Source organism: Babylonia areolata, chromosome 27 (assembly GCF_041734735.1).
Source record: "Babylonia areolata isolate BAREFJ2019XMU chromosome 27, ASM4173473v1, whole genome shotgun sequence".
Lineage (NCBI taxonomy): Eukaryota > Metazoa > Mollusca > Gastropoda > Neogastropoda > Buccinidae > Babylonia > Babylonia areolata.
This window is the reverse complement of record NC_134902.1, coordinates 36,810,429-36,873,506: the sequence shown is the minus strand read 5'-3', so window position 1 is coordinate 36,873,506 and position 63,078 is coordinate 36,810,429. Positions and strand designations below refer to the sequence as shown.

The window sequence follows — 63,078 nt, the reverse complement described above, 5'->3', positions numbered from 1 at the left end:
ACTCAGCATCTTCTCTGCATCACGTGCCCCGACACTGGGGTAGGGCAGAAACAACGAACAACGGAAACATTAAGAAAAGAATTAAGTGAACTTACAGAAAAGACATGGGCGAGTTTCATCCTAGCTACTACCATTATCAGTTCTGTCAGTTTAGTTGTTTTTTGTTGTTGTTTTTTTATTACCTTTTTCATACTGGTAATTTTACTATGTTCAACATCACCCTACCCACCTCTCTCTCTCTCTCTCTCTCTCTCTCTCTCTCTAACATACTCAAACTGAACTAAATGTGAATTACGTCCTCAGTTGAACGTCTCTCTCTCTCTCTCTCTCTCTCTCTCTCTCTCTCTCTAACATACTCAAACTCAACTAAATGTGAATTACGTCCATAGTTGAACGTCTGCATCTCTCTCTCTCTCTCTCTCTCTCTCTCTCTCTCTCTCTCTCTAACATACTCAAACTGAACTAAATGTGAATTACGTCCATAGTTGAACGTCTGCATCTCTCTCTCTCTCTCTCTCTCTCTCTCTCTCTCTCTCTCTAACATAAACTGAACTGAATGTGAATTACGTCCTTAGTTGAACGTCTCTCTCTCTCTCTCTCTCTCTCTCTCTTGGGATGTTAGTAGCTTCCCTTGCATGGCAGCCAGCAAGACGCTCCGATCTCTAGCAGAATTGAAATTATTGCAGTTTTTGTGAAGATTTGACCGAACATGCCTGTTGAGGGACTCCCATCGACGTTAGAAAACATGTTGAATGCAATGCTGCGAGACATGAGGCAGTGCTCATTCAAAATCGAAGGCAGAGGCGACCAGACTGTCGTCAGTTGTCAGAATGACAAGTACCGGTCAGCCCCCTGTTGCACACACTCAAGACCACAGTGCTGCTGCTGTGTACCGCTTAAAGTGTCCGTCACAGATCAGCAGAGACAAGAGGAGAGCCGAACCATACAGACAGAACCAGGAGAAAAAGGCAAGTGGACGTGAATTGTCTCCTTCTGGTTTATTTTTGCCAGTGATGGCCCCTCCCAGTCTTTTCTATGCTTCTGACAACGCTGACACGCAGAGAGCTTTTCACGCTGACATGTCTGCATACGACAACCACCACCCATCTTGTGCATCCCTGTCATCGAGCGATACCCGGCGTGACGACCAGCAGACTGACATGGCACAAGTTCACGTGCAGTGACAGTCCTCCACTGCGATGAACGAAGCCCCGGGTACAGACATACCGTGCGGTACAGACGTGTGTGAGTTGAAAGACATTGGCACGAACATCACTGACCCAGAGGTTTACAGTGCCCAACATGACAGCGAACTTTCTGAACAGGAGCATGTATCGCCAGATGTCTGCCGACAGGAAATATCTTATCTTGAAGAGTCGGCCAAGAAAATGGACAATTTACTAAATACGTTCAAGGACACAAATACAAACGTTAATAGTGTTAGAAATGGAAATCGCGATCTGGATACAACATGATTAATTTTCCTGTGTGATTCTTTTTCACTTGTAGACCCGTTTGAAATCAAACATTGTGATTAGATGGACTGTGTGTGACATCATTACAATCAGTCGCATGACATGGATTCCATGACATGATTGTTTACAGTGCATCAGTTTTAAATTTCTTTACATTCCTGATTTGTACAACCCCTTCCCCACCAGGTCCCGATGTGAATGAGCAAAAATGGGTCTCAGTGACCACAATAAATCATTCGTTCGTTCTGTGTTGGGATGCTCAAACTCAGTGAATTAACTAAGACGTGAATTACTGCCGTCCTTAGCTCATCGTCTGAATCTCTCTCTCTCTCTCTCTCTGTCTGTCTCTCTCTCTCTAGTTGCCGTATTGTTAAGAATGGGCAATCATGTTTGGGCGCCTGGAATAATCTGTTCATTTATTCCTTGCTGTTATCACAGAGTGGTTTTCTTCTTCTTCTTCTTCTTCTGCGTTCGTGGGCTGCAACTCCCACGTTCACTCGTATGTACACGAGTGGGCCTTTACGTGTATGACCGTTTTTACCCCGCCATGTAGGCAGCCATACTCCGTTTTCGGGGGTGTGCATGCTGGGTATGTTCTTGTTTCCATAACCCACCGAACGCTGACATGGATTACAGGATCTTTAATGTGCGTATTTGATCTTCTGCTTGCATATACACACGAAGGGGGTTCAGGCACTAGCAGGTCTGCACATATGTTGACCTTGGAGATAGTAAAAATCTCCACCCTTTACCCACCAGGCGCCGTCACCGTGATTCGAACCCGGGACCCTCAGATTGACAGTCCAACGCTTTAACCACTCGGCTATTGCGCCCGTCACAGAGTGGTTTGAATGTGACATTTGTGAGCGATGCTCCCCTTGCTTTTCTCACATGCTTGGCTGAATGAAGAAGTGAAACGTCAACTTTTCTTCCTCCCTCCCTTCTCGCCGTGTGTGTGTGTGTGTGTGCGCGCGCGCGCGCGCGTGCGTATTAGTGTGTGTGTGTGTGTGTGTGTGTGTGTGTGTGTGATGAGGAGAAAAGAAACCAAAAACAACGTATTCTAAATTTTCAGTTTATGTTATTTCAGCATTTTATTTCTTGATGATGGATCTCTGACAAGCCATTTCATGACAACAGAATATATCTACCTACACTAATTTGTTTTCCTCCATGGCCATTATTCTGTTTAATGTATTTGTCCTCAGTTGTTTGACATCGGTTTGACGCCGGTAGCCTGTTTTGTTGATACCTTTTTTTCTTATCATTTTTCTTCTTGTTGTTTTGTCATCATTGACAAAATGAGCACAACAGGTATCATTCAAACCACTTCTGATGGTCATGTCAGGTTTCTCGGATCCGATGACCATTCAGAAGAAGGTCCTTGGCCACAAGCCCTCCGGTCGCTGTGCAGGCTGATTCTTGATCGACGACACACCCTGGAACACAGAGGGCAAGGAAATCCGTGTTGTGGGCAGGAGGTCTCTGAGCAGCACAGCCGATGCTTTCCTCCAGTCAGCAGCTAATGTTCTGCAGGTGCTTGGACGTATGCAAAGGGGAGTGTTTGGACGTATGCAGTGTGTGACTCCAAGCAGCCACCATGCCATAATCCACGTTGTTGCCAATTGGAACCTGCTGGAGTCCAGTGAGAGGTCCGTCGCCGTTCATTCTCTGTGTGTACACGTTCTTTCATTTCATCACGTCGCTGCTGCCACCTGGCGCGGAGAACGTTTTGAGCGAGGCGGCGTCAGTGCTGAGCCCACCAGTGCGGGGGAATGCACTGATCTAAAAAAAGGGGGAATGGTACAAACCTCTCGCTTCTCTCCGAGGGCTGAGAGCCCAGCGGCGCGTGCGCCCACGCTCATGTTACCTGTTGCCTATAAAAGGAATATAGGAACAGGGCTGCACGTGCCGAAACCCCTCTTTCCGCTGCGTGCGCGTGCAGGGGACCGGTCCATTCAACAAACGGTACGGGTAGGTTGGGTAGTGTTTGTTTGCATGTTGTGGAGCTTTTTCTGTAAGATTTGATGTAAAAGTTAGATAGAAATTTATTTTGAGGAGCAGAAATGACTAAAGAAGATAAAAGAAAATTCCAAGATGGAACAAGGGAAAAGTTTAAGCGAAAACTGCTGCGTGTGGATGTACCCCATGTTCCATTGTGGGAGGGCCCCTCAGCTGACGAGGAGGCAGAGGGTGAGTGTGTGGGGCACAGCTCTAAACAACCAGCAGCTGCCAGGACCTCCTCCAACACATTCCTGTCCTGCATCGGCAGCCATCTTGTTTCGACTGAAAGGTAGGTGGGTCGGTCGTCACTTGCTCGCTCTCTCGTCCTTCCAAGCTGACCTGCTTCTCAACTCCGTGCTTCCCTTCACCAGGTAATAGGGCATCCGTCTGTTGTGTTTCTTCAGCGTTCACTGACTTTGTGCCGTGTGGTCTCTACCTACCAGTGAGTCACTGTTTTGTGTCTTAAAACCTTGCACCCTTTTTTTTTTTTAGTTTCTTAACGTGTGTTGCCGAAGCGAGATTTTGTTTTAATCTTGTTTTAACAAACTTTACCAAAACTTCGGAACTATGAAATATTATCATCGGTAGATTTGTGGGTGGAAGTGGGAGGGGATGGCGGGGGCGAGGGGGGTACTGTATGCTAGTTGCTGCTTTCTTGTGCAGCTCTGAATCAGTAGCCGTCAGTGACATCGGGTGGTCAGTAAAGTTTGTTCAATAAACTGAAAATACGAAGGGGAAAAAATACCTACGTAGGCTAACTGTCAATAATGACTATGAACAAACTGGACAGGTATCGCTTCTGTGCCGGTGAAGAGTTGCGGTTTCCAAGTTTTTACTATCTTTTTTTCTGTGTGGCCGCGATTGGTTTTGCGAATCCGTCTGAAAGCTTTGAAAAACTGAATTTTCATGTTCATCATACGAATGTAACCACTTATTTATTCAATAATGACAGGTTCTTTGCCGGTTCCGATAAACAATCATGTTGTAGGGTGAAACCACCACCATTCATTTCTGGGTTAACGCTTTTTCTTCTTCCTTTTTGTCAGTTTTTTTTTTTTTTTTTTTTTAAGCGACTCTGAGACTGTTGATCGAAACATCCGTCAGTAGCCTAAAAGCTTACTTTCCAAAAGAGAGGAGTCAATCGATATATACAAATAAAAAAAATTCAACCCAGCCCTCTGTTGAAAATAACAAGGTCAGGTTGACATTTGGGCTTTCGTCAAATCGGCTGCGTCCGTTCCACAATGAAGTTGGTGAAAAAACTTTAGTACTCAGTATTGTGTTAGTAGGGACGTCCAAATCGAAAGTTGTTAACAAGCCACCGGCATGCACACACCCACAGAAAGGGGCGTGTCGCGATCGAGGTGTGCACGCGCTCATGCAGTGTACTGATACACGGAGCAGAGGTGAAGAGGAGGTTACGCAGGAGACTGAAAAGGTCACAGGGTCTGGTGAACATGTCTTGTCAGTCTGGTTTCATCCAACACAGTCCAGAATGTTCTGGTTGCCTGTTTAGCTTCGCGAGTCAGTGTTGGTCGGTCTGTCTGTCTGTCTGCCTGTCTGTCTCTCCATCTCTGTGGAATGTACAACAAGATATAGACTAGATGTGTCCGAATTTTATCGTGGAAGTTTTGGTTCATTGTGCAATGCGTTGGAGGTAGTTAGCCTGACGCGTGTTTTCTGCTTGTGTTGTCGATGTTTTATTTCGGATGGAAACGGTGAAACTTTCAACCCATTTTAGATGTGAGACAGCTTTTTATGTTAATTTATCGACACCTGCCGTGTCTGTCTGTCGCTCTGTCTGTTAATCTGTCGCCCTGTCTCTCTGTCCGTCTCTCCTTCTCTCTCACACACACGCATATGGTCTCATACACACACATGCACGCACGCACGCACACACACACACACACACTATACATATATCTATATATATATAGATAATGTACATTTTATTTTTATTTTTATTTACGCAGACAACGTGGGAGGGGGAGGGACGAGACATAACGAGGGAGAAATCAGTCAACTAATATAATGTTTTATAAAAGAAACTAACAAACAACAACGGCAACAACAACAAATATATTACGTGTAGATCAGAAAGGAGCCGAAATTGAAATGCAGAACACTTACTATTTCTTTTCTTTTTTTTTTTTATGGTATTTTAATGTATTATCATCGGCTTTGTTGGAGCACAGGAAGAACACGTTTTATTTTGGGGGAAGGGGAGGGGGGTTGGGGAATCAGCTATTTCCGTCCGTGTTAAGGAGGAACACGGGAGCGGGTGAGTGATGGAGAGGTGAGGGGGGGGGAGTGTGGGTGGTGGGGAGGCATGGAGGGTTGTATCAGCAGAGAGAGCTTTCTTGTATACTGGCAGGAACACTGGGAACTTATCTTCACAGCTAGCGGTGATATGAGTCAGCTCGCGGCCGAGAAAAACGGGGTGGGAGGGATATTGTGTGTGTCCGTGTGTCTATGAGCGAGCGCGCGCGCGCGTGTGTGTGTGTATGTGTGTGTGCATGCGAGTACACGTGTGTGTGTGTGTGTGTGTGTGGAGGGGAAAAGGAGTCGGTGGTGGAGGGTAGAACTGCAGACACACTGCATCAGTATTGACAATTGTTGCAAAGTGAAGAAGGGGATTGTAGGGGGGGGGGGGGGGGGGGGAGATGAGAGGGGAGAGGGTGGGGCGGAGAGGTCAGAGAACTGGATGCAGGGAGGAGGAGACAGTGGGTGAGGGGCTCAGCAGACACACCTGGTTCCTCAGGTAATAGCTAAGTGTTGCACTGGTAGGCCGAGTGGAAAGGGAAAGGCGAACTTACGGAAGGGGATCAGGAAGGGGGTGGTGCGGGATGGAGAAAGAGGGGGTCGGGTGATAATGAGGAGGTCGGTGGGGGTAGGGGGGTTGCGGAGTCTGTCTCCGGCTTGGCCGTAAATTCTTACGATGTACACCTGAGCATAGTTTGTTCATGTAGCTTGAGGGGGAAAGAAAGAGGGGGGGCGGGGGGGGGGGGGGGGGGGGGAGAGAAAGAAAGAAAAAGAAAAAAAGGTGTGGGACTCTACAGTTACGTAGTTACTATCACCTGGTCATGTAGGCCCTATATATTATAGTGTTTATGTTATCACTCCATGCTGGGGGTTAACGTTCTTGCTCTCTCGTCCATGAAAGTCTTCATAAAAGAAAGTGGTGATGAATGCGCTGTTCAAGAGCATGATCTTCACTGCAGCATTACAAAGAGCTGTGTGTGCGTGTGTGTGTTTAGGGGAATTTGAGAGAGAGAGGCGAGGGGGAAGGAGGGGGGGGGGGGGGGGCTTTAGAGGAGAGAGAGGGGGATATGGACGGAAGATCGAGGTTAATGAGCGTGCACGCGTGTGTTCTGTGTTTGTGCGTGCGTTTACTTGTGAATGAATTGAAGGATCTGGAGAGAGGGTGTGCGGTGCGGGGGGGGGGGGGGGGGGGGGGGGGGGGGGGATGTATTCGACTGTTCATGCCACTGATGCAGCAACCTCATCAGCCATTTCTGGAATTCGTTGAGGGGTAATTTCTGTTTGTTTTAGTATCATTATGTCTGGGACCTGTTTGAACGAAACTGCTCGTGCGTTTCACAGTGCAGACATTGCGAAATTACGTGTAACGCCGGTGTAAGTCATCCTTCTAATGACTTGAACTTTGAAGACGTAGGGATAAAAATAACCAGTGTTTTAGATGGGAACCACGACGGTAGCATTTTGTCTCTGTGGCCGTGTCGTTTGTTCAGTGTGGTATGGACAAGCAGACTCCTATACACATCTTCACTTCTGCTGGATTCTCTGGGGTGTGTTTCCAAACTGCTTGGGGGGAAGGGGGGCGGATAGTAATATTGTACTTACTCCTTTTCAGGTTTCTTGAGTTTGGGCACGTGTTCAATGACGTATTAGTGACATTAGAATCGGCAGACGACGTAAACCTACATGTACTACGAAGATTGAAATACAAGTGGGTGAACTTTGACATAAATGTACAAATAACTATACTATGTACTTCGGAACAGTGGAGATAACTGATCAACTTGCACAGTTTGTTGAACGCGCGACGTGTATTTATTGGATTTTGATGTTGTCTGTGTATTGCATACCGCTTTGGTAGCATGCTGTTCAACAATAGCTCCCCTCACGTGTATCCCCCGTCAGTCGCGACCCGAAAATATACGTTGTTATGTCTCGTCTCAAGGCCTGACAAAGCGCGTTGGGTTACGCTGCTGGTCAGGTATCTGCTTGGCAGATGTGGTGTAGCGTATATGGATTTGTACGAACGCAGTGACGCCTCCTTGAGCTACTGAAACTGAAACTATGTCTCGTCATTTGAATCCTCGTGAGTTGTAACCAAGTCACAATCCTATTAATTTTTTTTTAATGATAGGGGACCATATGTATATACTCACTTACATGCTAACCCCCCCCCCCTCCACCTCCCCCTTTACCTGCTACCCCCCCCCCCCCCTCCACCTCCCCCTTTACCTGCTACCCCCACCCTTTTTTATTTATTTATTTTTTAATGATTTGAAAGTTACTTTTGTAATGTTATGTCTTTTTGTTTTGTGTGTTTGTTACATATTCCTTTCTGTATGGGCAGGGTCAAAACAAGCCTGATGTGCCTGTTCCTTTTTCCCTCAATAAAAAAAAAAAAAAAGTTCGTCCCCCATCCGTATACCACCCGAACCTTTTCCTTTTTTGATTTGCTTGATGACTATTGTCCACGTATTTCCTTGCTATCCCACCCAACCCTACCCCGACCCTCTTCGAACCTCAAGGTTTTGATTTGCGTGGACTTGACTTACTTGCTTACCTATCCCAACCCGACCTACAATACCTCACACACACACACACGCGCGCGCGCGCGCGCGCACGCACACGCACACACGCACATCTCTCCATGCCCCACCCCTACCCTCACCCCGGCCCTTTCCATGTTACACTCCGGTGTCAGAGGCGGTCATGACGAGTTTACTGCAGTCGGACCCGGTGTGCGGAGAGGTCGGGGGAAGGGGGGGGGGGGTCTGTGGATGGAATGAGGGGAGGGGTAGGGGCCCGGCACGCCAGCACGTTCATCATCTAATCTCTGCTAGTGCGTCAGCAAATCGCATTGTTACTGTTACAACACCTGCCGTTTAGTTGTGGCAACGGACTGTTGTGCCGCGACGTTCGTAGCCGACCGTTACTATCGGGTGTAGGGGGGAAAGAGGATGGGGGGGGGAGGGGGGGGGTGTACGTGACGGCTCGGTGAAGAAAGAAAGGAAAAACAAAAACAAAACAAACAACAAAAATACACTCTGGAACGGACTAGCACCCAGACCGTCGCACATTCAAGGCCTGTTTGTGGTGGTCGATATGAAATAAAATGACGGCCTCTCAGTCTCAAGTTTCGAACCCACAAACTCGAACGTCCTCAGCATTATTATGCTCTGCGAACATTAAGGTCACGTACATTATTCGGCCATGAATTAAACTGTATCTGTATACAAACACACACACGGACACATCACACACGCAAACACACACACACACACACACACACACACACACACACACACACCAGGCATTTGGAAGGGGCCGGGGCATGCCACAGACACACTTGCAGACGTATGTAGGTACCCCGCTTCTCCACGCCAACAGATCGGCTGGTTGTTGCTTTGGCAACGAGCCCTGGTCTGGAATAATGCGCTGCACTAGAACCACAGGGAAATGAAATCTGTAAGGCATCTGTGTGTGTGTTCGGTAGGGGGGAGTGGTGAGGGGGTGGGGTGGGGAGGTGGATTTAGGGGGCTTGGGGGGGGGGGGGGAAGCCGCACAGGTTATGGGAGTGTCAAGACCCCACTCCCACCCCCTCCCCCAATCCCCGTCTCTCACCTTCAGCCGTCCGCCCCCTTTTCCCTTCTACCTGGTAGCCTTACGTTACTTGGATAGATAGGTGTGTGTTGCATGCACAAGTAAAGGTCGGCCCACGAGTCAAGCCAAGCTGTGAGAGGAGAGGTGAATGAGCTTGATGGTGTGTGTGTGTGTGTGTGTTTGTGTAGCGTGTGGTGTGTGTATGCCGGTGTGTGTGTGTGTGTGTGTGTGTGTGTGTGACAAATCAAAATGTCGGCACAACTTCCGCTTCGATTCAAACAATAACCATCTAGATATTATTTTGGGGGCGGATGGGGATTTCTAGCCATCAAAAGATGAAGTATTTTGGGTAATAAGATCTTGGTTTGTTTATTTCTTTGTTGTTGGTTCGCTCGAAATCCAAAAGTGTACTGCTGTTGTTTTCGGTCTTTGTGTCACTGGTCATGCTTAGTGAATTGGAAGACTGTCAGGCATATATTTCGCGTCCAGCCACTTTCGTACATCATTAATCACATAGCTTAAAGGAAAGAACAGTACAGAAATCTTTCATTGTGTAACGTGATTTCTTTCAAAAGTGTGTATTTGTTTTCATCATTTTAAGATGATGTATACAACTTATAGTCTATATTCTAGCAGTTTTTTTTCTTTTAAATTGATGTCTTTTTTCTCTTTTTTAAATGACCTATTCTAAGATACGTGTGGTGTCGTTTGCAGCTTTAGCCGTTTGCTCAGGGTGACAAGCTAATCCCTCCAAGATGGCGGACGAAGAAGTGTAAGTATTGATTCTGCTCCCTGGACTGTGTTCTGAGTTCACTGGTTACATGAAAATTTGTTTTTTTCCATCTTGATTTCCATCTTTCTTTCTTTTCTGATTTTTTATCTACATTTCTTTCTTGGTGTTTATCTTTTATCCATTTATTTCTCTCTCTTTTTCTGTCTCTCCTTTTTCTCTTTTCATTCGTTTACACCTTTCTTTTCTTTCTTTCTTTCTATCGATTGTATTTTTATTCTGTCTTTCATTATTTCTCTGTTCATCCGATTATTTTCCCACTTGTTTCTTTGAAGGTTCGTCAAGTGACTGAGTTGTTTGTTTAGTTTTCACAGCAATGTGGAAAATGACACCTACATTCACACACACACACACACACACACACACACACACACACACACACACACACACACACACGCATACAAACACACACACACGCATACAAACACACACACACACACACACACACACACACACAGAGGAAGACACATGTACCAGTCGCTGAATCTGCCTTTTTTCTTTTTTTTTCAGAGATGTCCCTGCGGAAGAGTGAGTATATTATCACGATCATTCGTATCTATTCCAGAGTGACATACGCACGCAAGCACGCACGCACACACGCACGCTCACACACACACACACGTACGCACACACATAATAAGTAATCACATACACACGCGAATTAACACATAGTACGCGCAGACACACACACGAACCCACACATATGCACAGACACACACACTCACACAGACACGCGAACACATACGCGCGTGCACGCGCGCGCACTTACACACACACTCACACACGCACGCACACACACACACACACAGAGCTAACCAATCGATATTCCCGACACTTGCACAAAGCAATCTTTTATGCTCCAGTGATCACACTTTACAACGTTAAGGTTTGCTTTGAGATATACTACTAAAAAAATAAGATGCTTTTCAGGTCGTTTTGTGGCTGTCGTTTTTTCAATTGTTGCTATTTTGCCTTGTTTTTCTTTTCTGTTGGTGTTGACATGTGTCGACCATGTTTGATTTTGTGGGGGCAGGAAATTGTGATTGTCTTGTATTTCAGTTGTTACGTACATTATTTTGAAACGGAGTGAGTGCAGTTATTTTTGTTATTGTTGCCATGTTCTCATTGTTTGTATGTTTCTTTCTTTCTTTGTTTTATTGGACACTAGAGAGGGAAATGATGGAACATTAATTGTGAATTTTAAAAACGTCTTATCAGCGCCCATATTTTAACCAACAACAACAAAAATCTTGTTTGCGTTTGATGCTATGCTTTACTGGGCACCATTGAAACCATCACAGGGAGCAGCAGCCAGAACAGGATTCAGGCGCCGCCGAGTGAGTTGGTTGACGGGTGATGCATGCTGCCCTATAGTTCTAGTCAAGAGTTTTCTTTAGTCATTAGTTCCAGAGCATACAGGACATACTGGGTATTTTTCATATTTTCACCCACTAAAGACACGTTTTTTGGGGGTTTTTTTTTGTTGGTTTTTTTTTTGCTACCTTCCCACCTTAGGTCAGTTGTTTTGATGACTTTAAAGATCTAGTTCAGTTTGTGGTGTTGTTTTTTCTCCACCAAACTAAGCTAGGTCTATTGATTGTAGATTTATAGTTTTAGCAGTGTAAAAATAATGCGGATTTACCTTTACCTCATTGCTGTTTGTAGATCATAGTACCTTATGTGATAAAATACTGGTTCTAATTTTTCCGTTTTCCTTCAGTTAAAAAGAACCCCCAACTAAATCAGGTTTCATGGAACTCAGCATCATTCTGTGTGTAGTTAATGAGAATGTAGTAAGTTGAACCACACTCTTCTGGAAGATTTTGTGTGTGTTTTGTTGTTGTTGCACTTCTAGTTATTGTATGTGAATAGATGTACCACAATACATATTAGCCTGCTGCAGTGTATTTATCACGGTTTGAGCAGAAGCGAAAATTGTAAGTAATAAAGTAACACGAGCATAGATAATCGTCATTGAAATTGATTAGTCAAGAAGAAGAATACATACAGATAATGATGGTAATGTAAATTGTGTGGCCAGTGGTGGTGATGTAGCCCATTATGAATGGAAGTATGATTCTGCGTGTGTGCATCCGCGCGTGTGTGTGTGTGTGTGCGTGTGTGTGTGTGTGTGTGTGCCCCACCCCACTCCTGTTTCTGATACTCTTCTTCTCTCTCTCCGTCTCTTTCTCCCACTTTCTCTCTCTCGCTCGCTCGCTCTCGCTCATGCATTCACCATTAGTCTTGCAATTTTCTCTCACTGGCATCGACGTTCACTCCTCTAGATCAGAAGGAAATTCTCAACGTGCGACAGTTTCATAGTTGTTACATAATTTATAACGGCCACCATCACTGACCCTCGCAGGGCCCCTCCGCCGCGAGAGCCGGAACCCAGCGTCCCAGAGTGAGTGGACTGTCTAAAGACAGAAAGTCGCATGTGCACATGGTGTTGGTTTGCACTGATTCGACAATGTCCAGTGGTTTTGTAGGCCATAGTTTTGCTGCACAGTGTGTTTTGGGTGTGCAATGAATACTCCAGAGGCTCATCTAGGCCATAGTTACAGCTCAGTGTGTTTTGGGTGTGCATTGAATCGACAACTTGTTGGTTAGAGTTTACAGCTCAGTGTGTTTAGGATGTGCGATGGACATTCGACACTGCCCAGAGATTCCAGGCTGTAAGTGTAACTGGACCTGCAGCACAGTGATTTTTATTTGATTTTGATTTTGATTTTTTTCCTTTTTTTGTGTGTGAGTGTGTGCAGTGAATGGTGAATCGACACCTTGAATGTCTAGACATTCTAAACATAAGAGCGCGTCACGCCGTCAGGTTGTTTTTTTTGTTTGTGTGTGTGTGTGTGTGTGTGTGTGCGCGCGCGCGCAATGAAATCAAGGTTTGTTATGAGGGAGGTAGGCCTACACCCGGTTTGCATTGCTTTGACCAGTGAATCGATCAACATGCAGTGTCCAGAGAGTTGCAATTCAGTTTGACACGTACGTAGGTCTACAGAATGTTCGATCTGCTATTTTTTTTGTCTTTTTATTTATGGATGTGCAGTTGTGGTGGTGGTGATGCCGGCATATGAACATGTTTGTGCGTGTTTGATGTTTGATCGAAGCATGACATTGAATCGGCTCTTGGTTTTGCCATTTTTTGTGTGTAAGGAGAGGTGTGAGGGGATGGTAGTTTAAAGAGAAGGGCTGGCAATCTCGTCCTTATTTCTGAGATCTATTTGAAGGAAATTTTTCGTGCGTTTTGCAATGTAGGCATATAGAAAAGACACCAGTGTGAACCCAATGGACCCCGCTGATCAAGAACTGATTTCGGCTCAAGAGACGCGAAATGACTTTCAAGACATAATGAACACGAACTAACTCAGTCAGATTGTTTCGGGCCATGTTTTTGGTTTTCCTTTGCATTGTTTACGGGACCAAAAATGGAAAGAGCGACTCTGGTTGACACAAACTGAACGAACGATTCATGATCAAGTTGCAGACGATTTTTCGAACCTGGAAAGATGGCTGCACGCCAGTTTAGCGACTGAATCTTTATCAATAACACTTGATAACCCTCAAAATACAAAATTCATTCCCAAACCACTGAAAACGGGTTACAAAATCAACTGTTGGTAATGTTGTACGTGTCATATATGCACGAAAATGGCCGTAAAAATAGGTCCCCGAATAAGCTTATAGGAATTTGAAAAGGACTTTGATTTCCTGAGAGGCTGGCGTCGAGTAGTTCATATTCAGTCAAGACCCCGGTCACGCAAGGGAAAGAAAAACCCCAACCGAACAAACTTGACCTTAAGGGTGTAGGCGCCAACAGGTCGTTAAAACTCCAACAACGCAAGGGATGTTCAAATTTATGTTCTGACTCGGAAGCTACTCCATTGGTGTTTACATAAACACATGAACTGATGCGTTTGCGTGATCTTTGCAAGGAAGACCCGCAATACACTTGATGCAAAATGAGCGCAGTTCAGTAAAACGTCCGTCGTCTGCTATAGATCTAAGCTGAACTACGAAGGGCAGGAATGAGGAAAGAGGGCACATCTTCTGCGTAACAACAGCATCATTGGGGTGGCTTCTGAAGTCGGCTGGCTTTCAAGCATTACTTTTTACGTGGTACAGAAAATACGTTTATAGCCTTCATGGTGTGTTCACTTCCAAGTCTTTCCTAAAAGTCTTGTGAAGAAAGAAGAAAAAAGATGGCAGCCAGAGCTCATGGTTGCTTGCGAAAACATTAGACCCCACAGCAAAACTAGCTAGTAACGAGAAGCGGGGTAGGGAGAGGTGAAATTTTCATGCACTACATGAGAGTAAATTCTACGCTCTTACTGTATGAATGATATTTTATATGAGCAATGAAATCTAAGATGATCCACCCGTGCTTGTGGGCAATTGAGTTGATCTGAAGAGTTTCCTATTATAACTGACAAATTTGGAAACAGTGGGCGTAGCTGATTTTGACAAGACTCTCTCTCTCTCGCTCACACACACACACACACACGCCAGGCTGTGTTGCATTCTTCTATAGGAACGAAAATCAGTCTCCCACGTGTCAGGCCAGATGCAAAAATGTTGTTTTCTGAATCTGTGTTTGAATGGTTTTGTATCCCCTCCTCTGATGCGTTTGAATATTTGTACTTGTGTCCCCCATACCCCCATCCCCACCCCCACGTGTTTACCCCCACAACATGTTCCCAACACTTCCCTGGGTTTACGGTTGTTTTGCCCCATTGTCAGTTTGCCCCAAACCAGTTTGCCCTCGAGCTGGCCAGTTCACCCCCTTACGGCAGCTTGTTTTGCTCCCTTTGCAAGCGGTCGTTTCACCCCTAACTAGTTCATGAAATAGAAACGTTTGATTGTGTGTTGTTTTCTTTGAATTCGCAGAAGGCTAGTGGTAGTAATAATTATTTATAGCCAAAACAGGGGATGGCTAAGAACATAGAAAACAGAAACAGGCGATGAAGTACAAATACTAATATTGTTTGGCCAATATTCATATAATGCAACAAAATTCTAGAATCAAGATCGAGGCATGGAGAAATGGATCAGATGATCAATACTTGACACTGACACTAAAGTAATTATTTGTGAAGTTGCAAAAGAGGGTTTATGAGATCATATTGGTAAGGACTGATCAAACTTGAAAGGTGGTAAGAGGCTTGTAAAAGTTGTATCCACAGTTTTGGGAAAGATAAATAAAAAGCCATAAAATTAGTAAGAACTATAATAGCAGAAAACCATAACTCTGTGTATATGTCTGTGAATAAATACATATAAAGCACATTCTGTTTGTCTTTATTGGGAGAACGGAGCACTGTAACAGTCACTGAAATAAACCAGACAGCTATAGGGGCGAAAAGGGGGCGAACTGGCAAAGGGGGCGAACTAGTTGGGGGCGAACAGACAATGGGGCATACGATCAGATACTCTTCATTGCATTGAAGAATGTTTGGAACAACCTGTTCTTGAGATTAGAAAACAAGTTTTGAGCTCTGTGTGATTTGAGTGTGTGTTCTGTGTTGAGGCTTCATGACCTGTGCAATGTTGGATTTGGTTGGAGTGTTTCAGTCCCACTCAAGCACAGTTCTGTGTTTGTGTGTGTGTGTGTGTGTGTGTTTGCCCTGTTGAGGCCCGTATGGTGTGTGCCTTGCTCAGTTTAGAGTGTGTGGTGCCTCATTTGGGTTTGGGTGGACTTGTTGTGTTAGCCGTTGTGGTGTTTGTTTTTGTTTTGTGTGTGTGTGTTGTTGTTGTGTTCCACAGTCAGGAATGGGTGTTCTTTATTGAGGGTTGTTAATGTTCTGTGGGATCTGAGTAGTCTGCATGGCTACTTTCGGGTTTGGGGTTTGATTATATGTTTGCTTATTGAGGTTTGCGTACATGTTCCAAGTTAATGACATGTGAGTGTTTCCTTTTGTGGTATGTTGAGTGTGTGTGTCTCGTGTGTGTGTGTGTGTGTGTACAGATATATACACAGCTATATACAGATATGTTTAATAGTTATATTATTATTTCTTGAACAACATTATAGAGGAGGAAAAGAAATGCAGGTAACAAACCAGAAAAAAAGTTTCATCATAACAAAATGATTTTACAAAGATGTATAGAGAGGAATAAAGTGAATAGATAAAAAATTAATTGAATAATGAAGGTAGGGTTGGGAAAGAGGGGGGAAGAAAGTTTAAGGAAGATACAAACCCTTGAAAGACAACCGGCGATCATTTGAATTCTCTCTGAGGGAGAAAGCCAGTTGTACATATTATAACCTGGAGAGCACCACTGAAGAACACTGCTTGGGTGATTTAAAAAAAAAAAAAAAGGCAGTGCAGGGTTGTCTCTGGTGTCTGGCCTCTTGGCAATCAACCGACCAAGCACTGATGGGACTCCTGTGGCTAGCTGGGACTTCACTAAGAACAACCTGAGATGTAACTGTGGAATGGGGGTGTGCTGGGATGGGGGATTTTGGAGAAGTGGCAGCAGGGTGGTGACAGGCTGCCGCTGGCGACGGAAGATGTCTCCCAACTCTCTTCCATACCCCTTCCACAACCACCCCCACCAAAAAAAAAAAAAAAAAAAAGGATGTGATTTTCACATTTAGATTTGACTGTTTCCTATTTTGTGTGTGTTTGAGTACAATGTAAGAAAGCCAGATCTTCAGCCATCATGACTGAGGTTTGTTAAAGTAGTTCAGGCATTCCCATTTAAAGTTGTGTGTTTTACAGGAGGGTCATGTTTTTTTATTTATTTATGCTTTTGTTTTAATAGCTTTGCGTTGGTGGCTTGGGTGTACATATTGATTCCATGATAAATTTTGAGTTTGATAGCTGTTTTTCATATGTACACATATGCAAGCATACCTCAGTTGTTGTTGTTTTTTTTAATAATTTCTTTATCCAGTTGTATGTGCATGTGTGAATGTGCACATGCTTGTGTCTGTGAGAGAGAGAGTGTGTGTGTGAGTGTGTGTGTGTTCGCTATGATGGAGTATATCTGTGATGTTGGCAGGACTTCTTTAGGGGTATGTGCACATGCTTGTGTGTGTGTGTGTGCTTGTGTGCTTTCATGAAGTATACTTGTGATGTTGGCAGGACTCCAGTTGATGCCGATGAAGCCAAGCGCGCCATGGAAGTAGGTTTCCTGTCTGTTGGTCTGTCTGTGTTTCTGTGTGTGTGTGTGTGTGTGTGTGTGTTTACTCCAGTGTGAATGTGTTTGTGTGTGTTTATATGATTGTGCGTCTTGGATGTGTACATGTGTTCCTGTAAGTGTATGTAGAAGTAAGCACACGTCTTTTACTCAGTGGTGGTTTGTGATGGTACCCATGATGATGATTGCAATGATTTCTCTTTTCACCCATTCATTGTATTATATTACTGTCTGTAATATCAGGTTTCTCTGTGTGAAAAAATGGGGCTGCTCTCCCCAGGTAGAGCGCTTTACTATTGTGCAGTACCACTTAGTTTTTCTTCCTTCTTTTTTCTGCCTGAGTGGATTTGTTTTCCTGTCAGATTGATTTTTTGTGGGGTTTTTTTAACAGAAATTTGCCAGGGATAACCTCCTTGTTGCTGTGGCTTTTACGTGCGTTGCATACTACACACAGGAGCATGGTTTATCGTCTCATCCGAATGTCTAGCATCCAGACCACCACTCAAGTTCTAGTGAAGTGGGTAGAAAATACTGCCAAATGTGGGATTGAATCCCATGGACTCTCGATTCTCTAGCTTCCCAGGTGGACGTGTGACCACTTGGCCATCACTACACAATGCTGCACGACAAGAAAGAGGTAGAAAAGACAGCAGCAGTGTGACGTGTCATGTGGCTCATCGCTCTGGTGACTAACTAATGGACCCCAGGATGAAAATGATTGAAGAGAAGAGAAGAGACAATGCCCCCCCCTCTTCCCCCATCCCTAGAGAGACTGAGAGTGGTAGCAGTGATAGGTAGATGTTAATGAACATTGCCATCACATGACAAGATGGAAATGGCACAGAGGTCTTGATGTAATGATGGAAGTGATGCTGATAATGATGATAAAGATGGCAAGAATGAAGGTAACCATGATGACAGTGATGATGACAACAATGAAGATAAAATTTCCTGTAATGTTCATGACAATGATACCTGTGATGACAATGATGATAACTTTGATGACAGCAATGATGACCATGATGACGATTACAGCAATGAGATTATCAGGATGATGATGATCATGATGATGACAGGAGCGCCAAAGACAGAAGGCGGAAAAGCAGAAAGAGGAGATGGCCGAATATGAGGAATCACGCAGAGAGGAACGTGAAAAAGAAGCCTCTGAAATCGCTGCTCTGAGAGAAAAGAGGGTGTGTGCTCCTCCCTGTCTCCTCCCCTCTGTCTGTCTGTCAGTCTGTCTGTCAGTTTGCGTGTCTGCTGTTTATCAAGCAGACTATGATTGAATGAATGGTCAGACACTGGATGGGTGAGAGGGGGGTGGAGAGTTGGGTGGGTGGGTGGAGAAATGGATAGAGAGATTGATGGAGAGGTGGGTGGATGGAGAGACAAATGGATGGAGAGTTGGGTGGATGGGTGGAGAAATGGATAGAGAGATTGATGGAGAGGTGGGTGGATGGAGAGACAAATGGATTGAGAGTTGGGGGGATGGGTGGAGAAATGGATAGAGAGATTGATGGAGAGGTGGGTGGATGGAGAGACAAATGGATGGAGAGTTGGGGGGATGGGTGGAGAAATGGATAGAGAGATTGATGGAGAGGTGGGTGGATGGATGGAGAGATGGGTAGAGAGATTGATGGAGAGGTGGGTGGATGGAGAGACAAATGGATGGAGAGTTGGGTGGATGGAGAGTTGGGTGGATGGGTGGAGAAATGGGTAGAGAGATTGATGGAGAGGTGGGTGGATGGATGGAGAGATGGGTGGGTGGATGGATGGAAAGATGAGAGATGGATTGACGGAGAGACGGATGGATGGAAAAGGTGTAACGATGGATAAGGGTGGCTTGGCTTGGTTGACCGATTGACTGGCTGACACACTGACGGCACGTGCCCACAGATCCAGCGAGCCAAGGAACGGGAGGAGGAGGACAGGAAAATGGCGGAGCTGAGAGCTCAGGAGGAGGCGCGCAGAAAGGCGGAGGAAGTGAGTGTGTGTCCGTTAGCCTGTCTGTTCGTTTGTTTGTTCGTCTGTCTGTCTGTCTGTCTGGGTCCCTGCCTCCATCCTCATTTCGTTGTCACACTGTGCAGTTCAGTGCAATGCAGTGTCATGCCACATCACGTCTCGCCATGTCTTGTTGTGCCATACCATGCCATATCACGCTGTACCATACCATACCATGCCACATTACAGCATCCATGCCACACCATAGCATTCTATACCACACCCTTCCACATGGTAGCACTCTATGCCACACCATAGCATTCTATACCATGCCATACCATAGCATTCTATACCACACCCTGCCATATGGTAGCACTCTATGCCACACCATAGCACTCTATACCATGCCATACCACAGCATTCTATACCATACCCTGCCACATAACATTCTATGCCACACCATAGCACTCTATGTCACACCATAGCATTCTGTACCATGCCATACCATAGCATTCTATACCATACCCTGCCACACCATAGCACTCTGTGCCGCACCATAGCACTATATGCCACACCATAGCATTCTATACCATGCCATACCACAGCATACTATACAATACCCTGCCACATTATAGCATTTTATGCCACACCATAGCACTCTATGCCACACCATAGCATTCTATACCATGCCATACCACAGCATTCTATACCACACCCTACCACACCATAGCATTCTATGCCACACCATAGCATTCTATACCATGCCATAGCACTATATGCCACATCATAGCATTCTATACCATGCCATACCACAGCATTCTATACCATACCTTGCAACATGATAGCATTCTATGCCACACCACATCATTCTATACCATGCCACACCACATCATTCTATACCATGCCACACCATAGCATTCTATACCATGCCACACCATAGCATTCCACAACACAACACAATACAATACAGTACTGTATGGCCCCCACAGGAAGAGAGGCGCCGCAAGAAGGCGGAGGAAGAGCAGAAGAAGAAGGAGGATCGTGAGCGCAAGAAGAGAGAGGCAGAGGAGCGTCTCTCCAAGAAGGGCCCTAACTTTGTCATCACCAAGCGTGCTGATGGAGAGAAAGGCGTAAGTAGTCTCCCTTCTCTCTCTTTTTTTTTTCTTCTTTTTTATTTTTCCTTTATATGAAACCTATCGTAGATATTTTAGCCTGGGTATGAGGTGAAGCATGATTTTTTTTCGCGTGAAGGAAGGTAGTACAGGGAAAAACCTAGTGTGTTTGTGCAGAAAAATAGACTAGTCAGTTGAAACTGAAGTGAATTATACCTGATGCCTTGAATGAAACGTACACCGTGGGTGTTTTCATAGATTAGAAACACATAGAAATTCTAGTACCAGTAGAAGTTGCAGCTGCAGCAGAAAGGACCCATTTTAACAAGACTCTGGACTGTTGTGCTTTTGTGTGTTCTACTGTTTGTGATGATCAGGATTCGCAGGGAAGGAGAGAGGGATAAATGTTTACGTGTTTGTCATAAAGTGTTTCTTCATGTGCCTATGTGTATGCATGCATGTACATGTACACACATACATGTGTATATGTTTCTCTGTGTGTGTGTGTGTGTGTATGTTTGTGTCTGCAACTGTATACTTCCAGTAGCTCATCTGCGCATTTGTATCTGTGCTTTTACGTTGTCATTGAATGTGGGTGCATGTCTTCGCCAGATGAATGTGTGTTTATGTATCGGAATAGTTGGTTAGGATTTTGCTCACTGCGTTCATGCATTTGCGCATTCTTGTTTGACATTGAGTCGTTCAGCTGTAGAAGGTGTATCCTGCTTCTGGTCTGTCCTTACTGGTATTAACCCTTTGTACCCTATCGGTGCAGCTGCACTGCAGTTTCTGTGGACCAACCCAACAACAGCTAAGTGCACTGTCAGAACCATAATTCATACACAAAATGCACATGTCATCAAAAACAGGCTCACGCCTGGTGAACAATGCAGAGGCTAAAGCCAACAAGCGAAAAGCACCTAGTGAAAATGTAACTGATTGAGAAAGTGAAAGTGAACATGCCCAGTACGGTACAGAAATAATCCGTACTTGTTCCAAAGAAAGCAACAGGGTTTAACGGATAAACCAGTACTTTTGGGGTACAAAGTGTTAAAGTGCAGCGTCCGTCCCATTGTCTTGTGCTTGCCTGCGTTCATGCTTGTGGTGTTGTCAGGCAGCACTGTTGTCTTCATGTCAGTTGTGGCTTTGGATGGTTCGTTTTGTTTTGTCGATGTTGTCTCCACACGTTTGGTAACATTGTAACATTGTACTGAAACATTTGCTGGCTTTTGCTGTCTTGTTACCACATGTATGATGACTCCGTTTGATTCGTAGTTTCTCTGTGTTGGTGTCAACGAATCAGATCTGCGTAACGGTTCCTTTGAAAACCTGATGGTAGCATTTTCTTTCTGTTTGAGTGTTCTCAAAACAGTAGCTGGAGTCTTTTATATTTTTACAGTTGAAATAACATTATTCTATTTGTGAATGTGTTGTTTCTTTGGGGGTTTTTTTCTTTAAGATTTGACATCTGACTTTATTGACAGCTAAATCCTGTTTACTTTTTTTTCTTTTTTTTTTTTTTTTTTTTAATACAGAATTTGTTGTAACTCCAGTGAAAATGTTAAAATCATGTAACATTTAAAAAAAAAAAAAAAAAAAAAAGACAAACAGCACTTTGATATCATAGAAATTTTTTTTGGTATCAACTTGTTGAAGCAGCGTTTTGTGATTATGACGAACCTTTTCTTGTCCTCTTCAAATAAACAACAATGTTTGGCTGCTTTCTAGATACAACAATAAAAGTTTTGGTAGCTGAATCTATACTTCTTCGTCTGCATTTGTCTGCAGCAACTCCTGCGTTCACTTGCATCTGTCACTGGCATTGTACGTGTATGACTTCTTCTTCTGCGTTTGTGGGCTGCAACTCCCATGTTCACTCGTATGCACACGAGTGGGCTTTTACGTGTATGATCGTTTTTACCCTGCCATGTAGGCAGCCATACTCCGTTTTTGGGGGTGTGCATGCTGGGTATGTTGTTGTTTCCATAACCCACCGAACGCTGACATGGATTACGGGATCTTAAACGTGCGTATTTGATCTTCTGCTTGCATATACACACGAAGTGGGTTCAGGCACTAGCAGGTCTGCACATATGTTGACCTGGGAGATCGTAAAAATCTCCACCCTTCACCCACCAGGCGCCGTCACCGTGATTCGAACCCGGGACCCTCAGATTGACAGTCCAACACTTTAACCACTTGGCTGTTGGGCCCGTCTACGTGTATGACTCTTTCTACCCCACATTGTAGGCAGCCACACTCTGTTTAAGGGGGTGTGCATGCTGGGTATATATTCATGTTTCCATAACCCATGTTTCCATGCCAACATGGATTACGTGATCTTTAACATGTATCTGAGCATCTGCATGAATGTATTTACAAATGTGGAATTAAAGCACCAGCACTAGGAGAATGGAAATCATGACCGTCATCCTTTCCCGCCTAAGCGCCGCATTTGGGATTAAAACTGAAACTTCAGTGCTCTAAGCGCTCAGCTATTGCTCATGTTTCCAAGCAGATCTGATCAACTATGTTTCAAGTCATTGCTTTTATTTCGGATATCAGTTAACAAGTGAGATGGTCAGACAGTGTACTAGTTGGTAATTGTGTATTTTCCAACAATTTAAGTTTATAGCTGACCTCACTTATCAAGTCAGACTGCGGTAGTATTTTGTATCTGTAGTCACCACATACCTTTTTTTTCCCCCCCAGCCTATATCAAGTTTTTGCATTAAGTACTGTTCTTGTGTTGGTTCGTTGCTTTGACAGCTGATAAGTATGTTATGTTACATTCAGTGTGTTGGCTTTGAATTTGTCTTTACTTTTCCTTTATTCATTCATTCATCTGTTTATTTGTTCATGTATTTGTTCATTCATTCATTCATTTTCCTCCATTATTTACCTATTGATTCATTTACCTGTGCACTGATTCATACCCAGGTGAAGGATCCCAGGGTAATGATGAATTCAGTGTGCAGTTTGGTTCTTTGGGTTCCGTTCGGATCAAACTTTTCTTTTTCTTTCAGTGATTTGTTGATTTTAACAAAAATGTTCTTTTCTTTATGATTTGATTGGAACTTTACTCAAGCCCCTTTCAGTTGGTTTATTTTTTTCCTAATCATTTTTTTTTTTTAAAGTGCATGAAGTTTATTTTCCATGAATGGCTACAAATCATCTTGTTTGTGCACCAAACCCAGTTGTCTAACTTTTGTCCATTGTTTATTTTGTTTTTTGTGGGTTGTTTTTTGGGGTGTTTTTTTTCTTGCCCTCTGTATTTTGAATTCCACATTGTGGACTGAAGTAAGGGGTTAGGTGTTACCAAAGATTCATCACATCATTTTCTCCCTTGTTTAGCCCTGTAAAGTGTGTGTTTACATGTTTGACTATTTTTACTCCACCACGTAGGCAGCCATACTTTGTTTTCTCGGGTCAGGTTAATGTTTCCATGAAGCACCACCACGTTGGCATAGATTGTAGGACCTTCAGCGTGCGTACGTGGTCTTCTCATGTGTACGTACATGAAGGGGAATAAGGTGCTGTCAGGTTTGCATGTTTCTTGAGCTGGGTGATTAGAAAAACCTGCACCCATCGCTCACCAGGTGCTGATACTTTCATTTTTCTTGTCTTCGCCCCCAGCATGCCGGAAAAATAGCGAGAGGGTAAAGTACCCAGTGTGTGTTCGGGGAAAACAAAATTTAACTGAACAGAAACTTTGAATTTGACATCACATATCAATATATAAATATAAGAAAGTCAACACTAACAAAAAAAAAAAGAAGTAATAGTAGCATCAACACTATGAAAAAAAATTATTTGAAAAAATAGTGGTTGTAGTTAAAATATTAATTGAAAGAAAGGTAAAATGTTGAGAAAAAAAGAGGGATGGTTTGAAGTTGTACAGTTCTGTTTTGTATGTAACAGAAATGTTTGATGCATTTTGATCCTTCGCCTGTCTGAATTTTGCTTTTGCAGTGATCACGTTCAGCATTGCCATGGGTTCTGTGATTAAATATAACTTTGTCATTTCAACGCTTTTTTTTCTTTCTTTCTTTTCACCCTTCGTTTTCCCAACAGTTAACATCCTCTGCCATAGTATGCCGTACTAAAATCATGGTCAATGTTGTCCCTTCTCCACTTTTTATTTATCTAAAAAAAAATAATTTTTTTTTAAATTAACAGAATTTCTGTCTTATTTGTCTTCTGCAGAATGATCTGATTTGATCTTGCACACTAGGATTTACGCTGTCGTGGTATGATTCATTGAATTTCATTGCATATTCTACGGTCATCCTGAAGACATGGCCGTTTTTTGTTGTTGTTGTTGGTTTTTATCCTTATTTTATTTCAGTCAGTCATTAATTGTGCCTTTTATATATCTTTCATTTGATCATATTTTGATATTTATAAGTGTAGGATGGAGTGATCTCCCTTTACAATCTTCGGTCGTGAGACTCGTTGTCAAGACAGCAGTGAAGCATGACGACGCATTGGAACTGCTGTCTCTGTCTCAGCTAGACAACTAGGACTATCAGAACATACGACATGGTGGCAGCGGTGGGATCCGAACCCACGCCTCCGAAGAGACTGGTGTTCTTGCTCTGGAGAAACTATCAGAACATACGACAATAAGTTTGTTTTATTTGATTAGTTCATTCTTTGGTTTTTTCTTTTATACAAACCAAGTGTAGGCTCTCAAGGCCTGACCATGACATTGGGTTAATGCACTGGTCAGGCATCAGTTTATGAATCTTTTGTCTTTTAAAACAGATGTAGTGTAGCACATATGGATCAGTGTGCACATTTTGACAGCTGACAATGAAACAGCATGTTCTGTCCTCATTTGGCTTGATCTGCATTCTGTGTTATGCATTTTGCGGATGTGACATTGCCTTTCATTGCAATCGCTGTTCTAATTTGGTTTTGATTCATGTTCTTTGCTTGCATTTTGCGGTCTTGTGAATGGAATGAGTACCAGTGGTGTCACTTCAAAGGAGTGTCAGTTCCAAAGAAACCAACTTGAATTTAAAAGTCCAAGTGGTGTGTGTGTGTGGTATCAGTGTTTGATATGGTCGTTTGTTTTTTTCTTGGTGAGTATTACTTTGGTTTGAAACCAGGATATTTTAAGCAATGTATTGAATTACTTCATGACTGGGTTGCAGAAGCACAGTCAAGACATTCATGAGAAGGAAATGTCTGGAGTGCACAAGTAAAGAACTTAATGAAAAAACAAGAGCATTTAAAAGAAGGCAGTTTAAAAAGAAAAAGATGATCTGCCATAAATATTTTAAACATAGGTATGTAAAACCGAATCTGTACAGAAATTGGGGAAAAATTCTTGATACGAATATTTCATAGTGTGTGTGTGTGTTTGTGTGTGTGTAATACAAAAGACAATTTCTGAAATCAAAATGAAATGGTTTCAGATCTGAATTACCAGTAACAACAGAAATTTTATTCACAAATACTATACTGAAGAATACTGGAGCAGTCGGAGACACTATTCTTTAACTTCTGCAGCAGAGGAAAAGAAGACACAGTACTTCAGTACCTGTGGCTGTGCGAGCATGTCCAGTCTTTCTGGAAAGATTTTGAACATTGTATGGACTGAGAGAGACTGGCACTGAAAGTCATGATAAATCCAAGATGTTGCAGACAAACGTGTTTTCACACAAATGTTGAGTGCTGGATATGTTCTTCTTTTCATTACCCACCAAACACTGACTTGGAAGATGGGGATCTTTAACAAACATATATGATCTTCAGAATGTGTATATCAATGAGAAGGGGTTCAGGCACAGGCAGATGTGCACATCTGTTGACCTGGGAGGTAAACAAATCTCCACTCTTGACCCGTCAGGTGCCACAACTGGGATTTGAACCTGGGACCCTCAGATTGAAAGCCTTACGCTGTATCAGTCACTTGGCTTTTGTATCTGTCAGAACTGCTTCTGAGCAAGGGAAAAATCACCTCTTCCCCCCCCCACACCCCCTCCCCACCTTCTCTCTCTGTCTGTCCACCATCCATACTGGTAATTTGATAAAAGATTATTCTCAATTAAATGCTTATTCAGCCTGTCTCTGATAATACCTTCACAAGTTTTACATAGCACAGATGTAAGACTAACTAGTTTGTGGTCACTTGGTTCATTCTTATTACCTGCTTTGGAAAATAGGGTTGACCTCTGCTGTTCCTGAAGTCTCTCTCTCTGTCTGTCTGTCTCTCTCTCTCTCTCTCTCTCTTTCTCTCTCTCTGTCTCTGTCCACCCATGTATGTATAACACTTTTGCTATGGTTGTGATATGCTTGTATGTCCATGCACACCCCTTCTTGAGAGGCTATGGCCTAATGATGAATAAATGATTCTTGTTTGCATCTTCTCTCAGTCTCTGTCTGTGTCTGTCTCAGCCTCTCTTGTCTGTCTCTGGCAGTCTGTGCCCACCCATGTATGGAAAACAGTTTTGTCATGGCTGTGATGTGAACTTTTACCTAATAATGAGTAAATGATTCATGTTCACATCCTCTCTCTCTCTCTGTCTCTCTCTCTCTGTGCCCATCAATGTTTGTACAAAAGTTTTTGTCGTGGCTGTGATATCAACTATGACCTAATAATGAGTAAATGATTCATGTTCACGTCCTTTCCTGTCCCTCTCTGTCTCTCTGTCTCTGTCTCTGTCTCTTTGTGCCCATCAGTGTTTGTACAAAAGTTTTTGTCATGGCTGTGATATCAGCTATGACCTAATAATGAGTAAATGATTCATGTTCACGTCCTTTCCTGTCCCTCTCTGTCTCTGTCTCTGTCTCTCTGTGCCCACCAATGTTTGTACAAAAGTTTTTGTCATGGCTGTGATGTCAACTATGACCTAATAATGAGTAAATGATTCTTGATCATGTCCTTTCCTGTCCCTCTCTGTCTCTCTGTCTCTGTCTCTCTCTGCCCATCAATGTTTGTACAAAAGTTTTTGTCGTGGCTGTGATGTCAACTATGACCTAATAATGAATAAATGATTCTTGATCACATCCTCTCTCTCTCTCTGTCTCTCTTTCTCTGCCCACCCATGTTTGTATAACAGTTTTTGTCATGGCTGTGATGTGAGCTACGGGCCTGATAATGAATAAATGATTCTTGTTCACATTCTCTCTCTCTCTCTTTCTCTCTCTCTGTGCCCACCCATATTTGTAGTACAGTTTTGTTGTGGCTGTGATGTCAACTACAACCTAATAATGAATAAATGATTTGTTCACATCCTCATGCTCTCTGTCTCTCTCTCTGTCTCGTTCTCCCTCTTTCTGTGTGCCCATCAATGTATGTGTAACAAATTTTTTTGTCATGGCTGTGATGTATTGTGAACTAAGGGCCTAATAATGAATCAATCAATCAATCTCTGTCCTCCTTCCTCCCCTTCCCCTCCAAACCCCCAAACCTCCACCCCCCCCTCCCCCCCACCCCCCCCATCCCTCCCCTCGTGGCGGGCGGGTACAGCTGGACAGCGTCATGAGCAAGGAGGAGCTGCAGAAGTCCAAGGAGCAGCTGGAGGAGGAGAAGCAAGCCATCCTGGCGCAGCGCATCCAGCCCCTCAACATCGACGGCATGGACGGCACCAAGCTGCTGGAGAAGGCTCGCGAGCTGTACGAGCACATGCGCCGCCTGGTGGGCGACAAGTACGACCTGGAGCAACGCTTCAAGCGGCAGCAGTACGACGTGAGTCGCAGCCGAGTCGTAGACTGCACACAGGCCTTTTTCTGTTTCTCTTAAGTAATAGTGAATGATAATGATCACAGTGTTTATATAGCGCTGAATTTTGTGCATAGACAAATCAAAGCGTAGGCCTTTTCTGTTCTCTTAAGTAATAATATATAATGATAATGAAAGTATTTATATCGCACTGAATCTTGTGCAGAGACAAATCAAAGTGTAGGCCTTTTCTGTCCTCTAAAGTAATAATAATTAATAATAATGATAATAATAGTATTTATACAGCACCGAGTCATAGACAACACATAGGCCTTTTCTGTTTCTCTTAAGTAATGATAATGATAATTATAGTAGTATTTGTATAGCGCTAAGTCCAGTCAAGTTGTAGACAACACATACGCCTTTTCTGTTCTCTTGAGTGATAATAACTAATGGTGATAATGATAATAATAATATTTATATAGCGCTGAGTCCAGCCGAATCGTAGACAACACATAGGTGAGACGTCAGTTCTTAGCTTTGTGTGCCAACAACAGCGCTGTTTGACCCTTCAGGCGTTGTGATGATTACCATGTGTATATAGGGACCGTCATCCAGTCCAAAGCCGAAAAGGAAATGATCTATCCAGACACTGTGATTGGGGGGGATGGTGGGGAGTAGGGTGGTTGGTGAGAGGATTGCCGTCTGGTGGGTGACAAGTATGACCTGGAGCAATACGTCAAACGTCAGCAGTGCAAATGAACAAACTTTTTGTGTGTGTACATGTGTGGGATTTAGGTGTGCATGTGTGTGTGTGTGTGTGTTTGTCTGGGGATGTGTGGGAGAAAATGGATGCAGTGTGTGTGGGGTTGGTGTGTGTGTGTGTGTGTGTATGCATGTGTATGTGTGATGAGAAAGAGAGAGAGAACATGTGTGCTTGCACACAAGAGATGAATATGTTTTATTAAAGTGTACGTTTTGTTTTGTTGAAGTGTGCGTTTCGAGAAAAAGGAGCATTACGTTGAGTGTGAATGTGACCATGTACATATGTGTGTCTTGTCGTTTGTTTAAAGTACATTTGTGCAGTCAGTTAACTTTTTTGTTTTCTAATTCTGCTTTTCATTTTTTTTCTTCCAGATGATCGAACTGGCTGAGAGGGCGAGGCAGATGAACAAAGGGTAGGGTATTGTTATTCCTCTGCCTTCCTCCTCCTCCTCCTCTCTGCATTCCTCTTTCTCCTTCCCCCTCCTTTGGATGGAAAAAAAAAAGCATGCTAGATGCTTATCTGTCTGTCTGACTCTCTCTCTTTCTTCTCCTTATCTTGTCTCTATCTCTGTTCTCTGTCCCCCCCCCCTCTCTCTCTCTCTGTATCCCCCCTCTCTCTTTCTCCATCCCTCCCCCCCCTCCCTGTGCCCCCCCTCTCTCTCTCTCTCTCTGTATCCCCCCTCTCTCTCTCTCTCTCTGTATCCCCCCTCCCCTCCCCTGATGCCCCCCCTCCCTGTGCCCTCTCTCTCTCTCTCTCTCTCTGTATCCCCCCTCTCTCTCTTTCTCCATCCCTCCCCCCCCCCCACCCTCCCCTGATGCCCTCCCTCCCTGTCCCCCCCCCCTCTCTCTCTCTGTGTATCCCCCCTCTCTCTCTTTCTGCATCCCTCCCCCCCCTCCCCTCCCCTGATGCCCTCCCTCCCTGTGCCCTCTTCTCTCTCTCTACTTTTCTTCACTTTTCTTCTCATCTTAGGTATCTTCTCTTTAAAGATTCTCTTGTTAGTTTGCTTCTCTTTTACTTATATCGTTTGTGAATTTCTTAAGAGGTTGTGGGGGGAGGAGTGTTGATAGATATTGTTGTGTATTACACCTTTTTTTTTCTTTTTTTTTAAATTTTCCGTTTTTTGTTGTAGGTGGTGGTTTTTTGTTTGGTATTTTTGGTTGTTTATTTTGTTTCTTTGCGTGATAGCCAGTGATTATGGATGATGTCTGTGTGGTTTCAGGAAGAAAAAAAGTACCGTCCAGGTTGACGAATCGTAAGTAGATTTTTTTTTTTTGTCTTCTTCATCTTTCCGGTAATATTTTCTCCCTTTTTTTTTTTCATGTTTTTTGTTTGTTTGCTTCTTGCAGTCTTTCACTGCCTCTCTGTTTCGCTTAGCTGCTGGCTAAATTGAGAGAGAAAAAATTACTGGTTCTCAGTAATTTTCACCATTCTGAAATAAAGAACAGTTGTTAATGGTTATCATTGTCTCTGTCTGTCTCACTGTCTTGGTCTGTGTGTGTGTGTGTGTGTGTGACTTGAATTGACTTGACTTGACTTATTGTCATAAAATCCCGAAGGGTTAATAGACACAACAAAGAAGAAAGTGAACAAAGAAATGTGACGCCGCACGCGAAAATCATGGATACGTCGCTGGAGTAAATTTAACGACCACGCTGTGAAAGTGACAAGGGGTGAAAATATCAAATTTGAGTTTTTTGGTTATTCAGATTCTATGATTCTTTTTCTATTAAATTTCCAAGTACTATAAAGAAATATAAAGTGTTAGTGCTTTATTTTGATGTTTTCCCGTTGGGAATTGGTGATCAAGAGTGGGAAACAGCGAACTTGTTTGCCCCAATTTTCTCAGAAGTACGTTTGTGATCATCACGAGACTCAAATGCATGTATCTCAGAAACTAATAAAGATACTTGAATTCTGTTTTTCTGTGTGTTATTCAGAATTCTCTCTACTTTCAGATAAAAGAATAATATCATTTTGTGAATTTTGACCATTATCCATGATTTTCGCATCCACTATCACAAATAAACAGTCATCTAATACGCATGCACTGAAATACATTGTTGGCGAGAGTGTGTGTGTGTATGGCTCTGTCTCTCAGTTATTTTGGGAATGCCCTCCCCAGCACCTGCGGGTGTTTCTCTTTCTTGGTTGGCTTACCATTTTGTCACATATAATGTCCATGGTTTTGGTCATTTTTCCCCTGTGTTTGTGGCTGTGTGTGTGTCTGAAATGTATGTACAATGTGCCTGCTTTGCAGACAGGCAGCTGACCTTGATGTCAACTAGGTCTGAGTTTTCTCTCTCTCTCTGTCTGTCTGTCTGTTCGTCTCTCTGTGTTTTTGTCTCTCTCTTTATCTCTTTTTGTATCTCTCTCTCTCTCTCTCTCTGTCTGTCTCTTTCTCTGTGTCTCTGTGTGTGTGTGTGTGTGTGTGTCTCTGTCTCTGTTTCTGTGTGTGTGTGTGTCTCTCTCTGTCTCTATCTCTCTCTGTCTGTCTGTCTGTCTCTCAGCTTAATCAACTTTACTGGGCAGGTGGTTAATTGTTGTTCACCCACACACACCCCACAACCCAACCGCTATTTGAAGGTATAAAAACAACGACAAAAAAAACAACAACAACAACAAAAAAAACCATGGACTGTTCATTTCCATTGATAATTCTGTTTTGAACCCCCCCCACCTCCAAACGACAAACAAACAAAACAACGGGGAAAAAACACATTTATGTCTTGTTTCAGCTTTGACCGTCTGGCAGACAAGTTTACCGGTGCTCCGGTAAGTCTGTTGTCATACTTTGTGTGGGTGAAGGTGTGCATTTATGAGTATGTGTGTGTTGGTGGAGAGAGAGAGTGTGTGTGTGTGTTTAACACCTGTCTACATACTGTGATTCTTGACAGGAAAAAAAAGGTCCTCGTACAAGGGAGTCGAAAACCTAGAACAAAGTTGATTGTAAACTTAATTAAATCAAATGTTGAACTGGACTGGGAAGTAAACTTTCAGAAATTTTTAACAGTACAACATTATCAACAACATCGTCAAACAATATTTCTGAAAATCTAGGCAAAGAGGGCCTTAAGGCCTGACATTCAAAGAGTACATACGTAATTGGGAGTTGTCCTCCATAGTGGTATGTCACGTTTTTGCTATATTTAGTTTTAAAAGCATTTAGTTTTGTGTTTAGTGTGAGTGTTTGTGCGTATGTGCGTCTGTATGTTAAGTGTGAGAGTTTGTGTATATATATGCATGTGTGTGTGGTGTATGTGAGTCTGTGTGTATATTCATGTACTTGTGTGAGTACCTCTGTATGGGGAAGATGTTTCTTTGTGCGTGTGTGTTTCTCTGGGTGTTTTTGTATACGTGTGTATGCACATGTGTGTGAGTATGTGTGTGTGATAATCATCACCACCATCATCATAATCATCATCACAATAACAACAACAGATGCTGTTTGTTTCTGATGTCACTAAGCTTGGGAGTCTCACGAATATGAGTATACGAAGCAGCAGGCTCCCATCTTCACCCTTTTGCCGATGTTTGTGGCACCTGTTCTCAGTTCCCATGATTCACCCTCCCCCTGTTTTGTCCCCTGCAGCCTAAAATTCAGCTCTGCAGCAAGTACGAGCGGCACACGGACCACCGCACGTACGTTCAGCGGAAAGACCTTTTCGAAGAGCTGGCCAAGGAACCACCGGCGCCGGAAATCCAGCACGTCGGGGGCGGGGAACAGGAGGGGGGTGAGGGCGAGGAGGAGTAGACGACCACCTCCCGGCATGGCCCTCCTCTCCGTAGTTCCCCGCAGCTTTCACTGTGAGTTAGTTGGTTGTCTGCCCTTGTGCATGTCATGTTACTGTCTAGTGTGTGAATGTGCACTGTAAGTTGTCTGCCCTTGTGCATGTCATGTTACTGTCTAGTGTATGAATGTGCACTGTAAGTTGTCTGCCCTTGTGCATGTCATGTTGCTGTCTAGTGTATGAATGTGCACTGTAAGTTGTCTGCCCTTGTGCATGTCATGTTACTGTCTAGTGTATGAATGTGCACTGTAAGTTGTCTGCCCTTGTGCATGTCATGTTACTGTCTAGTGTATGAATGTGCACTGTAAGTTGTCTGCCCTTGTGCATGTCATGTTACTGTCTAGTGTGTGAATGTGCACTGTAAGTTCTCTGCCCTTGTGCATGTCATGTTACTGTCTAGTGTATGAATGTGCACTGTAAGTTGTCTGCCCTTGTGCATGTCATGTTACTGTCTAGTGTATGAATGTGCACTGTAAGTTGTCTGCCCTTGTGCATGTCATGTTACTGTCTAGTGTGTGAATGTGCACTGTAAGTTGTCTGCCCTTGTGCATGTCATGTTACTGTCTAGTGTATGAATGTGCACTGTAAGTTGTCTGCCCTTGTGCATGTCATGTTACTGTCTGGTGTGTGAATGTGCACTGTAAGTTGTCTGCCCTTGTGCATGTCATGTTACTGTCGTGTGTGTGTGTGCTTTGAGTTCTCTGCCCTTGTGCATGTCATGTTACTGTCATGTGTATGAATGTGCACTGTACGTTGTCTGCCCTTGTGCATGTCATGTTACTGTCTAGTGTATGAATGTGCACTGTAAGTTGTCTGCCCTTGTGTGTGTCATGTTACTGTCTAGTGTGTGAATGTGCACTGTAAGTTGTCTGCCCTTGTGCATGTCATGTTGCTGTCTTGTGTGTGAATGTGCACTGTAAGTTGTCTGCCCTTGTGCATGTCATGTTACTGTCATCTGTGTGTGTGTGTGCTTTGAGTTCTCTGCCCTTGTGCATGTCATGTTACTGTCATGTGTGTGTGTGTGCTTTGAGTTCTCTGCCCTTGTGCATGTCATGTTACTGTGTCCCTTTGTGTGTGTGTACTGTGAGTTCTCTGCCCTTGTGCATGTCATGTTACTGTGTCACTTTGTGTGTGTGTGTGTGCTGTGAGTTCTCTGCCCTTGTGTGTGTCATGTTACTGTGTCACTTTGTGTGTGTGTGTGTACTGTGAGTTCTCTGCCCTTGTGTGTGTCATGTTACTGTGTCACTTTGTGTGTGTGTGTACTGTGAGTTCTCTGCCCTTGTGCATGTCATGTTACTGTGTCACTTTGTGTGTGTGTGTGCTGTGAGTTCTCTGCCCTTGTGTGTGTCATGTTACTGTGTCACTTTGTGTGTGTGTGTGTACTGTGAGTTCTCTGCCCTTGTGTGTGTCATGTTACTGTGTCACTTTGTGTGTGTGTACTGTGAGTTCTCTGCCCTTGTGTGTGTCATGTTACTGTGTCACTTTGTGTGTGTGTGTACTGTGAGTTCTCTGCCCTTGTGTGTGTCATGTTACTGTGTCACTTTGTGTGTGTGTGTACTGTGTGTTCTCTGCCCTTGTGTGTGTCATGTTACTGTGTCACTTTGTGTGTGTGTGTACTGTGAGTTCTCTGCCCTTGTGTGTGTCATGTTACTGTGTCACTTTGTGTGTGTGTGTACTGTGAGTTCTCTGCCCTTGTGTGTATCATGTTACTGTGTCACTTTGTGTGTGTGTGTGTGTATATACTGTGAGTTCTCTGCCCTTGTGTGTGTCATGTTACTGTGTCACTTTGTGTGTGTGTGTGTATACTGTGAGTGCTCTGCCCTTGTGTGTGTCATGTTACTGTGTAGTGTGTGTGTGTGAATGTGCACTGTAGGTTGTCTGCCCTTGTGCATGTCGTTACTGTGTAGTCTGTGTGTGTGTGTGTATGTATATATATACATATACTGGTCTTGTGTTGACCGTGTCAGTTTCAAGGTGGCAGAGCATGCAGACTGATCCATATACCACTGCACCACATCTGTTATATAAAAAAAGAATGAAAACAAAACAAAAACCAAAAAATTTAAAGGCAGATGCCTGCTATTCACATTAACCCAACATGCTATCAGGCTTTTAAAGCATACTCTTGGCATGACAATCACCACACAGTGTGTGCGTGTGCGTGTGTGTGTGTGCAAACATGTGCTTGCGTGTGTGTGTGCAGTGGAGTGATAGCCTAGAGGTAATGCGTCCGCTTAGGAAGCGAGAGAATCTGAGCGTGCTGGTTCAAATCACGGCTCATCCGCCGATATTTTCTCCCCCTCCACAAGACCTTGAGTGGTGGTCTGGACGCTAGTCGTTCATATTGAGACGATAAACCGAGGTCCCATATGCAGCATGCACTTAGTGCATGTAAAAGAACCCACGGCAATAAAAGGGTTGTTCCTGGCAAAATGCTGTAGAAAAATCCACTTCCATAGAGAAAAACAAATAAAACTGCACGCAGGAAAAAAAACAACAAAAAAATGGGTGGCACTATAGTGCAGCGACGCGCTCTCCCTGGGGAGAGCAGCCTGAATTTCACACAGAGAAATCTGTTGTGATAAAAAGAAATACGAATACAAATATATGTATGGCTATGTGTGTGTTTCTGTGTGAATCAGAATCAGGTTCAGTTGTCATGAAAATCATACATAAAGGTTTATAGATAAACAACAAAAGGGTAAAACCAACCAAACTGAATGTAGGAGTGCGTATTATAAATTATAATACATGAACTGTGCTAGTTGAGGTTGTGCAGGATGTATTTACACATTACTGTGTGAGTGTGTCTTTGTATTTGTGTGTCTGTGTGTGTGTGTGTAACCCGGCCACACACATGTATCTTAAAACCATACTCTGTGTGTTGCAGATCATTATTGGTCACCTTTCCCTCGAACTACCTGTAACGATTGGCTTCGGCAGTTTCCAGCCTCAACGATTCGTCCAATGGACGCCGCTTTAACATATTTCTTCCTCCACCTAGCTCTCATTGGACAGAATCTAATCACACGCATACTGGTATCTGGCAGGGCAGTTTTTGACAGAGGATCGACTTGTGGTTCACTTCAGACCATCACCTGTGAGGCAAGAAAAACGTATCAGGATTAAATCGAACTTTGTACAAGCTGTATGGAAGAGAAAGCGGCGGAAAAAAGAAGATGAATTCAAACGACCCATACAGCAGACCCTGAGAATGAACAGTTAGATTTTTATTTTTTGTTGTGCTCAGCAGAAGAAACCACAGTTTTTTTTTCCTGGTCACCTCAGTTTTAAATTGGCAACATTTTGAGGAATGGCTGCTTTTGAAGTGATCCCTTTTTGGTTCTTTCTTTTCCTTCGATTCCTTTGAGGGTTTTCTTTTTGTGCTTTTTGATACCAAGTTTGTTGTTTTTTTGTTTCGGTCCACTTTTATTATCACCCAAACCCAGTTGCTCAAACCATTTTGTTGGAATGAAGTTGAGTAATACTTGGGAGTGGGAGTGGTCTTCCATTCAGAGAGAATAGTTGGGATCCTCCTTTCACTTCTCTGACTGCCAGTGCTCTGGACCTGTGAGAGATGATGGCCGCTGCCTCGCCAGCTGTGAGCCGCTGAGGGGGAGTAACTCACTGGGGTCTTCCCTGGGGTTGTGCTGATTTAAATGGGGGTGAATCAGGACAGCTTCAGAAAGACGCACAGGCTCGGCCGGTTGAGGGTTCCAGAGCATGGACTGATGTGTGAAGGGGAACCCAACTAAAGCATGCAGTGATGGATCACTTTTAACACATGTAGGTCTTTTCTTGGTGACAACTTTGATACACAGTGTCTTTAGCTGTAGGTCTTGTATCAACGTCGTCTTGGCCATGATCAGTGCTTTATTACTAAACATTTATTTTGTTTTGTAATATTTTTTTTTTCTAAATGGCTGAATGTTCGAATAGATTATCTTATCTTTGAGAGTCCTTTTGTTTGTGTGTACATTGTGAGGTCACTGGTTGTTTTATTTTGGAATGAGGATGGGATAATTAGTGTGATGTTCCCAAGAATAACATATTAAAAACATAGCATCAGTACTCCTTTTTTTTTTTTTTTTTTTTTTAGCAAGCTCAGAAGGATTATGTTTATTTTCCTGAAAATAAAATAAACCTGTTTGGGTTTTGCTAATATGGGCTTTTGTGTTGTATTTGCCATGGAAGTCATTCTGAATTTTTACTGTATTCTTTTACTTGCATACACAAATACGCACACATTGCACAACAGTCATAAAAAGATGACCTTGTTGAAACAATCCTCCAAGAAACTTGAGGGAGAGAGATGGAGTATGTGAAGAAAGAAAGAAAAAAAAGATGGACAAACAACACTGCAGAATGGACAGGAAAACCACGGGCAGAGTCCTAGCCCTTGACAAACACCCGACAGTCCTTGAGGAATTTGAACAGTTCTGTGCTGCGCCCTAATGACTCTTCTTAGAGTTGAGGGTGAGATGATAATGATGACACACACAATGCATCCTGCCATAAAGAAGTGGTTAATGTCACAAACTGATAGTTGTAGGAGTGGCTTTGAGCCTTATCACAGATATTTGTATTTTGTATTTCGTTTTATCACAACAGATTTCTCTGTGATAAATTCAGGCTGCTCTCTCCAGGGAGAGCGTGTCGCTACACTACAGCACCACCCATTTTGTTTGGTATTTTTTCCTGTGTGCAGTTTTATTTGTTTTTCCTATCGAAATGGATTTTTCTACAGAATTTTGCCACTGTTGAGTGTCAGTCACCTCCAGATGCGTCTTTGTGAGCACTGGTCAAATTTCCGGGCCAACACTGCAGGTGTGAATGCTGAAAGAAAGAATCCGAACAGACACCGCAACTTGAACACCACCAAAATCAGTGAACTCAGCAGCAGCGCAGGGTCTCCTCTGGTGTATGGTCTTCTGGTGACCTTGCACTGATATATTTCTGCAAACTGCTGTGTGGGAAATGTGACATAACGAATCTGGTGGTGGTATTTTTGTACTGGGGATGAGCGGTGAGAAGGTTAGGCCTTTGATTGAGATGGTGTAGAAATTAAGACAGAAGAAAGAGTTGTGATCAACACACAGACAGGCATTGGGTGCTCACACACATCCTCACACACCTCTGTTTGTCTTCATTTCTGCTTGTCACTCCTTTCTCTCTCTTTGTCTCATTTTGCTCTCTGTCTTTCTGTGTGTGTACATGTTGTGGTGTACATTGTTGCCGGGCATATAATGTCACTGTTGACAACATGTGTGGACCCTCACGACATATTTTGTCTCTGGCACATAATTATTGTCACCAGCATATACTGTCACCGCACACAGTGTTGCCGAGAGCCACATCACATTTTGTTGCCAGTCTTCAGCGCAAACAATTCAGCTTAGAGATGGTGATTTTTATGATATCATGATCATCTTAATAAAGATCTAGAGGAGGAGGAATTTGTGTGAGTGTGTGAATGTGAATCAGACACAGAATCAGAATTTTGCTTGGAAAGAAAACTAGAAAGAAAAGTCTGTAGACATAACAACAAAGTGTTAAACTACCCAAACTGAGTGTGGGCAAAATGTGGCATGTAGTTCCGAACATTCGTTGAGGTTGCACAGGCGTCTGTGTCAGTATTGTGTGGGGGGGTGGGGGTGTCAGTGTGTGCTGTGTGAACTTGCAGTAACGGAGCTGGATGAGTAGTTAGGTGCCAGTCTTGTGTCCATCGCAGCCGGGGTGACCTCTGTGTAAACTGACACCGACCTGCTTTCTAAGAGAGGCATCGATGCCGCCATCTTCTGGGAGACTAGGATGGATGATAGTCCGTCGTGCCCGGCTTTGACTTATTTGTTTATTTATTTATTTATTTTTGGTTGGTTGGTTGGTTTTGTTTTGTTTTTTGTTGTTGTTTTTTTATTTACTTTCATTTATTTTATTTATTTTTTCTCAAGACTTGACGAAGCGGGTTGGGTTACGCTGCTGGTCAGGCATCTGTTTGTCAGATGTGGTGTAGCGTTTATGTATTTGTCCGAATGCAGTGACGCCTCCTTGACCTACTGATACTGATACTATGTCTCGTCATTTGAATCCTCGTGAGCTGTAACCAAGTCACAATCCTCGGAGTCACACACAGCCCGTGATGTCGAGTGGACCCGTAGGTGGTTCGCGTGACTCTCTGTCAGTGAAAAAGAACGGCGGTCACGTGCAGTCAGGTCACAAACACAAAGGGAGAGAGACAAACATAATCTATTGTCAAAGAGGGTTCAGGCTGAGAGTCGCAGCAACAACTTGAAAAGTTCCAGAAATCAGCCAAGGAATGTTGTTCTGATCTGCCCTTGATACTCCTGAACTGACGTGTAGGATGCACGCGCGTGCACACACACACACACACACACACACACGTAAAAACACGCACACACGCAAACACACACGTACGCACGCAAACACACGGCCGGCGCATGGACGCTCACACAAATACACACGCGCGCACGCGCGCACCCTGGCACACAAATGCACAGATGCACGCACACCGTGACATACAAACACATGCACACGTACGTACACACATGCACGCACACACACAAACGCACAGATCAGTGCGCGCGCATGTATGTACGTGTGCCTGTGCACGAACAAAACGCACACACGTTCAAGCTGATACGCCCGAATGCAGGCCAGTTTTGGCTGACTCACCAAAAAAAAACGTCGAAAAAAAAAAAAAAGCGTGCAACACGCCGTATCAGCTTCAGATTTGTGAATTCACTGACACAACCTCAGAGCTAGCCGGATCAGTGACTGAAAGGAGCGACATTTACAAGTGGGGCTTGAAATGGTTATATGGTGCAAACACATTCAGACGACCATACCAAAAAAATAATGAAAGCAGACTCGGAGATAGAATTCTCAACAGTTTGGGTGGAGAAAAAAAAAAGACAGAAAAAGACAGAAAAGTGTGAACTAATTATTCTCCAACCTCGTTTGCAATGTGAACTTCAACATGGGTAATTTGTAGTGTGAAATTTCAATGTGAATGAGTTGTGTTGTCTCAAGTTGAATTTGAACAACTACGTGCGTGCAGTGTGTGTGTGATATTTCTTTTTGTTCTGCAAAACCTCCTGTGATCGCTGCTGTCAAGTCAACTTTATTATCCACAAAGAAAAGGGATTCGGCAATATCCACATTTCTTCCCCTGTGTTCTCAGTTCCATGCAGTTTAGTTCCTTGGACGGAAAAATGGTAAATTTGTTTAAATAACACTGTAATGTGCACTCCACATTTCTTCCCCTGTCAAGAGACGTTAAGACGGCCAGTCAAAGAGTGGAGGGTGAGAAATGTGGAGTATATATCACAGTCATTTACCAATTGACAAGTTTTCCCGTCTTATAAACGGAAAAGTACAGCTGAGGGGAAGAAATGTGAATATTGCCAAGGGTTTTGTTGCTCTTACTCGCAGTACAACCATAGATATGCATTTAAAAGACATGTTTGCGTTCACGCACTTTTTCATTTGCACAACAACATATTCATTAAACAGACAATGATGAAATCATCTGACCAAGCTCTAAAACACAACAAAGTTATAAGCGAATAAGGCAGAAAAAGTCAAATTTTAACCGTAAAATTAAGTTTTATAGTAAGCTGACTAATTATCTCAATTTAGATTTTTTTTAAAGATTCCACAGTAAAGTTAATATCTTTTTAGCATAAACAACTAAAATTAGAAATAAATGTCCGTGTCCTTCCTCCCCATCTGTCCATCTTATCCACCCCCCTCCCCGAACCCCCCACCCCCTTCTCAATCCTGATCCCCTGCGCCCACCTCCTTTTATTGATAATAATATAAATAAAGCCAATCAATTGATTGGTGTAATTAAGAGAGCCTTCAATTACTTAGACACAGATGTATTTCTCAATTTATATAAAACATTAGTTAGATCGCATGTGGAATATGGTGATATCGTGTGGCACCCATACCTTAAGAGACAATCTATAGCAATAGAAAGGGTCCAAAGAAGTGCAACGAAATTATTAAGAGACTGCAAGAATATGAGTTACCAACAATGACTTACATACTTAAATCTACATTCACTGAAAGGTAGAAGAGTAAGAGGATATTTGATTGAAACTTATAAGATGTTAAATAACATAAATGATTTAAATGCAAGACATATCTTTAGAATGTCTGACTATGATAGTACAAGGAACTCAGTAAAAAAAAAAAAATAAAAAATAAAATAAAAAAAGGTTTGGAACACTGCAACACCAACATTAGAAAAAATTCATTGGCTAACCGAATTGCACAAACATGGAATGCACTACCAATCGAAGTTAAACTTGCACAAAATACTAACACGTTAAAAAATCTTGACAGCAACACCACCTTAAAAGAAGAAAAAAATGGCTATGATGAATAAAACAAAGTTTCTTGCAGAAGTGTACTTGCGTCCACCGCCCAACAATAACAAACAAAAGATGAAAATAAATAAATAAAAGAAAATGGAAGAAGTGAAGATGAAGATTCGATGGGGACAGAAAAAGGCCGAGAGGTCTAGGCAACTGACTGTCAGTCCCTATACTACTACTACTACTACTACTACTTTATATCATGTATACTATTTTAGGTGAGATCAGTCCATTAATGCACCTGCTATTATTGTATTGTATTACGACCATACGCATACATCGGTGGGTTTTCGATGCATCAATCTGATGTTCCCCCTACCCCTTTGTTCATGCTGAGAGCATAATTATAAAATAAAATTAAAAAATCTTACTGGTCCCAAGGTCAGGGGAAGTAATAACGATTGTCTGATGGATAGGAACATCAGAGAGTGAGTTCCCATCGTATAAAAAAAAATTGTGATTTTATTTCCACAAATATGCAACATTAATGTCTATTAGTAGTAAGAAAAAGTTGCTAAATTTTGCTAAATTCATTGAAGAAGGTTTTTAATGTGTTTCGTTAGGAGCCAGTTTCAGTCAGGATTCTTTACCACTTATGCCTTCACTGTACTTGTTGAATCAGACCAACTGAATGACAGTGTTAATCTTGACACTGCATCCCGTACATATCCATCTTTAACTGCAGGATCATATTTTTTATGTCTTTTTCTCTCCTGTATATATCAAACCAATTCCAGTATTACTGGCAAACGGGTGCTAAAATAACAAATTATTGTGTATTTTATTTTGTTACACCATGTCTTTAATTGTTATTGCCATGCTCCAACTAACCCCTCAGTTCCCAGTTCAGGCTCAACTAGTCAGATACAGAGCCGTATTGTAAATCTAAGTTGTGATCTGTGCATTTGTCTATGGAGTATTGCTATCACTATTCCTATTGCATTGTATCAGACTGATGATTACATTTGGTCTTTTATTTCTTTTTTTCCACCCCATTTGTATTATCCCCCCTTTTGTTTCTTCTTTTTAAATTATCTTCGCTCTTCCTCTGTGGCCGTCATCCTGTTATTGTCATGTTTCCTCGTTTCTCTATGACTCAAAAGAGTTAATGGGAATAAACAAACTCTGAAACTCTGACTCTTCGGACGGGGTGGGGCTGGAGTTGTGTGTGTGTGTGTGTGTGTGTGTGTTAGAACATTTGTGAAGTCTGCTAGATGAATTTTTGGTGTGTTGCGTGCTAGTGTAACACTTATGTAATGTGTGGTGAATGATGTGGGGGTTTTATGTAAAGAACCTGGAGCAGGTTTCTATTTAGAGAAGTATCCTTTAATATCATATAGTTCAGTGCTCAGCATACATCAGACATAACTGATGTGAACGTACAGTTTGGCCAGCATCTAAGTGCCGGGAGAGTAGTATGATCAATAATTGTTTCTTCGTCCATTGCGATGGGAAGTCAGTTTCAGCTTAGGACTTGAGTTGTGAACGACTGTGCCTCTAAAACGAGGTAAGATTGCACTGGCTTTTAGTGTTGCTGCCTTGGGGGCTAGCTGGCCTTTGGGAACCATCCCAACGCCGGCTGTCCCAAAACCCTCTTAGCCGAGAGAGTGGGAGTGTAACATGGGCAAGACACTCTCCACTGTAATCAAATTCTAGCCCAGATAGTCGGGACAGCAGTTGCCTCCCTGCTGCTCTGGTGGTCGTAGTCGGATACGACTGACGATCATAATACATTATTGTTAATCTACAATATCGAGTTGATCTGCCTTGTGAAGTGTTCAGTGTGTACTAGAGGTCTGTCTTACTGTTCTGTCGTTATTAATTTACTGTATCAAACTATTTGCGTTGTAATTATCACGTTGAACTCCGTGTTGTGTATTGTAACTTGATTTACATCGAATTGTTCTGTATCGCACTTTATCATATTTTAACTATAGTGTGTTACGATTTACTACATCGAACTGTTTTGTGTTGTAAATCACTGTATTAAATAGTTGTGGGTGTAATTATATTTCAATTTATAATGTAAGTTATCATATTCAGTGAATTATTTTGTGACGCACGCAGTTTATATCAGTATCATATTGAACTGTTCTGATCAGTATCAGTATCAGTAGCTCAAGGAGGCGTCACTGCGTTCGGACAAATCCATATACGCTACACCACATCTGCCAAGCAGATGCCTGACCAGCAGCGTAACCCAACGCGCTTAGTCAGGCCTTGAGAAAAAAGAAAAAAAAGGTATATATATATACAGTAGTAATGAAAATAATGATAAAATAATAATAATAATAATAATAATAATAATAATAATAATAATAATAATAAAATAAAATAAATAAATAATTAAATAAATAAGACAACAATGATGATAAATAAGCAAATAAATATAAAACATGAAGACACACATTCACACATACACTCACACATGCATAACAGATATGCCCCAAAAACGCAGTTTCATAGATATGAAAGCACAGTCAAATACATATAAACGTACATGAGCTCCAACACACACACACACACACACACACACACACACACACACACACCCACACCACAAATTTCCCTGCACCTCCTCTACCCCCTCGTCCACACACTCGGAGTTTCTAGTCTATGTATCGCAGCTTCCACGGCACACACACCCACACACACACACACAAACACGCACACGCACACACACTCACACACACAGATGAACACTTACTTGTACAAGCACACACACACGTCCATATCTCCCACCCCCAACCCCACACACATATATACAAAGATATATATATATATAATATATATATATATATATATATATAATATATACGTTCCAATATCCTGATGCTCCCACAGTGTAGGCATGCATACACTCACATACCTCATCCTCTATCTCACCTCCTCCCTGCACCCCCACCTCCCCCTCACACACACACACACACACACACACACACACACACACACACATGCACAGAACTCTCCTGACACTTGTGTACACTTACACTCTCACGCATGCACAAACGCACTCAAAAACATAGACCCACACATACACACAAACACACACATACACACACGCACAGAGGCTGCCACTGACTGGCCGGAAGAGGGATGGGAAAAGATCTCTGATGCCAAGAATGTGGCGTCTAGTGTGTTGCTCAGTCTACTGTATTTGGAAAAGCCCACAGAGAACTGTTCTGAGCTGTAATTTACTAGATTGAACTATTCTGTATGGAACAGTAAGTTTTACTTCAATATATCGAACTGTTCTGTGTTGTAATGTATATAATTTGTCATGTTCAACTGTTCTGTCCGGCGTAAACTTGATGTGCTATCATTGCGTTCTCTATCATGTAGTTGTGCAGTGCTCAGTGACTTGGTTTGTGCTTTGGTTTACCTTTGTAATGTTATGCTGCACTGTACTGGACAACACTATTGTTGCCAGTGTTGGACGATTTTGTTCCACATCGTACAAAAATTATGCATTAATATTCAGATTACTATTACCCCACCACACCTCTCTCTCTCTCTCTCCTGTCATGCAGTGTGCATGGCCCTCGCTTTTGAAAGACTGAAAACGAGGGAAAAATATTTTCCAGCAAATATAAAATGAATTGTCTGATGTCAAATACTCCACCAGCAAACACACACATACACGTACGCACACGCGCGCGCGCGCGCACACACACACACCGTGTGACACACACACACACACACACACACACACACAGCAAAGCAAAGCAAAGCAAACCCGCTACCCACAATGGCGAACAAGGAATTTAATGGAGTGCTATCTTTAAGTCGCTCATACCACTTAGTTTAGTTTTTTAAATGTGCTTTGTTATGTACTTATTTAAAATACATTTGTGTTTGTGTTGTTTTTTTGGTTGTTTTTAACCCATTTACTTTATATGACATATCTTAAAATTTGATATTTTTGTTTTTCAAATTATCCATTTGCTGTGCAGAGTTGAAGCAGACTACGAAAGCCCCCAGAGGATACGCGGCACCAGAATGGAACGGACCCCTACAGCTGTGGCCCAGGACGACTGAAGGGGAAGCAGCCAGACCCCCGTCACAGTGTGAACACAGACGAACATCCCCTCTCCCAAAAGAAAACCACTCCCATGATTGTGCTGCATGGACTTCTGCCAGTCATCACACTGAGTTCCACCTTTCCACATTGACCTGTTCTTGTGGAGGTTGCTGAGGGGTGTGTGACGCACAAGCTCGTGTGCTCATTCCATCTTGAGGGGAAAAATTGTGGAGATTGCCATCAACTTTATAATCCGTGACTAATTCATACCAGGTTACAGTATATTCCGTGAGGCGTGCCTATTTGAAGTAATACCAACAACGTTGTATTCAATGGCTAATTAATGCTAATTAATACTAACACTACTGATATCCCGTGACTAATCAATACTAACACGGTAAGGCCCCTTTTTTTAGTATCTCAATTAAGGGACATGGTTTAACGTGGGCAGATAAAACGACATTACCATGTAGATCTTGCAACCTTATTATCATTTTATTTTATTTTTTTTAAACAAATATCCACAATTTTTCCCCTCAAGTCGGAGTGAATAGTGTTCACAACAAAGCCAGTCACACAGAGGAGTGGAGGGGAAGAAATACTGATACTCCTCCCCCCTTATTTTCAGTGGTTTTCGACTTTGTATTGAGGGTGATTGTACTCAGTTTTGATGCAGATTCTGTCGCTAAACATCTTGCTTGGTCCGAAAATTCAGTGCAATAAAGCCCTTTCCGTTGTTTTTTTCCACCCCTTCCCGTCAACCATGAAAATGTAAACATAAAATGAGGATTCTAGAGACAAAAGTCGGTTCGTTTTCATTACATACTACTACTACTAATACTGCTACTGGACACAAGTACTACTATATCCGGAAAACTGCTGTATGTGCTTTTTCAAAACATGACACGTACCTACATATCATTTTACATCAATGTTACATTGTACACACCAAAAATGTACCGAGCAAACTACGCTGACACACATGTAAACACAATGCATTTTTTAAAAAAAATTTTAAAAAAACAAAAAAAAACCCACAAAAACACAATGCATGCATAATTATACATGAACGTTCTAACCATACATACGTGAACCCTTCAGCCACATGATATGGGCCATTTCTCGTCATACTGTGATTAGAAGAGTCGATTACATATCAGTTCTCGTATGCACGCACTGTAAAAAAACAAACAAAAACAACAACAAAAAACAATAACAACAACAACAAAAAACAACTGACAACACTACAGTCCACGTAGTAGTAGTAATAGTATTAGGAGTGGTGGTTGTGATGGTGGTGGTAGTAGTAGTAGTTGTTGTATGATAGAGACAAGGCAAGTCTCGAACCTTCTAGACAGTCCCATCTTTGCTTCATAATATAATTTGGTAGAAATTTTGGTCACAGTACAACGCTTCATTATCCAGTTTATTTAAATGTGAAACTTTCTATGCAAACAAAATGTTGAGACTTTTATGAAATTGTCCAACTGACTTTTGAATGAATCAGTAGATGGTGCTTGTTTTAAATCTGGTGGCAGTTAATTCCATACATTATTAACTATGTTACTGAAGCAAACCTTTCTTGCATAAGTATTTGAACACTGTAAAAAACAATTTCCTTCAGCATCTCTCGCAGAACTGTACTGAGGTGCAGAGAAGAACTGAGTCCCAAGACAAATCAAAGTCTATACATCCTTCTACAATTATTTGTCACACACATGACAAATGAATACCAACAACACTGTTCTCCATGACTGATGAATACTAACCTCACATTATCCAGCAAATCCGGGATCGGGATTCTCTCTTTCACAAACACGCTGTACCGGAGAGGGCAAAAAACAACAACAAACAAACAAAAAATAAATAAATAAAAGAACAAACATGGCGCCCAAGTTTTGCACAGCAAGCTTTGCACATGCGCGGGAAAACGAACCAACCAATGGCAAATTGATAATACTCTCCCAGCCTTCCGAAGCAACCCTGTTGTCAGAAAGAGTGCAAATTTCTCAGTGTTTGTCTGCCCACCTGTCTCTCTGTCTTTGTGTTGGTTTGATTGCTGTCAAGATTAAATGAGCACAGATGATGAAATATTATCTGTAATTGTGTTAGTTTGCTTGCCTGTCAATAATCGACACAGATGATCAAATGCATAAAAGCGTATATGAATATATCGATGAATAAAATGGATAAATGAGAATAAAAACTGTGCATGTCCCACAGCCTTTTACGGCCATGGAGGCAGTGAACTCACATTCACTGTGTCTGGGGCGCGGCATGATAAGGCGGGGCCAAGTGCTCTCCTTCCGTCGTTTTAATCTTCCCCAACCGAAGCCAGACACCCATTCTCACCTGGGCGGAGTGAGGAAAATCGGGCTAAACGCCTTTCCCAGCGACAGAACACCATGCAGAAACGGGGCCTCGAACTCTGATCACTGGCGAACACAGAAATGGGTGTCCAACGCTTAACTGATTCTGCCATTCTTTTCCGATTTGTGTGCCATTCTTTTCCGATTTGTATGTATGTATGTATGTGTGTGTGTGTGTGTGTGTGTGAGAGAGAGAGAGAGAGAGAGAGAGAGAGAGAGGTGTGTGGGTGCCCGGGTGTGGGGGGCCTGCAGTACAGCGCTTGATTTTTGATGCACATTCCCACACCCTTGCATGTATTTTCATACATCCATCCACTCACTGCACCCTCCCTCCCCCCTCTCTCTCACACACACACACACGCACAATCAAAAAAAAGAAGAGAGGCGCCAAAATCAGTCCACAGTATAATTTATTGGTCCATTTTCTATCTCCCTCTCAAACCATGATAGACAGAACATGAACAGTGGTACAAGTCGCATCAAAACATCAATACAACCAACAAGCAAAATTGAATGAACAAAAACCATTGCATAATAATGGACTGACTCACAAAAGAACACTATACATCACACACACACACACACACACACACACACGCGCGCGCGCGCGCGACAACAGCTAAAAGGCTTCAGGTGTTAGGTAACGGAACAGAACAGAACGGAACAATGCCCATGAACACTGAATACAGACACACCTCCACATAACACGAGCAAAAGCCAGCGGGTTGGTTGTGAACACGAACAACGGCGACATAAACACTGAACGTTAAAAGCAGCGTAACATAATTGTTCTCACTGGAATCGTTTCATACGATAACAAGGACATATGCGCTCCCGCTCTCTCTCTCATGACCACGAATACATGTTCCTGCAGCTGATTTTACTGCTTCACATCGTTTTACATTACAAAACAAAACAGATAGAAAAAAATTATTAAGAAACAAATACAAACATTTACTGCCAGCACATCTTTTACATTAATGCTTATGACCAGTTAAAGGTATAATACGTAATCTTTGTCAGAAATGACATAACTCAATGAACTAAATGTATTCTCAAATTGCATGCATGAAGACGCACGGTATATATTCAGAAAACACCTTGAACACGCTTGTTACAATCTAAATGAACGGTAGTCTGAATATTTCTGTCGGATGGCCGGTCTGTTGATTGGTTTGGTTTCCTTGTGTTTGTCCACGGTGAAAACCATTATATATGTTAGCTGGCATGTGCTCACAGTGAAACCCATAATCAAAACCCCACTCTGGACAACTACATCATGAATGAATTCAGGAATTTCATTGAGTATGTTGTGTACTGGGGTACTGATGTTGTAAACTTCTATTCACTTCGAAGGATCTTTGCAAGGGTGAAAAAACAAAAAAACAAACTAATGTGCATGTTCTTGGGAACACCCCAACAAATCAGAATAAATATTGGTATGGTGATAAGGTTCCACAATCGAAACATCCCCATTCGAATGAACTCACCGAGAAAGTCGAAATAACAGGTGAGTGCTATCAGGGTACATGCTTCGAAACGAACATAGACTCGAACAGATTAAACAGCAGATCGTACGTGAATGTGAGACCGTACTAAGGACAATGAATATAATGAAGAGATTAATTTTTCCGTAAAGACTGGTATGGATACAATGAAGATATCCAAAACGACTTGTGAAAGAACACATGTGGTTCCAGTACAGGAGGAAAGAGATCAGGGTTACATGATGCAGGGGACAATGCAGCCCCAGTGCCAGCAGTCCTCAGGGATCTATCAGCGTTAGGTCATCGTAAGGCCACATACAGGAGATGACCCTGCACTACCAGCCATTCACATCAGTGATGTTCTGCTGTGAGCAACTGTGAGAATTTCCATAACGGAATAATTTATATGCATTTATTGTACTGTGTTGTGTTGTGTTGTGTTGTGTTGTGTTATCCAAAGGGATCGATCAGTGTCAGGTCGCCCGAAAGCCACACGTACACCAGAGAAGATCTTGCACTGGTGCCGAGTCATAACGGTGGTGTTCTGATGCGCGCATATGTTACCATTCCCGCAACAGATTAGCAAAGATGTTCTGCACTGCATTGCAACCTGTTGTATTGTACACATTTTACACAAAATATTAGCGCTTTTTTTCTGATCTTCTCCCTCTCCTTATTTTTCTTGTCAAAAAAAGAAAATGGAAAAAAAAAGTGAAAAGTCACACAACACACAACACCACAGATGACGTCATGTGAAGAAAAAGTCTGTCCACAAACAAAACAATTACACACGACTGGTGTCGTTTACATGACACTGATATGACTTACATGTATGTGCACACAAATGGAACTGACAATAACACCACACTGCATTCAACACACAAACAAATGCAACAGTCGATTAAAGAATGCTGTTCTGTGATTCAATCTAAACAATCGATTTCAATGAAACACAATGCTGAATGTAATTCAACACAACAATGATATCAAGTTATACATACACACATATGTAAATACGTAAACTGGTGAATGACATATCCGAACTGGAGTATTTTTTCGAATGGAAAAATGCAATTTTCTCAACACACACACACACACACACACACACACACACACACACACACACACACACACAAACTATGTCCGTCAACATTAAGTCACAACCACCACTATACATATATACTGAAAAATAACACTTTTACAACAAGATGTAGATGCCTTTGGTGTCAGTTTTACATCAAAACAAGTTGACCAGACTGGTTGAACAAACAAACAAGTGGTGTCACTCCACAAGCACCTTTTAGCTGTCGTGCGGTTACTCATCAATGTACGCAATAGTTCCAGCAATGAAGCTGTTGACCATAGCATAGTAATCTGTATCAATCACATTTACACAGTGTAAATGTCTTTGCAGTTCAGCAAGCTCTCTCTCTCTCTCTCTCAGTCTTTGATTACACCCGATTCCCTGGCCATCCACAATCGACATAAACATGAAATAAACACTACACACATTACACACACACACTCACACACCACACGTTACACATACACACAGACACACGCCGCAACTCCACACATGAATGCAAACATAGCCCTCTCAAAAAACCAGAAAAGACTCATTTTCAAACAATCAAGTTCTTTAAGAAAAAAAATTACCGATTGTTCATTTTATACAAAGGCCACCATGGAAGCTGAATTGTAAACAGGACAGAACAGGAATAAAACAATGTCAATGAACACTTCAATTCCTATGTACAGACATGTGCGTATGTACAATGTCAAGCTTCTTTCTTTTCTTCTACATGTTTGCAAATCTTGTTGGGTTTTTCTGGAACAAAATGTTCTTTCATAAACAGGACAATAGGCATGATCAACACAGCAAACATGGGTTTAAAAAAAATATTAAAAAAAAGAAAAAAGAAAATGACCTCCATGCCCCCCAAAAAGTTGACTGTGACTCAAAGCATCATTTTTGCTTTTAATTGCACATAGAACTGAACTTTGAAAATCAAGTCATATTCATTGGATACACACACACACACACACACACACACACACACACATCGTGAGCGTGGGTTCTCTCTTTCACACTGACAACAGAAAATTGACTGCTTTTACAATAAATGCAAATCTATGCTCGGTTTCCCCAATACAACACAATACTGAATATGTAAGGACCGAGATTAGTCACGCACGTACAGTTCCTCTTGCTTCTTCATTGTGCTTTCAAATTAAAGCTCGGTGAATTTATGTTCAACACAAATTGCGTTCATCCATTTCTCTCACAAAATGACAAAACAGAATTGGGTTTGATTTATGCTGCACAGTACATCCCGGGCGTTAACATACCGGTTTTATTAATTTGAAAAAAAAAGAAAAAAAAAAAAGAACACACACACACACACACACACACACACACACACACACACACCATCCACCCATTCACGCATACACGTGCATGTACACACAGCACATAAACGCTTATATGTTTTGATGTTTTCACTGGTTTAGCATGCCAATGCAAAACAAAGTACTATTCATCTTCTTTTTTTTCCTCTGTTCCTTTGTTGTTGTTGTTTCATATGAAAAGGGTCAATAGAAAAACAGTCAACGGTCTCAACCCGGCGCAAAAGAATGCACTTTGTAAGGAAAATTTCAAAATTCTTTGAAAAGTTAAGTTTGGAGATATGTTTTAAGGCAAACACCAAGAATAGGGGAAAGGGATTCGGTCTTAAGATGGACAAAGCACTTGTCATATACAGAATAGCAGCAGTACATGTACTGGTACAGAAACAGTGGTACATGTATAGAAATATTGGTACATGTACTTATACAGAAATAGTAATATTTTTACTTGTATATAAATACAGAGTATGTAATTGTACAGAAATAATGGTACATGTACTTATACAGAAATAGTAATATAATTATGTACTTGTACAGTAATAGTGGTACGTGTACATGTACAGAAATCATGGCATAGTTTCAAACAGCAAATGTAGCTTATATGCTGGTGTATACAGTTGTATCAAAAGTATCAGGTTTCAAGCTAGCATGAGCAAAAGTATGCAGAAGAAGGCCGGTATGTCCCACTGGGAAAGAGAGGGGGGAGGGGGCGGAGGGGGGGAGGGGAATGGATCGGCGGGGAAGGACCCAAATCAGTACTCAGTCCGTGCACACAGCATGCATGCACTCATGTGCACACACATGCGTGCACGCAGATACACACACACACACGCACACACACACACACACACTGGGAGGAAGGAGACTGGTTGAAAACATCTTCATTCAATCTTGCATAGTTTTATCATGCCACGAAGATACACACACACTCTCTCTCTCTCTCTGTGCTTATGTCTGTGTGTTTGCGTGTGCGTGCGTGCATGTGTGAATGCGTACATGCCTATGTGTGTGTGTGTGTGTGTGTGTGTGTGTATGTGTGCATGCCTGTGTGTGTGTGTGTGCGCGCGCGCGCGCGTGTGTGTGTGGTGTGCTGGAGTGTGTGTGTAAGTGTACGCAAGCGTTTTCATGTAGTCTTGCGAATACACAACCCAAGCTCTCAAACATGACTAGATGAATCAATCTGTGCATGGGAATCCATACACACGCACGTCAATGTGTCCGATCGCACTTACCCCTCTCTGTGTGTAAAGCGTGTAAAGCTTTTCTCTTTCCACTTCCCAGTGTTCAGTTCCTGCATCGTTATGCATGCAACGGACCCGAACACACACACACACACACAGAGTCTTGCATAGTTTTGTACACACAAACACACACACCAACACACACGCGCGCAGGCATACACACAAAACACGCGCACAAACACGCACATAAACATACGCGCATATGCTCACGCACACACATACCATTCCAAACACACACACACACACGTACAGACATATTCTACATTTCACACTTTCACACCATACAATAGCTGCACATGTGTCCTTACTGGGCCTTCTGTGTCTTTGCAGACCACAGCAAGAGTATAAAAAAAGCATATATATATATATAAGTAAAAAATGATATGACTGCCGATGTCGATATTGACGAGGGATATGTTCAAGATTTGTCCTTCGCGCGCGCGCACATACACACACACACACTCTCTCTCTCTCTCTCTCTCTCTCTCTCTCTCCGCTTACAGTTTATAGCTGCTGATTGAAGAAACTCTTTCCAGGACGCCGGAGCATGACGACAGCGGCGATGAGGCAACTCCATAGACGCGGTGTGAAAAGTATATATATATATATGATCCTACAGCCTCACACATCTGCTACCGTAGATCCTCCTCCCCCTGCCAGAGGGCACCACCCCAGAGTTACGGTTGAGTGAGCGAGCCAGCTGTGCCTGACAGGTCTGGTGATGCGTCACTGACTTTGACTTCACAGTTCAAGTCATGCTTCTGATGCGTGTCTTTATCCACGGTTTGTTGTTGCTGTTGTTGCTGTTGTTTTAACTGGTTTCAGTTGTAAACCTCTTGATATGAAACCGCAATATAATATTATTCATCGTAATATATATATATATATATATATCTCTCTATATATATTACCTGTAAAACTGTAAACTGTCTTATTACTTGTGCTGTTTCCTGGATTATCGTGAATTATATATCATTGTATATATTGCTGTGTCCACAACAAACGCTCCTCTGACGCTGGTCACTCACTCACTGCACCACCTGACACAGGGCAGCAGGCAGAAACAAGCATCCTTGTGGACCGGCCCCGTGTCTGTCTTCGGGACGAAGATGGCCCCGCGGAGTCCACGTTCTCTGCTCACACCCACACTCCGCTCTGGTTGGAGGTGGCGAAAGCGGCGAGGAGCGGAGGCCCGGGGGGCTTGGGTTCCAGTCCGCCGTCGTCGTGGAAACCGTCGGCCAGGCGCGGCGACAGACTGTCTTCCAGGATCTTGCGTAGCACTGCGGATCAGGAATGATTGGGGCGACGTGAACACGTACGTGTCGGTGTGTTTGTGTGAGGGGGTGGGTGGGTGTGGAATATATATATGTGTGTGTGTGTGTGTGTGTGTGTGTGTGTGTGTGTGTGAGGGAAGGAGAGAGAGAGAGAGAGGTGTATGTAAACACACTAACACACATGCATACTCGCGCACACACATAATTATTCAACACACACACATGCACACTCACAAACGCACGCGCGCGCATGCATGCACAAAAACACGCGCACAAGCACGCATATAAACACACACGCGCATACGAACACGCACACACATACCCTTCATCACACACAAAACATACCGATACAAAGAGCGGGGTGGGGGGGGGCAAGACAAACAGAACACACACACACACACACACACAGCGACGCACAGAGACACATAGACAGACACAATTCCCCACACTTACTTTTCTGACTGTCTTCAGCCTTCATGTCCGATGGGGCCACCACAGACTGGCTGTTGTTGCTGGTATCGCTGTTGCTGCTGGCGTGGCTGCTACTGCTGGTTTTGTTGTTGTTGTTGCCAAAGTCCTTCATGTTGCCCTCCTTCAGGCTGGCCTCCAGACCTTCCAGGACCTGGCCCTTCTCCTTCAGAGACCTCTCCGCCACGCTCAGCTCCCCTTCCACCTGGCTCAGAGACGTCGCGCACTCTTCGCCCTTCTGTTCCAGGTCCGAAATCTGCGTCTGAAGCTCGGAGATTGCTTCCTTCGCTTTGCTCTCCTCCTCTTCCGCCTCCCTCGCTCTCCGGGCCTCTTCTCGCTCTTGGCGGTCCCTTTCCTGCGAAAGCTTTTCCTCTTCCTGCTTGATCTCCTCCAGAAGCTCGCTCTCCTGGGTTTCCAGGTCGTCCAGTTTCTGTTCGTGTTCCAGGATGGCCGCTTTGCAGGAAGCCACTTCCAGGGTGAGGTTGATTTCGCGTTTCTTCTCTTCCTCCAAAGCTGTCTCCCACTCGACTTTTTCCAGCTCGCTGAGCTGGGGTTCGAGCTCGCGCTGGCGGTTTTCTTGCAGGAGGAGTTCCTCCATGATGACGTGCAGGTTCTCCTCGTACTCCATTTCTTTCTCCTCCAGGTTGGAGATCTCTGCGTGGACATAAAATGGCATCGTCACTGAATGCCAACTTACACACACACAAAAAACACACCAAAAAACCAACAACTAAAAACCACACGAAGTTCAAAACAATCACACGCGCACTAACGCCTTTTGCATGTCCGCACATACATGAGCACACACAACACATACACACGATGCCCGAACACACACTTGAAATATGTTTGAATACAAAAAAACAAAAACAAAAAAAACAACACACCACCAATTAACAGATTTATACAAATGCACAGAAAATGTAAAACCCATTTGACACTCTGAACAAAACAAAAATGGACACACACACACACACACACACACACACACACCTGTATTGACCAGACCAATCTGGGACTCCTGAGTCTTCAGGCGCTGCTGCTGCATGTTGACCAGCCTCAGCAACTTGGCATGCTCCCCTTCCAGCTGACCCCCGACCCCTGACCCCAGTCCTGACCCTGATCCCAGGCCCTCCTCCAGGCGGTACTCCTGGCTGTTGGGGGGCGCCTCGTTGTGGTTCCAGTCTCTGTGGGAAGTGGGGGGGAAGTTGTGGTCCAGGTCATACTCTTCGATCTGCGGGCAGGCCTGGGAGCTGGGGTCTGGGACTCCTGCCGGAGAGGAAGAGGAGGGGCAGGGGGAATAGGAGGAACGGGAGGACTCCAACGTGGGTGGATGGAGGTTGGCGGGCCGCGTGCTGTCCTCTTGGGGCGTCACGGGCACTGACGAGGGACGGGATCTGGCGACAGGAGAGTGAGGGAGGGGATCCGGCTTGCTGTGGGAGGAGGGGGGATTCGCTTTGTTCTCTTGTTGCTCAGGCCCGTGTGGTCGAGGTCCTGCCTGTGGCTGAGGTCCTGCCCGTGGTTGAGGTTCTACTTGCTGAAGCCCGACAGAAGTCCTGGAAGGAGACGGTGTCTGCGAACGAGGATCGGGGCTGGACTGAGGAAGATCGCCTGGCTGAGGCTGAAGACGTGACTGAGGAGGAGAAGGGGAGCGAGGGTGAGCTTGCTCTTCAGGAACCGATGATGTAGGCTTCGCGGGAGAGACGGCACGAGAGCGGAGGTTCTTCGGCGGCTGAAAGGCCGACGGTCTGTTGACGTCGCCCAAATGACGATGACTGAGCGCTGACGACAAAGAGGAGGGGGCGGGGTCCGAGGGGTTGCTGTGTGGGTGACTCTGACCCTGACGGGAAGGGGAAACGTGGCCCTGATGATGATGATGGTGGTGGTTCTGACTCGGGGAGAGTGACGACGAGGACGAGGACGGTGCCGGCGTGGTGGCAGTGCCCCTCTCCCCCCTGACCTGCCGGACCTGTGTGGAGGACTGCAGGGGGTGGTGGGCACGCTGCCTCATGTCCCCGTTGGGCACGGGACCCTGCTGGGTCTTGCGGATCTTGCTGGTGGGCATGGCCGACGTCATCCAGGCCGGGTCGTCGTCCTCCGCCGCGGGCGGATGGTGGGCCCCGCTGAACGTCAGGGACCGCTTCACGCTGGGCTCGGCGGCGGTGGTACTGGCGGCGGCGCCGGCGGCGGCCTGTGTCCGCGGGGACACGATCCGGTGCATGGACACCGACTTCTCCATCCGGGCCAGGCGGTCCTGGCTGACGGTGGCGCGGGCTTTCTTCCGGTCGGCTGCGGCGTCCCCGGCCTGACACAGCACGAAGCGCACCTCGGCGGCGTACTCGCCCCACTTGTGCAGCACGTGCAGCGGGCGCTCAGCGGGGGTCAGGGGTCGCTCGTTGTCGCGCCACTTCTCCACGAGCGTGAAGCGGCCCGTGCGGCCCATGGCGTGGGCCAGGGCGATCACCACGTCCTGGCAGGTCGTGTCCCAGCTGGCGCCGCACACCACGCGCTGCAGCCCGTCCACCCACACCTTCACCTCCATGCTGACGGCCACACAGTCAGTCTGGTCACTTCTGTGGGGTTTGGGGGGAATGGGTTCTTTTTTCTTTTCCTTTTTCCCTTCTGTTGGTGACAGTTTCAAAACGGAAGCATGGTTCGTATAGAGGGTACTGAGTTGTGTTGTGAACTCACTATTGAACAGTTCCTCTCTCGGGGTCTGCCCTCTTCAGTTCAAGCTCTGCTTTTGTCTGGGACCTGCAAACGAAAGAAATTACATTTATTACTACTTTCATTAAAAGACAACAACAACAACAAACAGAAGCAAGACAAAACAAGGCAGCAAAAAAACAAAGAAGCAAAAGATGAATTATTCATTGGAAATTCCACAATAACCTGCAAGCATACACATTCACAATCGCACGCGTGCAAACACGCAGCAACCTATTCCAAGACACAAATGAACGTAAATCACCGAAAGTAGAAAAAAGGAAAGTCGGTCAAACTGTACCACTGACCCCTCCCCACAACAAACACCTCTGACCAGCCCGCGCATTCCGACACACCTTGCCACTCCCACCAGTGAGCTCAAATGCAAAGAGATTTCTCTCTCTCTCTCTCTCTCTCTCTTATTTTTTGTTGTCGCAAACTCATATGTGACTTCGTCAGCCAGCGAAAAGAGGGGGGTGACGGGGAGGGGGGTCCAAGAAAAAAGAAAAGGAACGAAAACAGAAGAAAGGCAAAAAGCCATTAACATTCATCGGCCTTTTCGATGTCAGCTATAGATGTCATGTAAGTGCTCCCACACATGGACACATACTCACAGACACACACAGTCAGCAAGCACAGAGAGAGAGAGAGAGAGAGAGAGAGAGAGGGAGAGAGAGAGACATCACACACACACACACACACACACACACACAAACACACACACACACACACACATGAACTGTAAGCAAGCACTCACACACAGACACACAGAAGTATTGGTACAATGGAGGGAAGGAGTACCGGTCTCCCACACTGTGGGGGGTATCAAGACATAGGGTACAACCACGGACGTATATTGGTCCGTGGGTACAACGGCCACACGGAAAGTGTGACCGCTACGTGTCAGCTATAAATAAACACTTATGTACAGTGCTTGCCTACTTCCTTACCACTCACTGCTAGCACTTGCTTGATGGCTTGCTTCTGTGCTGGTATAACTGTGGTACTTACCCTGTGTGTGTGTGTGTGTGTGTGTGTGTGTGTGTGTGTGTGTGTTTCATAGCATTCTTAACAACATGCTTTAACACTCCCGGGGTCAGTGAAGTGGACACAATGTCATACAAACATCCAAATGGGACACGCACTCAGGCTTAGTGACCTGCTCGGGGAAAACACCTACTCGTGACAAACAGCCGTGAAATTACCTACATATATCATATAAACATTTTGTTTTTGATTTCGGGAGAACGCACATGCACACGCACATGCACACAGGAGCGAATACACACACGCGTGCAGGAATGCAGAGCGAGAGAGAGAGAGAGAGAGAGAGAGAATCGCTGACTACATGAACAGAAAAATTCAATCGGTCTTCTTATCGTTTCCCAATCAAATCAAACAGGGAAAAATGTGTACACATACCATCGTGTGACATAAGAAAGAAAAACCAATAACTGAATAAACAAGTAAAAGCAGTCAATAAGGCACGGTCTTAAGACGTGTTCGAATAATAAGACCTTTTTTTTCTTTCCAACGGCTAAACCGGTAGAAACTGATTGCAAAATGGCATCAGCATTCCCCAGATATTTCATCTTTAACGTGCGTAGTTGATGTTCAGCATGTGTACATGCATACGCATGGAGTGGGTTCAGGCACAAGCAGATCTGCACGTCCATTGACATGGGAGATGGGAAAAATGTCCACCCTTAATGCTACCATGCGCAGCTGGGATTTGAACCTAGAACTCAAGGACCGGGAATAAAGGTCCAGTGCGCGAACCACTCGACTGTCGCTCCCGCCAGTGACGGTGTGTAACGGATGGGGCCCGTCAGTAATGGACGGATGGATGGATGAGCGGATGGATTACTGGTACTGAGACCCGGGTCACCTGAGAGAAGAATGTTCATTCCCGTCATTCTTTCTGTCGTTTCACTTGACTGATCGACTCTCTCTGTCTCCATGCGTCTCTGTCTCTATCTCCACTTTCCTTTTTTTCTTTCTTTTTTTTTCCGTGCGTGCGTGCGTGCGTGCGTGTGTGTGTGTGTGTGTGTGTGTGTGTGTGTGTGTGTTTTCTTTTCGTGTGTGCGTGCGTGTTTGTGTTTGTTTGTTTGTGTGTGTGTGTTTGTTTGTTTGTTTGTTTGTTTGTGTGTGTGTGTGTGTGTGTGTGTGTGTGTGTGTGTGTGTGTGTGTGTGTGCGTGCGTCAGGTCAGGTCACTAGATCTGCTACTGGTAACCTGAAATCCAGTACAACCTGTTCAGGGTCGGATTGCCGGCGACTAAACCGGCACTCTCACCACTCCCTTCCGGGACTGGTGAGGCGGGTGGCTAGACACCCTTATGGAATTAAAAACGAGATCCATAAAAGGGCGTCGGCTCAGGAGAGCCACCGACGGCCATCTAGCTCCACCGTGCTGTGTGCATGCCACACACACAGTTGGCCCCCGGGGTGTGTCTACCCATGCATGCGAAGTCTGGATCCGGTAGAATCTGCGGAAGAAACCTAATGGTTCAACGGAGAGGAAGGCGGATACAGCAACGCACTGTGGAGTGCAGAGAGCAAGATGAGACACCGAAAGGATATCTTGGTCATCCACTGCATCCGTGCTCATCCTCCAGTTGTCTCGACTTAGTCTTGCCACTGGAAATTGGTGGACCCGGACGAGAGAGTGAGGTCGACGTTGCGCAACTCCTCTTCACTTTAAACAAACTCATCGCGCAAGTCATCAGTCATCCATACTGACCTTTCATCCTTCATCATTTCATCACCCCCAAGTCCTGTGGCGACAGGCGAGCGACGAAACGACAGGTGTGGGTACACTGGCAGTCGCAGCCGCAGACCTGCACGCAGGCGGTTCAGGCCATAGGGTCGTTCTTCATCGACAGGAGCAGCGATGGAGCTCGGCAGCCGTCTGAGCGTCTGAGCAGCCCTCTTTAGGAATGCACTGCTCACCTCCCTGGCATGAGGAAGGGGCTAGAAAAGGTGCCCTAAAAATTGCCTGCTCCATATCGCCCTGGCCAGCATACCGCGGCTGGCGGGGACCCTACATCAGCGGTCGAAACAAAGAGAAAGAAAAGAAAAAAACAAGGATCGTTCCTCTCACCATTGGTGCCTGGAACATAAGGACTCTCCTGGACAGAGATAACGTGGACAGACCCCAAAGGAGAACGGCACTAGTTGCATCCGAACTCGCCAGATACAACATCGACATCGCAGCCTTGAGTGAGACTCGGCTTGCAGGCGAAGGTGAGCTCTGTGAACGGGGATCTGGTTACACCTTCTTCTGGAGTGGACGAGGAAGCGAAGAGCGACGTGAGGCTGGCGTTGGTTTTGCAGTAAAAACAGCACTTGTCAGCAAGCTAGCAGGAATCCCAAAGGGAGTCAACGATAGGCTTATGACCATGAAACTCCCACTGGCATCTGGCCAGAAGCACCTCACCATTGTCAGTGCCTACGCCCCAACCATGACCAACCCGGATGAAGTGAAGGCGAAGTTCTACGAGGACCTTCACTCTGTCATTGCTGCTATCCCTAAAGCAGACAAGCTCATCATTCTTGGGGACTTCAATGCTAGAGTTGGCTCTGACTACATCTCCTGGGATGGAGTGATTGGAAAGCATGGTGTGGGCCACTGTAACCCAAATGGATTGCTTTTGCTTCAGACCTGTGCAGAGCACGAACTGCTGATAACCAACACAGTTTTCTGCCTCCCTACCCGTAACAGGACGTCATGGATGCACCCTCGCTCAAAGCATTGGCATCTCATCGATTACGTCATCGTCAGGAAAAGGGATAGGCAAGATGTACGTGTGACAAAGACCATGTGCGGCGCCGAGTGTTGGACAGACCATCGCCTTGTAGTCTCGAAGCTGAATATTCGAATCCAGCCCAAGAGACGCCCCCAAGGCCAGAAGGCTCCAAAACAGCTCAACATTGCTCAGCTGAAAAACATCACCATCAAACAGACCTTTGTGGAGCTGCTGGAAGATCGTCTGGAATCCGCCTCTCTGGACAACCAGAATGTGGAATCTGACTGGAGGACCTTGCGCGAGATGATCTATAGTACAGCTTCAGAGACCCTGGGACCCATGACCAGAAAGCACAAAGACTGGTTTGATGAAAACTGTGAGGAAATCAAGCAGCTTCTGGATGAGAAATGCCGTCTGCATCAAGCCCACCTGAGCAACCCAAAGTCCACATCAAAAAAGGATGCGTACAATGCCATCCGCAGGACTGTTCAGCAAAAGTTACGTCAGATGCAGGATAAGTGGTTGAGCGACAAAGCCGATGAGATCCAGGGATATGCTGACAGGCACGATATGAAGAGGTTCTATGATGCCTTAAAAGAAGTCTACGGTCCCACATCCTCAGGATCATCCCCCCTCCTCAGTGCAGATGGGAATACCTTGATCACCGAGAAGGAGAAAATTCTCAAACGCTGGGCTGAGCACTTCAACAGTGTCTTAAATCGCCCTTCCTCCATAAATGATGAAGCCATAGACCGGCTCCCACAAGTCCCCATCAACGAAGCACTGGACGATCCGCCAACACTTCTTGAGACCCAGAAAGCAATCCGTCTGCTATCCAGTGGCAAAGCACCTGGCTCAGACTCCATACCAGCAGAGGTCTACAAGGATGGAGGCACTGTGCTGACTGAGAAGCTCCATCAGCTGTACTCACTCATGTGGAAAGAAGAGACGATCCCCCAGGATTTCAAAGATGCATCTATCATTCACCTGTACAAGCGAAAGGGGAACCGGCAAGCCTGTGATAACCATCGGGGCATTTCCTTGCTCTCTATCGCAGGCAAGATACTTGCCAGGATCTTACTAAACCGCCTCACAGCACACCTTGACCAAGGTCATTTGCCTGAGAGCCAATGTGGATTCCGGAAAGAGCGCGGAACCACCGACATGGTGTTTGCTGCAAGGCAGCTGCAAGAGAAATGTCAGGAGCAAAATGCTGCTCTGTTCTCCACCTATGTTGACCTCACTAAAGCCTTCGACACCGTGAGTAGAGAGGGACTGTGGAAGATCATGGCCAAGTACGGATGCCCTCGGAAATTTATTTCCTTGGTCAGCCAATTCCATGAAGGCATGCAGGCTCGAGTCCAGGACAATGGTGAAACATCTGCTGCTTTTCCTGTCACAAATGGTGTCAAGCAAGGCTGCGTCCTGGCTCCAACACTGTTCAGCCTCATGTTCTCTGCAATGCTTACTGATGCCTTCAGAGATGGCGATGTTGGAATTGGCCTAAAGTACCGAACAGATGGCAAGCTGTTTAACCTCAGAAGGCTTCAAGCAAAAACGAAGGTCATGACAGACATCATCAGAGACTTTTTGTTTGCTGATGATTGTGCCCTCAACGCTGGATCTGAAGCTGACATGCAACTCAGCGTGGACAAATTTGCCACTGCCAGCAGGAACTTCGGCCTTACCATCAGCACGAGGAAAACTGAAGTTCTCCATCAGCCAGCCCCAGGGAAACCCTACGTTGAGCCCAACATCACAGTCAACGGTCAGAGACTCAGTGTGGTGGAGCGGTTCACATACCTTGGCAGCACATTGTCACAAAATGCGACCATTGACGATGAAGTGAACGTCAGGATTGCAAGAGCAAGCGCAACTTTTGGTAGACTCTATGCAAATGTCTGGAACAGAAGAGGCATTGGTCTTGAGACCAAACTAAAGGTGTACAGAGCAGTAGTTCTCCCCACACTACTGTACGCCTGCGAAACTTGGACAGTGTACCAACGACATGCCAAGAAGCTGAACCACTTCCACACAACATGCCTAAGGAAGCTACTGAACATCAAGTGGCAAGACAGGACCCCAGACACGGAGGTGCTTGCAAAAGCCACCCTTCCCAGCATCTTCACCATCCTGATGCAGTCCCAGCTTCGCTGGGCTGGACACGTGGCGCGCATGCCAGACCATCGGCTGCCCAAAAGGCTCTTCTATGGCGAGCTGCAACAAGGGAAGAGATCACACGGAGGTCAGAAGAAGCGCTTCAGAGATACTCTGAAAGTCTCTCTGAAAGCGTTTGATATCAACCCTGACTCCTGGGAGGAATCTGCAGCGGACCGTGACAAATGGCGCACTGCTGTGCACAAAGGTGCCAAGTTGTGCGAGGCCAACAGGACTGCTGCAGCTG

At 44.1% G+C, this 63,078-nt stretch overlaps 2 protein-coding genes across 15 annotated transcripts in view; one reads left to right on the top strand and one right to left on the bottom strand.

The window, feature by feature from the left end:
* The first annotated feature begins 3,630 nt into the window (after positions 1–3,630).
* Positions 3,631–36,715, top strand: LOC143301364 (uncharacterized). Of its 13 annotated transcripts, none has more exons than XM_076615590.1 (16): positions 3,631–3,765; positions 10,050–10,107; positions 10,636–10,653; positions 11,427–11,462; positions 12,491–12,529; positions 17,220–17,259; positions 18,351–18,467; positions 19,171–19,257; positions 20,205–20,345; positions 23,268–23,282; positions 27,808–28,026; positions 29,137–29,177; positions 29,985–30,017; positions 31,501–31,537; positions 32,355–32,569; positions 35,444–36,715. In XM_076615590.1, the coding sequence occupies exons 2-15, from the start codon at positions 10,091–10,093 to the stop codon at positions 32,514–32,516; spliced, it is 1,002 nt and encodes a 333-aa protein (XP_076471705.1). In that variant the 5' UTR covers positions 3,631–3,765; positions 10,050–10,090; the 3' UTR covers positions 32,517–32,569; positions 35,444–36,715. The 13 variants fall into 13 exon arrangements, with proteins under 13 accessions (XP_076471705.1, XP_076471710.1, XP_076471713.1 ...); XM_076615592.1 differs by having other exon boundaries at positions 3,710–3,847; XM_076615589.1 differs by lacking the exon at positions 3,631–3,765 and adding an exon at positions 3,772–3,918.
* Positions 36,716–47,758: 11,043 nt separating this feature from the next.
* LOC143301383 (uncharacterized) overlaps positions 47,759–63,078 on the bottom strand; it is a 60,249-nt gene continuing 44,929 nt past the window's right edge. For both annotated transcript variants that reach the window (XM_076615626.1, XM_076615627.1), the window contains exons 2-4: positions 55,215–56,975; positions 54,207–54,875; positions 47,759–53,759 (exon numbers count right to left, since the gene is read on the bottom strand). In XM_076615626.1, coding sequence (XP_076471741.1) covers positions 53,617–53,759; positions 54,207–54,875; positions 55,215–56,763 — 2,361 coding nt within the window. In that variant the 5' untranslated portion in view covers positions 56,764–56,975 and the 3' untranslated portion in view covers positions 47,759–53,616. The remainder of the gene's footprint in view (positions 53,760–54,206; positions 54,876–55,214; positions 56,976–63,078) is intronic.

Coding starts and splice junctions, on each gene's coding strand:
- LOC143301364 (XM_076615590.1), top strand. Junction 17,260..18,350: donor AAGCCAAGCGCGCCATGGAA/GTAGGTTTCCTG, acceptor TGATGATGACAG/GAGCGCCAAAGACAGAAGGC. Junction 31,538..32,354: donor ACAAGTTTACCGGTGCTCCG/GTAAGTCTGTTG, acceptor TGTCCCCTGCAG/CCTAAAATTCAGCTCTGCAG.